General features: G+C 60.2%; 4 protein-coding genes and 1 long non-coding RNA gene across 26 annotated transcripts; 2 read left to right on the plus strand and 3 right to left on the minus strand.

Moving 5' to 3' along the window:
* Positions 1–5,800: 5,800 nt before the first annotated feature.
* Positions 5,801–12,562, minus strand: GLI4 (GLI family zinc finger 4). 7 transcript variants are annotated; one of them, XM_045895796.3, is made up of 4 exons: positions 12,524–12,562; positions 10,881–11,042; positions 7,593–7,709; positions 5,801–6,820 (listed from the first exon to the last, which is right to left on the minus strand). In XM_045895796.3, exons 2-4 carry the CDS (start codon positions 11,002–11,004, stop codon positions 5,934–5,936), a joined length of 1,128 nt encoding a protein of 375 aa, XP_045751752.1. In that variant the 5' UTR covers positions 11,005–11,042; positions 12,524–12,562; the 3' UTR covers positions 5,801–5,933. The 7 variants fall into 7 exon arrangements, with proteins under 7 accessions (XP_045751752.1, XP_045751751.2, XP_045751750.2 ...); XM_045895795.2 differs by lacking the exon at positions 12,524–12,562 and adding an exon at positions 12,229–12,516; XM_045895794.2 differs by lacking the exon at positions 12,524–12,562 and adding an exon at positions 12,229–12,516 and having other exon boundaries at positions 10,824–11,042.
* Positions 12,563–15,284: 2,722 nt separating this feature from the next.
* Positions 15,285–27,641, minus strand: ZFP41 (ZFP41 zinc finger protein). 10 transcript variants are annotated; one of them, XR_010410480.1, is made up of 4 exons: positions 23,095–26,857; positions 20,859–20,970; positions 17,450–17,541; positions 15,285–17,286 (listed from the first exon to the last, which is right to left on the minus strand). XR_010410480.1 is itself a non-coding variant. In XM_064587787.1 (2 exons), the coding sequence occupies exon 2, from the start codon at positions 23,830–23,832 to the stop codon at positions 23,242–23,244; it is 591 nt and encodes a 196-aa protein (XP_064443857.1). In that variant the 5' UTR covers positions 23,833–24,022; positions 27,519–27,641; the 3' UTR covers positions 20,116–23,241. The 10 variants fall into 10 exon arrangements, 3 of the variants coding, with proteins under 3 accessions (XP_064443857.1, XP_045751758.1, XP_045751759.1); XR_010410478.1 differs by having other exon boundaries at positions 15,546–17,286; positions 22,415–26,857; XR_010410476.1 differs by having other exon boundaries at positions 15,634–17,286; positions 20,859–26,857.
* Positions 27,642–27,698: 57 nt separating this feature from the next.
* LOC123858687 (uncharacterized) lies at positions 27,699–31,535 on the plus strand. 7 transcript variants are annotated; one of them, XR_010410482.1, is made up of 3 exons: positions 27,699–28,200; positions 28,604–31,264; positions 31,346–31,535. It is a non-coding gene; the product is annotated as an uncharacterized LOC123858687 (long non-coding RNA). The 7 variants fall into 7 exon arrangements; XR_008507610.2 differs by having other exon boundaries at positions 28,604–29,901; positions 31,179–31,535; XR_008507611.2 differs by having other exon boundaries at positions 28,604–29,528; positions 29,806–31,535.
* A 4,967-nt stretch (positions 31,536–36,502) lies between these two features.
* Positions 36,503–38,708, minus strand: GPIHBP1 (glycosylphosphatidylinositol anchored high density lipoprotein binding protein 1). Its single transcript, XM_045895804.2, has 4 exons — positions 38,604–38,708; positions 37,965–38,087; positions 36,994–37,110; positions 36,503–36,851 (listed from the first exon to the last, which is right to left on the minus strand). Exons 1-4 carry the CDS (start codon positions 38,653–38,655, stop codon positions 36,622–36,624), a joined length of 522 nt encoding a protein of 173 aa, XP_045751760.1. The 5' UTR covers positions 38,656–38,708; the 3' UTR covers positions 36,503–36,621.
* Positions 38,709–59,769: 21,061 nt separating this feature from the next.
* Positions 59,770–62,171, plus strand: LOC123858678 (lymphocyte antigen 6H). Its single transcript, XM_045895805.3, has 4 exons — positions 59,770–59,917; positions 60,398–60,524; positions 61,264–61,383; positions 61,667–62,171. The coding sequence occupies exons 2-4, from the start codon at positions 60,458–60,460 to the stop codon at positions 61,900–61,902; spliced, it is 423 nt and encodes a 140-aa protein (XP_045751761.1). The 5' UTR covers positions 59,770–59,917; positions 60,398–60,457; the 3' UTR covers positions 61,903–62,171.
* Positions 62,172–66,825: the final 4,654 nt, after the last annotated feature.

Here is a 66,825-nt window from a genome sequence, read left to right on the forward strand (position 1 = left end):
ACACCTGTCCCCTCTTGGCTCCCCTGTGCGGCGGGAGCTGTGTGGCTCGTCCAGGGCAGAGACCACAGCTTTACATCTGGGCACCTAGGGCCTGGCACACAGTGCGGAGCAGGTGGCTGGCCCGTCCACCAGTGGTCACAGCAAACCGTGTGTGTGGGTGTGGGGGCGTCGGCCTCAGAGTCCCAAGTCTGGGTTCACAGTGAGGCTGTGAAGTCTTCTCTGAGCCTTGGTTTCCTGCCTGTAAGTTAGGGGTGCTGGAGCCCCCCACGAAATGGGGGCGAAAAGGCGCCCAGGGCTTCTAGCACCGCTCCCGGCACGTCTGAGCCCTTCGGGACATGAATGTTCTTTTAGGGCGCGGTTAAGCACCGGGTCCATCGTTTAAACTGCAGCAACAGTCAGCCCCAGAGCGCGGACGGGGGCATGCGTGCCAAGACCCCCCGCAGCCGCCGAGTGAGTTCTTGCGGGGCGGGGGCGTGTTCCATTCTCCGCACACTTTCCAAACCGCCTCTGAAGAGCCTCTCCCCGTGAAACAAACTCCCAAACGCGATTTCAGCGTCTGTTAAAATCTGCGCTCCTTCAAGGCCGGCCTTCAGTTCCGCTCAGACGTGGGGCCCGACGGTCAGCATCTGCGGCCCGAGGAACGACGACTGGGGCGGGAGAGGGCAGCGCGGCGTCCGCGGAGCCCAGGCTGCGGAGGGAGGGCCTGGCCCCTCGGCGGGCGCTGCGGGCGCTGCGCACCAGGGCCCACGGGCGGCTCCGCGCCAACACCCGCCGTCCGAGCGCTCTCCCGGGGGCCGCCGCCACGGGGTTTCACGACTGGGCACCGGCCCGCCCCGCGCTGCAGCTGCCTAACTTGGCCCCTGACGCCCCTCCGCGGCTCCCTCCCGCAGCTCCGGCCGGCCCGGCTCGGCGGTATCGGACGGCGACGGCGGGCGGAAGGCCCAAGGACGCCGCGCAGCCCGGCCCCCGCCGCCCGCCGCACTCCGACCGCGGAGCCGCAGGCGCGCGCCCCGCCCACAGGAAGTCCCGCCCCGCGCCGCCGGCACTTCCGGGCGCTCTAGGAAGCTCGGAGGACTCTTCGGGGGGAGGGGGGCCCGCGCGGGGGCGCCGGAGAGCCTGAGGGCGGGCGCGCGTGCCTGGAGCTGTCCGAGGTGCGCGGTTGCGCGGAGCGACGGAGCCTCCGACAAGTGGTCGGGGAGGCGCAGACCGGAAGGGGATGAGCAAGGGGACCTGGCCTGTCGGGCGCTGAAGGCCGTAGTAAGGGCTTTGGCAAGCAAGCGAGGGACCCCACCCAGCGTCTGACTCGAGAAGACCCCCTGGTCTGTGGGTGGTTGGAGTGGTCCAGGGGAGGAATGGCGGAGGGCAGCAGGCAAGGCCCACGGAGGCCGTCCTCGCTGCAGCCTGGACTCGGACTGGGGTGCGGGCATCGCCGTGCACCGCTACGGCCACTCCAAGAACCCTGCGGCCGCTGAAGGAGTCGAGGGCTTAGAAGAGAGCCCTGGCCTGGAACAGCGGGACGTGCCAGAGCGGCCTGGCCAGCAGTGGCCTGGCCAGGTGGAGTGGGAGCTGAGCCTGCCCGCGCAGGTGCTCCTCCTTTGAGGGCGGGTGAGACCAGAGGTTCCCAACCTGGAGCGCTGTCACTGTCACTGGGCGTATTGGAAATAAACCCAGATTCCCTGCTTTACCCGAAGCCTACGTCGTCTGTCTCCCCGGGGATGGGCTGGGAAGCTGTGTTTTCCAGCGGGTTCCCCAGGTGATGTAACCGCGTGGCCCCTCAGTGGGTGCTCACACCCCGTGAAATAAGATCTTAGAATATGCAAGGCAAGGGGTCTTATGGGAGGCCAGTGCCTCCTAAGAATTCACTGACCTCCAACGCCAAGACGGGGGGCTGTGAAGCCACTCCCAGGAGGAGATACAGCTTGAACAAAAGGGAGGGCAAGGCTGGGAAAAATGGTTGAAATGTATCCACTGTCTGAAAAGACTGTAGAGAAGCCTCCTCTCCTGGGCTTCTTGATGGGGCCTGTAGCGGCGACAGGAGACAGCTCTCCGCTTCTTGCGACCAAGGGTGGCTGGACTCAGCATGGGGGTGAGGCACACAGCCCCTTGGAGCTAGCGCCCTGGCGTGGCGTCGGTGAACATGAGAGAAGGAGCGTTTCACCTCCTGCTGCTTCCCTGGTGATGGTGCTGGTGTTTGGGGGCATGGGATCTTTGCCTGAAGGCTTTGCTGTGACCCTTCGCTGCGGGGTGGGTGCGGGTCCTCTCACCGATATTTCCCAGATGCTAAAAGTGTTCACTGATGGTTATATCCTGCATGGCGACGGTGACAAGGCTCTCTCTAGTGCAGACCACCGATGCCTGTCCACGAGCCCTGCATCCGCGGTCCCCTCCCTGACTCCGCTACGAGCCAGCATGCTTCTCCACATTCACTGCATTCAGAAGCTCTCTCTCCTCGTGAACTCTGATCCCCCGACAGCCTGACCCTCTACCAAAGGCTTCGCCGTGTCTAGTCCACTCGCTGGCTTCTTTCCAGCGCGAACCCTCTGCTGTTGGACCTAGCCTGAGCTCGCGCTTAACCCCTCGCTCGTTTATGGCGTTCTTGAGGTCTTCGGCCCCCAGACTCCAGCGTGTAGAGCTGCCGCCTGCCGGCCCCGGACGCCACACCTAGCGTGTCTCTGAGCGCACTGCGGTTTCCAGCCCTGACTGAGGGCCGGTCTGCACCTGTGGCCGCCTGTCTGAGGCTCACAAACACCCGCGTGACTTCTGAAGTGCTGGCTGCGTGTGGGTGAGGATTTCCAGCAAAATCTCGCTTGAGGCCCTCTATCCGAACACTGAGTAAATTGTGGCCTTTAGCATTTATCTCGTGAATAACACCCAATGCAAGTGCCACCAGACTTAAATTTTATCCCTCACCTCCTCCCGCGCTCCCAGGCCGGCCTGCCTCTGCCCCCCGCCGCCCGCCACTCCCAGGCGGGTCCCGCAGACCCGCTTCCCCGGCCGGTGCCGCCATGCGAGGCCCCGCCGCTAGGGGCGCCAGACAGAGCGGGCGGCGCTGCGGGGAGGGTGGGACCTGCTCCCTCCGCGGCACTTCCAGCCTGGCGGCCCCGGGACCCTCTCCCCTCCGCCGCCGTCCGACCCGCTGCCGGTTTTTTCAGCGTGCAAAGCTTCGTCGCGCAGGGTGGGGTCCAGCCCGGCCGTCCTCCAGCCCCGAGACCCCCGCCCGGATTCACCCCTCCGCAGGGCCCGGGCCCAGCCCGGCCGTCCTCCAGCCCCGAGACCCCCGCCCGGATTCACCCCTCCGCAGGGCCCGGGCCCAGCCCGGCCGTCCTCCAGCCCCGAGACCCCCGCCCGGATTCACCCCTCCGCAGGGCCCGGGCCCAGCCCGGCCGTCCTCCAGCCCCGAGACCCCCGCCCGGATTCACCCCTCCGCAGAGATCCCAGTCAGAGACACTCCTACGCAGGGGTCTCTGAGAAGAAAAGTTTGGCTGGTTTTCACTAGCGTTGGGAAAACCCTGCCAGATCTGGTTTAGTGGACAACCTTGGGTTCAAAAGATAAAGCGGGGGGATTGATCACTGATACACTTGGGTGACTCCTAGTGACTGTTCAGTCGTGCTGCAGATGCGCAGAGCCACCAGCCGGCTGCACGCTGAGGACAGAGTTGGATGAGACTTGCTGTGTGGAATGCCATCTCCTAGGTGGGGACGCCCAGCACAGTGCAGATGCTCAAGAAAGGCTTACTGAGGGGCGCCTGGGTGGCTCAGTTGGTTGAGCGACTGCCTTCGGCCCAGGTCATGATCCTGGAGTCCCGGGGTCGAGTCCCGCATCGGGCTCCCTGCTCGGCAGGGTGCCTGCTTCTCCCTCTGACCCTCCCCCCTCTCATGCTATCTCATTATCTCTCAAATAAATAAATAAAATCTTTAAAAAAAAAAGGCTTACTGAGGGGCGCCTGGGTAGCTCAAGCGGTGAAGCATCTGCCTTCGGCTCAGGTCATAATCTGGGGGTCCTGGGATAGAGCCCGGCATGGGGCTCCCTGCTCAGTGGGGAGCCTGCTTGTCCCTCTGCATCTGCCTCTCCCCCTGCTTGTGCTCACTCTCACTCTCTCAAATAAACAAAATCTTTTTTTTTAAATTTTATTTGAGAGAGAGAGAATGAGAGAAAGAGCACATGAGAGGGGGGAGGGTCAGAGGGAGAAGCAGACTCCCTGCCGAGCAGGGAGCCCGATGCTGGACTCGATCCTGGGACTCCAGGATCATGACCTGAGCCGAAGGCAGTCACTTAACCAACTGAGCCACCCAGGTGCCCATCAAATAAACAAACAAACAAAAAAAAGGTTTACTGAGTGGATGAGACAGGAATGCACAAACGTAATAAATTATCATGGGAAAGGGTGTAATTGTTTTCCGGATGGTAGGCCGCGTGGGTTCGGAACTCCTACTTGTTAACCTCCGACTCTGGCCTGTGCTCCGCTGGTCCTGTGCGTGTGAGAGCACCATCTGTAGCAGGAGGAATTAGGCCAGCCCGATGGCAGTACAATTCTTATCCTTGTGGTGGTGAATTGTACGTGTCAACTTGACTAAGCCATGGGGTGCTTAGCTATTTGGTCAAACATTAGTCTGGGTTTGTCTGTGCAGCCGTTTCTGGATGAGATGAACATTTCAATTAGCAGACTGAGTGAAACGGGCCACCCTCTCCTTGTCAGTTGAAGGGCTGAACAGAACAAAAAGGCAGGGTCGGACCAGTGCAGGCCCCGCCCCACCCAGTCCTTGTAGACACGTACGTGGGGCACAGGGGTCTGTGGGACAGTCCGGGGCGGTGTGGAGGACCTCCAGGCTCTGCTCCTGGTGGCCGCCTGCCAGGTCTGGTCTCGGTGCTGGCATCCGAGTGCAGCCTCCACGCAGAGGTGGCAGGATGACCCTCCAGCGCACAGCTGCCACCCCGCTCCCCGTGAAGCCCCGGGGGCTGTGCGTGCAGGCTGCTGGAGCGCCGAGGCCCCACATTACCCCCGCGGTGTTAGGGGGAGACAAGAGTTGGGAGAAGGTGGCTTTCCCTCCTCTTTCAGGCCACAGCGCACCAGCAGAGGCGACTAAGGAGGTGCCCTGAGCCCCGAAGCTGATGTCCAGAGACTGCCTGACTTCTACTCCTCTCCCCTACAGCTGCTCTCCCCCTGAGGGCGGGGGGGGGGGGGCGCATGGCAAGGGAGTCCAAAGTGCTTGATGGCCACGAGGCCCTGGGAGTGTGGCCCGGAGAGGTGAGGCCGCCCAGCTACATGCCGTGGGGCTTGGACCTGGGGAAGTGAGGCTCGGAGCTGCAGCCAAGGGAGGGGCCGGGCAGCTCCTCAATGTGGGGTGGGGGTGGGGTCCCGAAGTGTTCCGGAGGGAGCAGGTGGGACAGGGAAGGCGCCTGCTTCCCCACCCAGCTGAGCTCTTTCCTGTACCTCGGGCTGGAAATCTGCGAGCTACAAGACAGGTCTGAGAAGGCCAAAGCCAAGGCCTGGCCACAGCCGCAGAGCTCTAGGCCTGTGAGGGGGCGAACATCCTGGGCCCCCCTCTTCCCGGGGCTGGAGGCAGCTGCAAGGCCTGGGCCATTCCGCATACGGCTCAGGGTAACGGACAGGAGGCACCTTGCCTCGGCCAGCCACCCCCCGACCTCACCTGTGCCGCTTGGGCTCCCGACGCCTGGAAACACGCAGCTATGGCTCCAGGCTCAGTGAGGAGGCCTCCAGGCGTCAGGCCCGCGGCAGTGGTCCCCCGAGACCAAACGCCAGCCACGCCTCTCCAGGGACAGGCAGGAGCGACCCCCATGTCCATCCGTTAAAAAGAATTTATTTGGGCCACTGGGCGTGCGGGGCTCGCTGCGCGCGGATCAGGAAGAGGGGAGGCAGGAGCCCTCTCCCCGCAACCTCCCCCTGGTCCCTCCCGCCCCGGCCTGCCGCCCGCTACTCCCGGTAGTGGACCCTCTGGTGCTGAATGAGCTGGGAGCTCTGGCCGAAGGCCTTGCCGCACGCGCCGCAGGCGAAGGGCTTCTCGCCCGTGTGGGTCCGCAGGTGGCGGAAGAAGTGGGAGCGGCCGCGGAAGGCCTTGCCGCACTCGCCGCACTCGTAGGGCTTCTCGCCGGTGTGGATGCGCTGGTGCTCGATGAGCACGGAGCTCCAGATGAAGGCCTTGCCGCACTGGCTGCAGGCGTAGGGCTTCTCGCCCGTGTGCAGCCGCTGGTGCCGCACCAGGTTGGAGCTCTGGCTGAAGGCCTGGCCGCACTCGCCGCACGCGTACGGCTTCTCGCCGTTGTGGACGCGCAGGTGCTGCGTGAAGTGCGAGCTGTGGCTGAAGGCGCGGCCGCACTGGGCGCACTCGTACGGCTTCTCGCCCGTGTGGATGCGGTGGTGCTGGATGAAGCCCGACCAGCCGCGGAAGCGCTTCCCGCACTCGTGGCACGCGTACGGCTTCTCGCCCGTGTGGATGCGCTGGTGCTTGAGCAGGAGCGACTTGTACCTGAAGCTCTTGCCGCAGGCCTCACAGCGGTGCGGCTTCCCGCCGCGCGGGCCACCCTGCCGGGCCCCGGGCCCCGCCGCCCGGCCGCCCTCCGGCTCGCCGGCCCGCCCGGGCTCCCCCGCCGGCCCCGAGGCTCCCTGGGGCAGCAGCGTCAGGCGCCACGGGCCCGCCAGCTGGCCCGTGGGCCGCTCCGAGCCGGACTCCTGCCCAAAGCGGTCCCCACACCCGGGTCTGCGGGGGAGGGTCCTCAGTGCCCCCCCGGCCGGGTCCACCTCGTCTTCGGGATGGCGGGGGTGGGGAGACGACGGAGCCTGCCCGGGCTCTGCCTCCGAGTCTGAAAGGAGACGTGGAGGGGCAGATGGCACCCACCCCGGCATCGGCCTCCCCCTCCGCCGGACCCCGGCTCTGCCGATCTAGCTGAGAGCGCCAGCACGGAGCGCGGCAGGGCTGGGGGCCAGGGTGAGGGCAGACCTGGGGGACAACGCCCCCAGGGATTGAGCCCCAGAGCCCAGTGGCAGAGCCCCCTGCGTCGGGTGCTGCCCAGGCTCCTGGCAGGGATGTGGCCGCCCCGCTGCGGCAGTGCCAGGAACCAGATGGAGTCTAGGTGGCAACTGTCTCCGGGCCTGCCCCCCTGTGAAGCTCCTGACACCTCCAGGACTTCCCAGCAAGGGGGGACAGAGGCCCCACGGGGGCATCCCAAGGGCTTCCATGGGGCGGGGGATGTGGCCAGGGGCTGAGGGCCGGAATTAGTGGGGCCCCAGCCAGGCTGTGGGGAGAAGGGGATGGGGACCAGAGCTTAATTTAGGGGACTAGTGGAGGCCCACCGCACTACACGGTGGGGAGGAGGGGACCAGGATAACTCCCTGGCTGCTGGCCTGGTGGCGGACTGCTGCTGAGTGGGAGATGCTGACTGGCTACAGCTCTGGGGCTCAGGGAAGGGGTCCGGGCCATCGAGGACAGAAGTGAGCACTGAGGCAGGGACAAGTGAGATGCAGTGTGCTGGGAGCGTGGTGCCCGAAGCAGTGGGCGCTGCAGAGAGCCCGGCACGTGGCAACCATGGGCACGTGCACTCGGGCAGGGACCGGATGGGGGTTCCGCTCACTCACCTGGCCAGCAGGTGTCTCTGCCAATCTGGACCTCCTCCACATCTTGGAGATCCAGGTCGGACAGCTGCTCCTCCTGCAGTGGCCGGGAGAGCGCCTCAGGGCTGCAGCCAGAGGGGTCTGGGGGCACAGGGGGATGGGGGCTTGTCTCCCCCTCCTCTCCAACCTAGCCCAGGCCTCGCCCAGCTGCCTGTAGAATGCCACTGCTCCTCACACGACACACCTCCTTGCCCTCCTGGGGGTCCCGGGGGGCCGGTGCTCCCCAGGAGCCACAAAGGGAGATGGGCACAGCCACGTGACACTCCTTCCCGGAGAGTGAGGGGCCCTAGGCACTGCCTGGCTGCTCTGGAGTGGGGGGCAGTTCTGGGGACACGGGCCTTTCTGGGCTGCAACCTTCACAGTCCCCTCCCCCAGCCCTCCAGCCGCTCACCACCACCTCTGAAGGCCGGAGCCCTGGCTGGGCTGTGTCCCCCAACCCTGGGCACCTCCAGGGAGGCCGTGACACAGCACCTGCTCTGCTCAGTGGAGGCCCCAGGCCTGGGCTCTCGTGGACACCACAGGGGAAGGCGTTCGGGGCCAGGAGGGCAGGGGGAACTTTTCTGGCTGGAAGGGACGCTCCTTGTTTATAAAATGGCACAGAAAGTCCATGCTTGGATGTGGACGTGGGGAGAAGAGAGTTGGGGCAGGGGAGAGCCAGAGTTCAGGTCTCAGGTGCCGAGGCCAGGCACCCTATCTGGGAGGCCTGTCCCTAGCTGGGGAGTAGCGCCGCCCTGGCCACACGGCTCCTCCCCACCTCTGGGCAGCTGGTACCTGGGCCTGCACGTCCTTCTTGTCCCCTGCTCCTGCCCACAGACTGCCCCTCCAGCTGCAGGGCTCCAGACCATACCTTCCAGAACAAGTCTGGAAGCCTGTGGTTTGGCAGGCACAGCCTTGTGCCAGGCCCCTTGGCCAGCCCAGCACAGCCCTGGCTCCCAGTGTCTGCCCTGTTCCACACCCCACCCGCCTAACTCCCTGCTCTGGAGGCTCGGGGAGGAGTGGCCGCCAGCTCTTTGCACCAGTTTCATGCCCACCCCACCCCCAGGGACCAGGCCGAGTGCCCTGTGCCCATGCTGCTCCCTTCACCCGCTCTAGCGGACAGATGGCTCCCCGCTCAAGGACGCCCTCTGCCCCCCTCCAGCATTGTGCCCAGCCAGAGATTTAGAAACTGGCTCTTGTGTGAGGTGATGTGGGAGACTGGTGGGACCCAGCCCTGGGGCGGGCATGAGGGACCCCAGGTTTTGCAGGGCGGACCCCACCCACTCTGGTCTGGGAGTTGAGAGACTGGGGCTCCAGAAGTCCTGGCCTCACTGGCTGGAGGGCCCTGGGTAGGTTCCTGAGATGCTGGGGTCTTTCCTCTGAGGGCATGTGTGGCCCCCAGGGCACCGAGGAAGTCACCAGCAAAGGAAATGAGGTCGACCGTGAGGGGCAGCCTCTGCCCTGGACAGCAGCTTGGTCATGGGGCCCAGCTCTCTCTGCTGGGCTGCTCTCCACGAGGAGGGGACGAAGGCAACCCCTCTCCTCCCTCTGGCCTCTTGGACCTCCCTGGGCCCCATCACCCTCCAGCCACGCCTCCTCCTTCAGAGCCTGCTGGAGGCCCCGCCCCTCTCTTCTTTAGGATCAACCTTGGTTGTTTTCCTTGCAGGCAGCTCCGCCCCCCCCCGCCCCGTTTCTGAATAGTACAGAGCGTGCTGAAGCTGCTGGCTGCAGCCCACACTCCCTCTCACTGGGCAAGGCCCCTGGGCACTTGAGCGCACTTGGCTGTGGCTCAGGGGACCCAGCCCGGCCTTCCGGGCTCTTGCTGGCTCAGGGGCAGCCCCACTCTGCCTGGGCAGGAGGACCTGCATCTTGGGCACCAGTCTTCTCATCCAGCAGAACTGGCTGGGTCTGCATGTCTTGGGGACAGCCCCTCCCCAGTCCTACGTCCTGCCAGTTAGAAGCCACGGGCCCCAGCTTGCTGGGCCCAGTGTGGGGAGGCGGGCTTGAGTCACACTGATGTGTTCTAAATCCTACCGGCTTCCACTGGCTCACGTCTGGGCTTCCATGTCCCCGTCAGAAACATGGGGACAGGAGGCCCTACCTTGCCAGGCTGTTTTGAGAGGTGGCATGAGAAACTGGAGGTGCAGAGTGGGCCCCGGAATCCTGACTGCATGGGGACAGGGGGCGCGGACACGGGGGGTGGGGGCCCTGGGGGAGGCCCTCAAACCACCCTGCAGGGAGAGGCAGATGTACCAGCGAAGGCCTGCAGAGCATGTTCTCCTTCCCGGCAGCACCCAGCTCCACAGCCCCCCATGCCCCCAGCCTGGTCTCCATGGTGATGGGCATGGGGCCGGGAGAGATGCCCGAGCCAGGCGCAGCACAGGGCACGGCTAGGAGGCGCTCCCGTTCCAATCCTGGACTGAACTGGGCGGTGAATCCCATGTTCCCCAGCTGTGTGTGGCCTCTGTGGGCCTCACTGTCCTCATTGTTAATGTGGCCACCGGGCTTCAAGACAGCCCGCACAGAGCCCTCGGCACAGAGCGGGCGCACCTCAGCCATCATCACGTCACTCCCTGTAATGCCGGGGCTTGCCAAGAGTGAGAGCCCCGGACGCAGAGCGAGCCCCACCCCGAGCCCAGGGCCAGCTCTTTAGAGCACAGGTGAGATGAAACACACCCAGGCCCTTGACCTGGTGGTCATCAGCTCACCCGTGTCCTCAGCTGTGAGGAGCGAGGCCAGGCCTCCTGGGGCACGTGGGGCATGGACAGAGCCCCTGTGACTTCCTGATGGCTGTGAGCAAGACCCAGGGGCACCACATGCCATGGGCTTAGACACCTCTCCGCCCCTGGCGCCCTGCCAGTCACGGGCTACTGCCATGCCTTTGACATCCTGAGACCCTGCCAGGAGGCTGGGACAGGCTGGAAGCTCCATCCCTGCAGGTCCCGGGGGGCCCCAACCCAAACCAGCCTGCCCAGAACTCCGGATGCTATTTTCCTGGGGTGGGAGCAAAGGCTCATAAAGGGAGATGGGAGGACACAGGGCCCTACCACTGAGGCTGCTCTTCCCCAACCCCCAAACACAGTCCCACGGGACTGTGGAGAGCCATTGCTCACAAGGCTTGGTCTCCAGCCTCAACCATGGCTCCCCCGTCCCGACCCAAGTGTGAGGGTGCAGGAGCCCCAGCACCCAGGGAGCCGCCCTGTTTCCAGCCTGCAGTACCGGTGGTGCGGGCCAGGCGAATGGTGCAGGGAGGCGGAGGGAGCGCAGGGTGAGTACCGTGTTGATGACCGTGGAGGTGAAGCCGGGCCTCGCGGTGGTGGGTTCCAGGTGTTCCTGGTGACGCATGATTGACAGGGGACGGGACACGAGGGGGCTCCTGACTGTCCCCCAGGGTCGCCATCTTCCCCAAGGCCTGCTGAAGGTATGCACACCTGGGACCTGGGGAAATGAAAACCATGGCAGGATGAGGGGTTCAGAGGGATGAGTGGAGGGCGGGGGCAATGCCAGCTGCCGGTCAGCCACAGGGGAGCTGGGGGCTCCTTCGCCGGAGGGGGGGGGCATGTGGGGCTTGGAGTGAGAGCAGCTGGGCCCCTGGTATGTTTATTCCGCCACGTGGACAGCACCAGCACACCCACAGGGACCAAGTCCAAGCGCTCATCTGAGCAACGGTCTGGTCTGGAACGTTCTCCCAACCCAGATCCTAAAGCAGGTGGGATCTCCCTGAAGAACCTCCTGCAGCACAGCTGGGGGCTGCTGGCCCTGGAGAAGGGTGAGAAACCGCACTATGCCTGCTGGAGCATGAACGTTCTAGATTAAATCTTAAAAAGACAATTCCTGAGAGGAAAACCGCCTTCCTCTGACCCTGCAGAGCCCTGGAAGCTGCGGGCCAGAAACCGTATGAGCGGCCCACAGTACTCTGAGCCTCCTCTGGGGTCGAAGGTATCTGGCTTTAATTTGGTTTGCAAGCATGATCTGATGCAGTGTGAGAAGGATTTTTCTTTTACACTGTGGTGAAGCAGGATTCCTCATTAGGGTGTGAAGAAGAGGACGCAGGAAGGACAAAAGTTAAAGTACATTAAGCAATGGTTGCCAACAGTATCTGCTTCCAGGTGGGGAGGCAGCCTCCACAGGGCTCCTCGCCAGCGCCTGGGCCATCTCGGCACACCGCATTCCCTAATGATGGGAAGGGTCACGGACACTCGGGGAAGTGGACACAACTGGACGCAGGGTGGGGCTGCAGTCATGACGTCTGGGTGCGGGCCCTCAACCTCCTAGTCTCAGCTCAAGTTACCCGGTTCGCTTCCCGGGACTTATCAGGGAAGGGGCACATTCCCCCACCCTGGTTGCACAGGTAGCGCGCGCACACGGCCGCCCACCGGGCCTCCGGCACGAGATCCGAGCGCAGGCTCCACGCCCACACTGCTGCAAACGGCTGCCGGCGAAGGGGACGGAGACGCCGCGGCCAGGAGCAGACCTTCCCGCCCCCTCTCCTCCCGGCCTGGAGCCTGAGCCCCGCGGGGAACGGCCCGATCTCGGGGCGCTGGGCGACAGGGCGCAGCCTGCCCGGCCGAGGTCCGGCGCTCACGCCCCCGGCCGCGGACTTCTCTGAGCCTCCGTGTCCCACCTGTAAAGTGGGCACAGCGCCGGCTGCGTCCCCGCGGTTCCGGGCGCGTGGGGAGGCGCCCCGCACGCGGACCCCGCGCTCGCCGGGGGCCGGTGCGCCCGCTGCGCCCGCTGCGGCCCGCCACGCCGCGGAGGCCTCCTCTGCGCCCCGAGGCGCCCACCCGCGCCCCCCGGCCGAGGTCACGGCGGCGCGGGGTGAGGCCAGGGCGGGGCCCGCGGGGACGACGCGCGAGCGCGGGCGGGCCGCGCATCCCCGCAGCCGCCGCCGCCGCCGCCGCCGCCCGGCGCCCACTCACCTTCCGAGCGGGAGGCGGCCGCCCGCGCGCCGGCCGGAAGTGCGCCCGCGCCCCGCCCCAGCCCGCCCGCGCGCACTTCCGGGACGCTCTGGGCGCCGGAGGACCGCCGCCTCTTTGGCGCGGGGCGGCGCGGGGCGGCGCGGGGCGGCCGCCAGCTTTGCTCCGCCCGGGGCGGTGCAGGGCCCCCGCAGTCCGCCCCCGAGTTCTCGGCCGCTGGCTGTAGATGCAATTGAAAAGTTGCACCCAAAGCGTCGTCAGTACCGCCTTTCTTCCCTCGCGGTGTTTCTGCTGGACGGCCATCAGTCGCTGGCGAGCTAGCTGAGAACAAATTCTCTTCTTTTTTGGGGTGTCTCAAACGCCCCTCTAAACTGCCCTACCACCAAAATTGTTCCCAAACTCTAGGGCCTGAGGAATGGCTGTTACAATATTTCCCAAACCTTACCATGGAATTCCTCCTGATGTGCATCCGAAGTCTCTTTTTTAGTTCTTACAGCCCCAGAAAGAGAGAAGTAAGCGTCACTCCTTGTTAGGAAGAGCAGACAGCCGGAATAGGCTTCTGTGAACTAATCCAGCAGGATGGACGTCCAGGGGCTGGTTTGCCCACGCTCGCCCTGAGCCCAGCCAGGTGGACAGCACGAGGACAGTAAGGCAGGACCCACGCCCAGCCAGGGAGCCCCGGGCTGCAGGGATGCCCAGGGCGGAGGGAGGGGAGCCCAAGCCCAAGAATCCCAACATTTGATTGCAGGGCGGGTGCCAGGCAGGAGAGAAGCTGCATGATCAGGGACAAGTGAAGGACTCCGTGACCGTGTGGATGAGAGCTGGGAAACGGGCAGAAGCCAGCCTGGAGCCGCCCATTCCTGCCGAGGATTAGTGCGGCCATCTGCCGCAGCGGCCTCACTCACCTCACACTGCAGGCTTCTAGCCCTGCAGGTTCTGTAGGAATCCCCCGCTGCTCCCCTCTGCCTGACTAATGCCAGGCCCAGGGCCAGTACTGGGAACAGGATAGCTCCCTGACTCAGTGGAGCTCCCATTCTAGCGTGTGGGAGAGAGCAGACGCCAAACTGGCAACACACCCCCACCACAGCCGGGGTAAGAGCTTGGAGGGAGCGCACACGGGCTTTGTGGTCCAAGGAGGGCTCGCTAAGGCAGTGACATCAGAGGACAGGGAGGCAGAGAGTAGGGCAAGCTAGTCGCACAAAAGCTAGAGGTAAGAGTCTTCAAAGCAGAAGGAAGAGCATGTGCCAAGGTCCTGCGGCATGAGCATTGCCAAGGGTTTGGAAGAGGCCAGGCAAGCTGAGAGTGTGGTGAGCCAAGGGAGAATGGAACGAGGTGGGCGAGCAGTCTTGAAGGCATGATTAGGAGCCTGGATTTTAAGTGCACCAGGAGCCACTGAAGGTCCTGAGCAGGGGAGTGAGATCTGATGTGCTTTTTTTTTTTTTTTTTAAGATTTTTATTTATTTATTTGATAGAGAGAGAGAGAGAGCACAGGCAGGGAGGAGGATCAGAGGGAGAGGGAGAAGCAGACTCCCCACTGAGCAGGGAGCCCGACCTGGGCTCAATCCCAGGATCCTGAGATCATGACCTGAGCCGAAGGCAGACACTTAACTGACTGAGCCACCCAGGCACCCCCTGATGTGCATTTTAAGATGAGTTTGGGACCACAGGGAGGCAGGAGGAGACAGGTGGTTTAGATAGAGAGTGGGCTGGGTAGGCCCGTGTTGGGGACCAAACAGCAGGAACACCCGCCGTTCACTGGAATGTGGGGCACGACGACTCGCGGTTCAAGCTGGTGACTTGTGGCTGGTGGCCTGCTTTCTGAGATGGGGCAATGGCCACAAGCCAAGTTCTGTTTTGGACATGTGGCCCACGATGCACAGAGGTGGCTGGGGGCTCGCCTCTCCCAGTTCCCCTTCTCAGTCTGTCCCTCACCCTCTCCTTGCTGGCCTGTGTGTGGCTCTCTGGTTTAGCTTCAGTGGCGTCGGGCACCCTCCTGTTTCCTTTGAGGGTGGGGCTGTGGCGACTCCTAGCCAATCACGTGTCCCGCCTGCCTCTGTCCCACTTTCAGGGGACCTGGCCCGGCCCCGCGGTGCCGCCAGGCTCCTCAGCCTCCACAGGCCTCCTGTCAAGTGTCTGGGTTCCCGCAGAGCTGCCTGGCCTCCCCCTCGCCAACAGCTCTACTCTTCTCTGTCCTGCCCGTGCGTCTCGCCCGCCCATCACCTGACTCTGGGGCTAACCTGGAGCTCCATCCTTGGCCGGGTCCTTTGCCACCAGGCATCCTGTGCTCTGCAGGGCACTGAGCAGCTTCCCCGCTCCCACCAACCAGATGTCAGTAGCGCCTCCCCTCGGTTGTGACAAGCAAAAATGTCTCCAGGTATTACCACATCCCCTTCTGGGGGGCAGGAGTGCCCTCGGGGTGTGTTGCCAGTTTGGCGTCTGCTCTCTCCCACACGCTAGAATGGGAGCTCCACTGAGTCAGGGAGCTATCCTGTTCCCAGTACTGGCCCTGGGCCTGGCATTAGTCAGGCAGAGGGGAGCAGCGGGGGATTCCTACAGAACCTGCAGGGCTAGAAGCCTGCAGTGTGGGGTGAGTGAGGCCACTGCAGCAGATGGCCGCACTAATCCTCAGCAGGAATGGGCGGTTCCAGGCTGGCTTCTGCCCATTTCCCAGCTCTCATCCTGTCTCACCACACGGTCACGGAGTCCTTCACTTGTCCCTGATCATGCAGCTTCTCTCCTTCTGTGGAAGGCAAAGTAAGCAAGGGTATGGGAGGGTGGGCCGACCCGGGCTCTTCAGAACGCAGGGCAGCAGGCGAGGGGCCTCCCACATCCCCTCCAGGGTTATGACTACAGGCATCAGCAGCCAAGGAACCCCTAGTTTTCCAGAATCTGGGGCCAGGAAGGCCGTGTCCCTGGAGGGACATAGTATTTTGTCCCATGAGGGCTCACTCTCATCCTGAGTCAGCAGATTCCTTTTGGTTTATATCGTTCTCTTACAAGTTTGGTTAATGTGAGGCAGCCCCCAAGAGACGCATCTGGAGGCAGTGACCAGTTGGATCCCTGGCTCTGCAGGCCCTGGGGCGTCCCGACTACACCCCCAAACTGCAGGGAGCTGAGCGGGACCCAGTGAATGGGTCAGAACAGATGTTTATTACAGGAGAAAACATACCATCCACAAGCAGCAGGACGAAGACGCATTCGGGGTAAACGCTAGGGAGGCGGCAGGAAAGCACCCGGAACCATTGCCACATCTGCTGGGAGGGAGACAGCAGCACGTGGAAAGTGCACCACAGAACTAGGATAAGACAAGACGGAATGTGGCCCCCCGACACAGAACACACTCGCTGAGGACTGAAGGAACTGAAGAGATCACAGAGCCGACAGCCATCAGACGGACTGTTTGGAAAGTCCCACTTCCCGCACCATGACCAACAGCTGTGCGAGAGCTCTGACAGCCCAGGGGCGCGCACTGCACCGGGGGTGAGGACAGCCCCAGGAGCCGAGTGCTCGAGTCATCAGGACACACGCACGTGTTAAAACTGGAATGCCACAGGGACCTGGGAAGCCTCTGTCTACGGAGACCGCAGACAACCACGGGCAGCAGCGGCCACTGGCCCCCATGGCCCCGTCTGGGTCCTGGCAGGACTCTGGTCAAGGGGAGGACCCTGTGGTTCGTGGAACAGGCGGCTGGAGTTTGTGAGGAGGACACCAGGAGACCACCAACACTACGCTCAGTGCACAGAGGTCCCTGGAGGCACGGGCTGCCGCTCAGAGCAGAGCTATGTCCTTGGGTAGGAGACACGCAGTCTGCCCCATCATCTTCGCAGCCACTCCCACCCTGAACTGGCCCTCAGCCCATTCCCCCTCTGGTCCCTCGGGCCTTGGGGACACGGCTTCCTTGGGCCTCGGGGACACCCCCTTTACTCCTCCGTCCTGGCTGAGAACCCTGCCCTCGCTGGTCCTACTCCAGAGCAAATGTCCCAGTGTCCCCCGTGCCACAGGCTTCTGCCATGAGCACCAGGACCGAGGAGCCCCGGGCTTTGCTCCCTGGAGCCGAGGCTGCAGGGCTGCCTCCAGACCTGCATACTCTGCAGCATGTCTTGGGGCCTCACTCACTTGCAGGGGAAAGGAATATCACAGCTTGGTGTCCAGATTGGGGATGGACACAAGAGGTCACTGGAAATCAAGCCCAGGTAACACACTGGTGCCTACAGCCTCCCCAGGAATGCAGCGGACCCAGTCACAGGTGAGCCCCCCAACCTGTGGGGAGAGGAGGAAGCTGAGCCCCACCTGCTGTGTGGCCCTCACTGCCCACTCTCCCACAGCGCTGGCTCCCACCTTCCCTCAGATGGAGGCCGGCAGGAGCCCCGTAGGGACAGATGCTGCTGGATGATCGACGTCACATCCCGGGGACATCTGCAGGTGTCCTCTGTGGCCCCCACCATCCCAGCGCCTTCCACGCTGGGCCAGGTGCCGAGGTGCTACTCTGAGTGCTCTCCAGCAAGAGAACCATGCTCAGCAGGGCGTCCTAAAGGTTTCCCATTTGGAAAAGGCATTTCTCTGGGACATCCCCAGGACGCTGGGAAAATTGTTGATGTTGCCTGTGGGGTTTCAGCCTGCAGTGCTTTCCTAGAAGGCTGGGTGGCGTCAGCATTGCCCTCCTGGGTGGGCGGGGGCGAGAGGTGTGAATTCTGTGGCCTTTGGAGAGGTTGGGGAAGGCCCCACCAGGAGTTCGAGCTCGGGGAGTTTGCTGCCTTCACGGGGCTCTGGGAAGAGAAAGGAGAAGGGAGGCGCTGCTCACCTGCGGCATCACTCAGCCCACCTGCGGCACCCCCCTGCCCCCCCCCAGCTCGGATTTCCTGTCTGGGCCCCGTTGCCCCTGCCCGGCCCTCAGATGGTTCCTCTCTGCTCACCCAGGGGCCTCCTCACCTCCTCCTCGGGGCTCAGGACTGGGGCAGTTGGGTTAGTTGGGAGGTTCACTTCTAGGCACATTTCATCAGGAACTTCTTGACTGGGGTGATCTGCTCTCACGCCAGAAAAGGACAAGAATTATCTTTTGAGCAAAGAAATGCAGTTATTACCCGGCTGGCTGCTGGGAAGCTACAAGTACATACGTGAGGACATGTGTGCCTCCCCCCACCCCCCCAGTACATACGTGAGGACACGTGTCTCCCCCCGCCCCCCCAAGTACACACGCGAGGACACGTGTCTCCCCCCGCCCCCCCCAAGTACACACGTGAGGACACGTGTGTCTCCCCCCACCACCCCCCACCGTGGAAGCCGACTGGCCAGCGCTGGCAGCAGGGGTTCGAGCCATGCACCCCAGACTTGGACGGCAACAGAACCAGGGGGAAAGTGCTCATGTCCCCCAAAAGTTCAGAAAGTTAGAAAATGTAACATTTCAAATGCATGTAAACCTTGGGTGAATATGATGTGATGCATGAGCAGCTCAAAGCCCCGCTCACGGTCCATGCGGTTTAAGACCCAGACACCCGCCTGCCTGCCCTCCGCCCAAGGGGGGCCGGGCTCCTCTCTCCCTCCGCCCCACTTCACTGTTGATGCACATTTGGGTTATTTCCAATTTTTCTGACACTCCACATGCACTATATTACTGCGCATGTAAAAGAGCTCACTACAGTATTTTAATGAGTGAAATTTCTGGGCTAGCACGGTATGGCACATCTTTAACTTGCTAGGAAATGCTATTTTTGTTGCTAAAGTGAATTGATAGCTTTTTAAAACTGCATTTTGTTAACAGCACAACAAATTCAATGGACTTTTTTCACTGTGGGGAAATATACATGGTGTTTATTATTTTAACTGCTTGTGTACAATTAGCAGCATTAAATACTCACCACGCTACGTACCCATCCCCACGCCCTACCCCCAGAGCCTTCTTACCATTCCCAGCAGCAACCCTGCCCTCGTTAAACTCCCCTGCCACGGCCCCTCCCGCGAACGGGTCACACAGCAGTGTCCCCGGCCGGCTTCTGGCGCTCAGCCCCGGGCTTCGGAGGCTCAGGCTCGTGCGGGTCGCAGCCTGGGTCTTCACTCCCTCAGGGCTGGCGGCGGTGCCCGAGTCTGGCAGCGCCACGTGTCCTGTGTCTGTTCGTCTGGTGAGGGACACTTGAGCTGCATCCATGACGGCCACCGCGAGTGCCCACTACAAACCTTCCCTGATGAGCCCCTGCTTCCCCTTCTGCACCTGGGCCTCCGGGGATCCTGACCCTGACCCTCTCGCGACACCTTGCTCAGCCCTTACATTTCAGTGCTTGCTGACAGTGTTCAGATTCTGCATAGACGGTGGGACCACCTGCTGAGAAACACACTCAGGGTTTTCCACCGTAATCCTACGTGTGTCTTCCTCCTGGTCTGGCTCTGGGCGCAGGGGGAGCTGTGAGGCCGGCCCTCTTGTGCTCTGCGGGCGGAGGGGACACCAGCTACACGGGACCCTCGGCCGCAGTGCTGCTCAGCGTGCTGGGAGATGTTCTGTAGGGGTTTAGACAGTTCTGTTATATTCCTGATTTATGAAGGTCTGTTATCATGAGTGGATGGTGCAATCTGGCACACAGGTAACTATTCAGATGATAATATGCCCCTCCCCCAATCTGTTGATGTGAGAAATCACATCAGTTTTGAGCCAAACTGGCCTTCCTGAAAGAGGCCTCATCTGGCCGCGGTCCGCGCTCCGCTCCTGCCCTGCGGGACGGGGTTTGCCCGCCCCGTGCTCGGAGCCTCTGCAGCCGAGAGCACGGACATCCTGGCTGTCCCAGCTCATAAAATAAGGTGAGGTGTTTCCTCTTTTCAATCTCTGAGTCCGTAGGGGACCGGAATGGGTTCTTGAACTCACTTGTGCGCCACCTGGACTTGCATTCTTTGGGGAAGACTCTAGACTCCAGACACACTCTGTGCGGCGGGCACGGGGTCTCGGGCCGGCTTCCCTACCTCATCTGTGCTCACGTTCCCTGGCTCCGAGTTTTGTCTCTTCTGATCTCTGACGTACCTGCTGTCACATCCCCTTTGCATTCGTGATGGTTCGGTGGCTCCTGCTCTTTTCCTGGACGCTGCTGCTGGGCGATGTCAGCCTGAACAGTCCTTGTGAACAACCAATGTCCACCGCTTTCCTGCCTGAGACAGCCTCCATTCCCACTGGTTGTGCTCCTCTCTGCTCTTTGTTATTTCCTCTCTGCCACTTTGCGTTTGTTACGCTATTGTTTTTATAACTTTGAAGCCGGAGGCTCAGCTTCTGATTTCTAGCTCGTCCGCTGACGGGACCAAAGCTCTTAGGGCTACACGTCCCGTGTGGGCTTCAGTGGCCCAGAGAAGCTCTGACGAGTCCTATTTTCAGTGTCAGTGAGGTCTGAGTGTTTTATAGCTCTCATCAGGTTTTTTTTTTTTTTTTAATTTGAGTCAGGTTATTGAGAAGGTTTTTTTTTTTTTTCCTAGAACAGGAGTTTTATTTGAAGAACAACAGAAACCCCTCAAAGCTGCCTGAGCGACGGGAGGCAGAAAAGGCCACTCACTGATTTCAGTTTGATTTTGTGATTCTTCTCATGACGGTAAACTGTGTTCAAAAAAGAATTTCCAAGTCTTACTTTTTTTTTTATAATTTTAAAAAAAAATTTTATTTTTTAAGAAGAGAGAGAACGAGAGACAGAGAGCATGAGAGGGAGGAGGGTCAGAGGGAGAAGCAGACTCCCCGCCGAGCAGGGAGCCCGATGCGGGACTCGATCCCGGGACTCCAGGATCATGACCTGAGCCGAAGGCAGTCGCCTAACTAACTGAGCCACCCAGGCGCCCCCAAATCTTACTTTTTAAAAAAGTATTTTTCTGTGGCTCTTTTCCGGGCTGATGCAGCCTTCCTGGGAGAGGCGCTGAGGGCTGTTGGCGTGCACGGCCACCTCCCATGCCTACAAGCAAATGTCTGCCTTGCTAAGAACACAAACACATGGCAAGAAGCTCCACATCCAACGTGGGGCTCGAACTCACGGCCCGGAGATCAAGAGTTCCAAGCTCCACCCACCGAGTCAGCCAGGTGCCCCCAGAGCTGACATTCTTAAGACACTTGGGAGGAGCCAGCCCTGCACCTAGGACTTCACATGCTGACTCACTGAGTCAGGTTAAGCATCCCCATGTCACGCCTGAGGAAACTGAGGCAGCATGAGAAGGTTAAGGGACATGCCCCAAGTCACACATCGCCAAGGCACCGGCTCAAGTCGCTAAGCCCCGGCCCGAGAGCCTGTGTTCTTCACCACCCATTTCCTCTCTAGAAACCAAAGCCATGGGGTCAGAGTGCGTTTCCCTCTCTTCAAACAAACTGGCAATGATGAAGACCCACCTGCCTGCTGCCGGAGAGGCCAGGGCAAGCCTGCCGTCCGTGTGCCGCTGGGGCGCCCAGCCCGCACAGCCCCGAGGATCTCCACCTGGCATTCCGTGTCTGGGGACCCATCCTGTCAGCCCGAAATGCAGAAAAGGTATTTATCTCAGCATTATTTATAGCGCCCGAAACCAGAAACAGCCCACACGCCCATTAGGACACGGTGAGCCTCTGCTCACCGCACCTGTAGGCGGCGGTGGAGACCATGCCTGCCGCTGTGGGAACGGGGAAACGGGCTGTAACACGTGATACAGATCTCACGGCGGACGCTGCACGGGAACACACGCGTCCTGGTGTGTCAGAAGGCCGCAGTAAAGACAAACGAAACCACGCCGAAGAGGACGCAGACACCCCTGGACGTGCGTGCCGGGTCCACAGCCTGCGCTCCGGCACCCAAGGTGGGCACCAGGGCTCGCTGCTCGGAGCCCCTCTGCAGCCCTCCCAGGGTTTCCTGCGGCTTCCTGCACTGGCTTCCCCCCGCGCAGCCAGTCCTGGAGGACTCGAGCGCACATGGGTCAGGCTGACTCTCACGCGCCCTCCACCTACAACAGGCCCAACACGGCCGCCGCTGGTCTCTGTAAACACAGCTCTGCTGGCACACGGCCGCGCTCATTCACTGTGTTCACTACTGTTGCATGTCACAGCGGAGCTGAGCGGGGACAGAGGCCTTAGGGCCACAGGGCCAAGAACAGCTACTATCTGGCCCTTTACAGAAAACGTCTGCCAGCCTGACTCGGGGTTCAATTTGCTTCATCACTCAGTGCGGATACACGTCTTGTTACTCTGTTTCTCTGCTGAACATTTGACGGTAAAATGCAGACATCATGATCCTGTGTCCCTGAAAACCTTAGGGAGCATCTTTGACAAGGACGAGGTCTGGGATGGCCGGGGGGCCGCAAGCCAAGCAGGAACTTGGAAACTGATGCGGCTCTGCCACCCAGTGGACAGTGTGGACACGAGGTTTGCCGAATGTCCCAGTAACGTCCTTAACCATCCACTGTGCGTCCCCCTGGATCTCCTGCCACACCTAGGGCGAGCTGCATCAGGTAGGAGGGCCCGCTGCGCTGGGGAGAGGGGGCGGGGTGTCCAGCTCAGGTGTCATAACATCACAGCTTTTAGAAAGAACAGGAGCGAACACTTGCCAACCTGGAGAAGCATTTCCACCGGGAGCCTCTGCCCTCTGGCGTCTGTGACCCCCGATGGCGAAACGGGTCTCCCCCCGATTCAGGACCTTCTTGCAGGACGGAATCCCCAAAGAGTAAAGCTATCTTGGGGGTCCAAAGAGCTGAAAGTGTAGGCATCAACATTTTCCTAGTACAAAGCCCCATTACCTCCTGGTTGACGGTCACCGGGCCCCCCTCACACTGTGGGAAGTTCTGGGACACACCACACCACTCTGAGAGCACGGGGCCCCATCCAGACCACTCCCGGGGGAAACCAGGGCTGGGCATAGCATGTGGCCTTGCCCGGGGGATAAGATGGAACTTGGGGGCCAGGCATGAGGAAGTGAAACTAACCTGGAGAGCCGATCCCCAGGGGGGCAGGGCGCACTGCCTCATGTCTGAAGACCCCCATGGCAGATGCAGCCTGGCTCGAAGCTGTGCTCACATCCTTGGGGCCTCCACCACATGTCCAGGGCGGGACTCTCCCACGGTGGCAGTATGTAGGTCCCGAGCGATCCACCTGGGTGAGTCAGGCCGCTCACCTGGGATGGGGGCTAGGCCAGGGGGATGCACAAAGGGTGCAGTTCCTGGGGATGGGGTGGGGGATGGCGGTGGCACCGCAGCCCGAGGAGGGACGCCAGAGCACAAACCACTGTCACCATGGCCAGCCGAGTGGGGACAGCAGGTGTCTAGCGCAGCGCTGGGGGCGCGACCGCAGAGTACCGCTACCTAGCTCAGGGCCGTGGGCCTCCTGCCAGGCTGTGCAGGGATGACCCGGCAGGTCAAGAGTCTGCAGACTCAAGTCTTCAAAGGAGCAGGTGAGAGGGCTGAAACCACAGTGGACACCACAGGCGGAGGCCGCAGAGGGAGGCGCTGGGCCGCTCACAAGCAGCTGCTGCCTCGCGAGCCCCACAGGCACTGTCGATATCCCCAGAGTCTCCCGTGCCGCAAGCCCCTCCCCCATTATCATGGTGTCTTGATCCAGAGATGCTCTGGACCAGAAAGGTCTTTACCACGCTCAAGCACTTGCTTACCCCACTGGGTTGATTTTCCTGATGATGAGGGGGATGCCCGGGCACAGGTGCGCTGAGCTCACGGACCCCCAGCATCGATCAGATGCTGAAGGAGGGACAGCTCCCATCAGCACAAACACCGCGTCTCGGCAGATAGCTTCCCCGCGCTCAGTGCTTCTTCCGTGGGTGGCACTTCCGATGGCGAATGAGACATGAGCTGTAGGCAAAGGTTTTCCCACATTCCTTGCACTCATACGGCTTCTCTCCAGTGTGCGTCTTCTGATGTTTTAGGAGATTGGAGCTGCAGTTAAAGGCCTTCCCGCACTCGCTGCATTTAAAGGGCTTCTCTCCAGTGTGGATTCTCTGGTGTTTGGGGACATCGGAGCTGTGCCTGAACATCTTCCCACACTCCTCACACTTGAAGGGTTTCTCTCCCGTGTGAACCCTCTGGTGGCGAAGATGGTCTGTCTTGTGCTTGAAGATGCGTCCACACTCGCCGCACTCATAGGGCTTCTTTCTCTGAAAAGGAATGAACACGGGAACCCCCTCAAAGTCATCTTTAAACGAAGCATCAAAGGCATCAAATACGTGTTCTTCTTCAGGACTCAGGCTGGCTTCCTTGCTGTACTTTTTCGCCAAAGTGGACCTCTTGTTTGCCTTTTTCTCCCCAGATGCTTTCTCTCCTTTGGGAGTGTCCTTTAGCAAATCTCCTTCTTCCTTTGGGGTCTGTGCCTTCTTTTTGCCCGTGGGCTTTTCCATCTTTCTTTGTTCCCAGGAGAGAGGAAGGGCCACTGGAATCCAGGAAGGGCTAAGGAGAAAGGCCAGGGGCCAGACTCTCCTATTCTTCCAAAAGCTCTCCCTTTAGTCACAGCTCTTCATTTTTCTGAGCTTGTAACGAGACCTCCGGAGCAGGAAGTCTGCACCAGAGAGGACACCACCAATCCTCGTGCTGCCGGAGAAGCCAGACCATGAAGGTTAGATCACACAGGTATGCGGGAGGAACAGAGCTGTGGTGCAGCGGCTAAGGGACGGATGGCGGGGGGGACAGGGAACGTGGCCCCTTCCCTGCTTGTGTGCTCCCCTTGGGCACCTCATGAGCCTCTCAGTGAGGCTCAACAAACAGCCTGTTCTGTTTGGATGTGACCAAACGGAACACTCGCTCTAACCCTCTGCCCGGGGATGGGGTCTCCAGGCCTGTGTCCAGTGGGGTCTGATACAGACCATGGACCAAAACTCCGTGTGGTCCCCACATTGGGGTTCTCCCCCCACCATTTTCTCCCTCCTTCTCCACTTGCTGTATTTGGGAGCAGCAGGACCCACATGTGCCCCTTTGGGGGTTATGCTCCTGTCACCTAGAGCCTGGATCGGAGATGGATCAAACTCGGGGCGCCCCAGCCCTCCTCCAATGGTCCACCTCCATATGGCCGCCAGCAAACCCCTATCATGTACCTGCCCCGACCCCCAGTGGCTCCCCTCATACTTATGAGCCCTATACATGCCTGACCTGGCCCACTCCTCACTCCCCTCCAGCTTCCTTTAGGCTCCTCAAACATACCCAGTCCTTCCTGCCTCAGTGCCTGGCTGATTCCAGAAATGGGCCAAGAGCAGGTGTTCATGGGGCTGGCCGCTCACTTCAGAGCTCTGAATGGGCCCTTCTCAGGGAGGCCTCCCTGACTCACCAAACACTGCCCCCACTCCCTGTTCCCTAACCAAGCTCTAGTCTTCCCTGGGGCCCTTAACCAAAGCCAACTCCTCCATCAACTAGATCTTGTGTACACCCTCTGAAACACCTGATGTTCCCTGTCCCTAACTCCACCTAACAGCACCCAATTCAGCCACAAATTCAAACAGGACCCAACAGTCCCCGGTGTCTGTAGGAGCATCGCCCACACAGCTCCTAGTTCTTTGTTGAGATCCCTCTTCTATTTCGTTTCTGTATTATTCCTGAGCTTCCTTGCCCTCGTCTTCTCTCACTGCTAACTAATGGAATTCCAGCATCAAGCCTGGAGCAACTTCAGACTCTAACTGCTAGTGAGGGAGATCTCCACAACACTGAGAAGCCTTCTTTTTTTAAAGAGAAAACTCCAAAGGCAGGTCCTGTTCTGATCCTCCAACATTCCCTGCAAACAGCGTTCTTAGCAAAGGTATCTCGTGGCCTGTGACGGCTACCCTGATCTACTAGGAGGCCCATAACCCTGACAGGCTGTCCCACCCCAAAATGTGATGCCCTAGGTGGTAATATTCCCAGTGATGTATTTTTTTTTGAATTTTCTTTTCCATCCCATTTATTTACCATCAACATTTTAATCTGTGTGTCTTTGACTTTTGTACCTGACAACACTGTAGCTTTCTTTGTTTTAAGTAAGCTCTATGCCCAGCTTGGGGCTTGAACTCAAGACCCCAAGATCAAGTCGCAGGCTCCACGGACTGAGCCAGCCAGGCACCCCCAAGTGGCTTTAAGGTATAAATACTTTGAACTCTCTTAAAGTCAAAAGGGTACACTTCAGCTTTCCTCTTCTCCCCTATGCAGAGGCAATAATAAAATGACTGTCGAGATTTCCCATCCTGACAAGGAATTTGAGTCTGGCTTCTTCTAAATAAAAATGGTTAGGTACACTTGGTCTGGATTCAGGCCTATGTTGCCCGGAAGGCTCTACTTGAGGCAGGTTCTGGGAGGAGGCTGCTCTCAGCATCAGGTGGGAGCCTGAACCGAGGGTAAAGGAAGCTCATCTGGGCCGAGGAGCATGCAGAAATGGGGGGGGGGGGGGCTCTGCTGGGGAGGGCAGAGGATCACCGCACCAGGCAAGTACACTGGAGTCAGAGGCTGGTGTCTAGTTTCGGTAGTAAACCGAGGAAAACCAAGAACTTGTATGAAGGCGTCCCCCGACTGGAGGGCGTGCGTGGGCTTCTTCTGCGCTCCAGCGTCCTGCCGGGACCGGCACTGAGGGCAAGGACCACGGCTCTTTCACCCCTGCATCCCTAGCTACAAGGCCAGAGCCAGCACGAACTGGTGCTCAGGAATCACTCCGGATCTTCGTCTCCTCTGCCCAACTCAAGCTGGCAGGTGCTTGACGGCAGAGAGAGCACCAAGTTACAAAACAGTCAAAAACGGAGTGGACCCGAGGTCCCCCACTCCACAGGCCCGTAGGCGCTCGAGCCACCTGCCCCAAGGGCTGGGGTGCTGTGCCCGCGGCAACTTCGGAGGAGCTCCCTTCCTCTCTGGGCCAGGCCTCCTGAACTCCAAGCTCTGCGTGGCCCCGCAGCCAGGGTCCCTGGAAACCCCACTCAGCTGGCCCGTCCCCCCGCCTTCAGAAGCCTGGGTCTCAGGCGGAGCCTGCATTACAGGCGGGTTTGGACCCAAAGGCACACATGCACCCCAACAGTCCGCCGGGCCCCCCGCCTGCCAGCAAACACGAGCTGTGTCGAGGCCGAGGAAAGGGGCCCCGACGGGCAGCACGATGCACCCCCGCCAACGACAGGGCCTCGTCGGCCAAGCGTGCAGGGCCCCGGGGCGCCGCCTTCACCTCGATCCGCTCCGAGCTGCTCCTCGCCCTCCTGCCCGCAGCGCCCGGGAGGCGAAGGAGGGGAGGCCGCCGCCCTGGGCTGGGGGGCGGGCCCAAGCGACGCCGGAGGGCACCGGCGAGTCCCTGGCTGGAGGTCGGGGGCCCGGAACCGACGGACCCTCCCGCCGCAGCCCCTCCCCCCGCGCCAGGGCTCCGCAGCCCCCCAGCCGAGCAGCCGGGCCGCGGTACCCGCCGGGAGGCCCGCCCCTTCCGGCGCCGCTCTAGGAAGAGGGGCCCCGGGCCTCTCGGTGGTACGCCGGCGGATGGCTCCGCCCGGCTCGGCTTTCGTTTCCATTTCTGCAAGGGCCTCCTCGGGCACCCCCGCCCCCGCCGGAAGGCCCGCCCCCCAGTCCCCGCCCCTCAGCTCTGCGCCCGCTCCCTCGCCCCGCCCGCCGCTCCCTCGCCCCGCCCGCCGCTCCCTCGCCCCGCCCGCCGCTCCCTCGCCCCGCCCACCCTCCCCCGCCCCGTCCTCCCCTCCCTCGCGCCTGCGCCCTCACCCCTGCGCCTCTTCCTCGCCCCTGCGCCCCCTCCCTCGCCCTGTCCTCCTTCCTTCATCCCTGTGCGCCCTCCTTCTCCCCACCCCCCCTCCTGCCTTTGTCCCCCTCCCTCGTCCCTGCGCCCCCCTCCCTCGCCCCTGCCCCCTCCCTCACTCCTCTCCAGCCCCCGGACTGCTCCTCACACACAGCCCGTGCACTTGGCCTGTGTCCGGTTGCACTGGTGCCCCCTCGCCTGGGACTCTCATCCTTGGCTGGCTGCCTGGCGCACTCCCACTTCCTGCCCACTGAGAGCTCAGCAACTCGGTGGAGCCCACCTGCCTTCCTATGTGTATTCAGTTCCTGCTTCCCACAAACTTAGCTGCTTAAAGCAACACCTGTTTGTTACCTGAGTTCCTGTGGGACAGGCATCCTGGCGTCCAGGCATGGCTCAGCTGTCCTCTGCTTGGTCGTGCCAGGCTGCAGTCAGGTGTCAGCCAGCTGCGTTCTCAGCTGGAGGCTCAAATGTGGAAGAATCTGCTTCCACACTCCCCTGCTTGTTGGCAGGATGCATTTCCTGGGGGCTGTGCTACCGAGGGCCTGCTTCTTATTGGCTATTGGCTAGAGGCTGGCCTTGCGTCCTAGTCGCCCCCCCCATTCCCTGCCACGAGGCCCCCTCCATGGGCAGTTCCCAACATGGCTGCTTGCTTCTTCAGGGCCAGCAAGAGAGCCTCTCTCCCCGGTCTGCTCAGATGGGAGTCTCATAGAAGCCAGCCTAACCATGGGAGTGACCTCCTGTCACCAACACACAACGTGACCTAACTGCAGGACTGACATCCTGTCACCTCTGCCATATTGTGGTTTTGAAACGAGTCACCGGTGCCGCCTGCATTTGGGGAGGGCAGCAGTCTCTGTAACACCACAGTTGGTCTATTCCCCCACCTCTGGACTCCCCCACCCTGCCCGGCAGTTTTTTTTCATAGCACATTCCAGTCTCTGACATACTATGTCATCTCCTTATTAGTATGTTTACCAGGCTCAGGCACGCCTCGGAGGGCGAGGGAAGCGGGGCTCCAGACCGACGCAATGAGGTGAGTCAAATGAACGTTTGGTTTCCCAGTGGCAATCAGAGTTATGCTTACACCACGCTCTAGTCGATTAAGCCTGCAGCAGCATTATGTCTAAAATACGATGTACATGCCTTTATTACAAAAAAATACTCTCTTGCTAAAAATGCTAACAGTCACCTGAGCTTTCAGCGAGTCCGTCTTTCTGCCTGATGTTGGTGGCTACTGACTCATCCGGGTGGTGGCTGCGGAAGCTAGGGGGGCAGGGGGGCGCACGCTGGCAAGTTCTTAAGACAACAATGAAGTTTGCCACAGTGACCGACTCTTCTTTTCATGAACAATATCTCCGTAGCGTGTGATGCTGTTCGACCACCATAAAACGGTCAATTAGAATCACCTTAGAATCCTTAAAAAAATTCTTTTTCAGGTGCCACCCAAGAGCTGGTGAAGCAATACGTGGGGCTGAGCCTAGTGAGGCATAATTTTAGAGGCTTCCCTGTGATCCTAACGGTCAGCCAGGTTTCCGGGGCAGCAGACGGCAGGCCCCCTCTGGCGCAGGGGCGCTCAGCCCAAGCTGTTCATCTGAAACACCGCAGAGCTTAAGAGACTGCTACCCAGACCCCACCTCGTGGCGGGGGGGCGAGTGGACCCCTAACATTGGTATGATTTGAAAGTGCCCCTAGATGATTCTTCTGGGCATCCGGGGTCCAGAACTGCTGCTCCAGAGCACAGTCGTGGGGACTCACACAGGGTCTCAGTGAAGCTTCGGACGCGGAGCAAGGAGGAGACCCAAGAGTCAGGCCATCAGGTTTCGTATTCTTCCAAGAAACATTGATTCCTTACCTGTGGGCATGTTCCTCAATTATGGGTCACACCCATTTACCCGGAAGAGCTAACCTCTGGCCCCTTGAGCCTACAGTTTGTGACAAGGTGGGCGGTAAGTAGGCTCCTTCCCCAGGCTCATCTGCTGACAGGCTTAATATATATATATTTAGTTTTAACTAGGCTCCACACCCAGCACGGAGCCCAACCCGGGGCCTGAACTCACGACCCAAGCTGAGATCAAGAATCGGACACCCACCGGCTGCACCATGAAGGTGCCCACCGCCAGGCTTCTGGGAGGTGAATTATCAGGGGTTGCATGGGTGACAACAGGCCAGGGAAGCCTGACCCCCAGGTCATCCCCCTGCTTCCCTGCAGCATAAGTTCACTGTCAGGCCCGGCCTGGGCCCAGAGGCTGTGCGGTGCCTGCGAGGCTTCACTTGGTGACTGTAGGGTTGTGTGACCGCGTGGACGGAAGGCTTTCCTGCAGCTGTCACCTTCAAGGCTTGCTCATCAGTGGATGCTCCCAGGTCAGGGCTTCTGGGATTGGGCCCCGGGGGGGGGGGGGGGCGTCCTCTGCAGCCGGAAGAGAACTGAGTCCTGGCACAGATACCTCCAACTCACTGCTCAGCTCAGGCTCTTTCTGGGAGGAATGAGGACATGGGGGGAGGGGGAGCCGTGTGGAGGCTTTCCTGTGTTTCTCCATTCCCACCCCCTGCCCCCCATTCTCTGAGACCCTGCAGCCAGGCACCCCCCACCCCAGCAGCCCCACCACAGAGCCCAGCCGCCCCCCTGGTGCATCCTCAGGCAGGACATGCCTCTGTGCCAGGAGCGTCCTCTGAGGCTGAAAGGCCTGAGTGTCAGGCGACACTGAACCACATGGGACCCCTCACCAGCTCTCAGGTGGGAGCCCATGACTCCTCTCCTTCTGGAAGGTTCCAGGTGGGTCCTGGGTCCATCAGCTTCTGCAAACTGGTCACTAGAGGGCCAGTGTTCAGCAAGCTCCATCCTCAAGAACATCCTGCTTTTGGGTCAGTGCTTCATCCTTGGTTCTCGCAGAGAGAACAAGGACAGGAAGTGCACCATGGCCACCTGCTTCCTGTTTTGGGAGAAAGGAAGTCCTGAGACCACCCCAGGACTCAATCTTGGAAGGGGAGAGTGGACAATGGCAGCTGACCCAGTGGGGCCATGGGTGGGCAGGAGACGGGAAAAGCCCCAGCACCGTGGGAAGGATGGAGGCTGCAGGCGCGGGATGCCCAGGGAGTGTCTGTGTGCGCCCTCCCCCCCAGGCCCCTTGTTCCAGCAGGCAGGTCCTGTGGGCCCAGAAGAGGGAACAGAGCATTCTTCCTGAGCTTGCTCCCAGTGCCAGAACTGGGTGGGGGTGCACAGGGCCCTGAGGTGGCCCCAGGGGCTGGTTTCGAGGTGGGGGTGGTGAGACAGCTTGGGTAGGAGTCTCTCAGCCTGTTTGTACTCTCCATGTCAGGGGCCAGCTGTGGGGGAGCAGAAGGGAGCAGGGTGAGTGGGCAGACTCAGTGCTGGGAGGCGGATAGAGCTTGAGCGAGCCTGGACCCCGCCCCCCCAAGACCAGCTCCGAGAGTCCGAGCAGGGACCACCACCATCACCCCCGTCACTAGAGCACCACCAGCACGTGGCGGCCAATACCTGTCGGCCTGCACACGGAGCCTAGGAGACGGGTTCTGCTTTTCTCTGGCTTTGTGGGCCAGGGCACTGCGCACAGAGAGGCCATGTGGCTTGCGGAGATCACACAGCTGGGAAGCGGCCCATTCAGGCTTGAGGCCTGGCCAGGGGCCAGCCCTGGGGCTGCATGGGCTCCTTGTCCTCTTAGCAGCTCCCAAGCACACTGACAAAGGCCAGGGAGACTCTCGACAGCATCCAAGCGGCAGGGCCACCAGCTCCAGAAGTTTCCAGCATTAGGCTCTTGAGGAGTATCCTCTGGGGGTTCGAGTACCTGCAGTGCCCTGGGGTGAGGACCGCTGAAGTCTGACCGAGGCCTGGAGGCTGGTCTACCAACTGCAGCCTCTCCCTGTCCTAAGCTACTGGCCTCTGGGACAGACGTGTCCTTCCCTGTCCACGGGGAAGCCCGGCTCTTGGAAGCCTCATGCCCCCTGCTTTCAGTCTAGAAGAGGGGACCTCTCCCAAGTGCCTACTGCCACCCACAGGCGACACCAGCAGAGCCGGAGGCCTGTCCAGAGGAGCGGCTCTGGCGTCTGAAGGACAGACTTCGGGGGAACCACGGGGTCAAAGGGTGTGCTGGCTTAGCCCCCCCGCCCCCGTGCTGCTAACAGCCCCTCCCAGACGCCTCGCTGACTTGTATGCCCACTTCTAGATTCCTGCGGAGGCTGAACATTTTTGCTGCTTTGATGATGGACAGCTGTGTCAGGCTCCAGCACCCCCAAATGCCACAACCTCCCGAGGGCGGGGGTGGGGGTGGGGGATGGGCGCCACGATCCTGATTCCAGCGCGGAAGTGGGGCCTCTGCACGTGTTAACCTTGAAAATAAAACTTCTAGTCATTTTACCAGCAAGAATGGGTTTATTGAGGAACGGCGGAGAATTGCAAGCCGGGGCAAGCAAAACACCGCAGGTTTGCGGGGCGAAGGACAGCAAAGCGCTCTCCCACAGGAGAGGGGGAGCTGGGAGGGGCTGTTGTCGACTGAAAGCCCATTGAGCTAAACGGGGAGCTGGGAGTGTGCTGGCTTCTCATTGGCTGGGCTGTTGCCAGGGGCGGAGGAAAGCTCCCCTCTTCCAGCGCAGCAGGGAGTGCGGGAGCGGGGAAAGCAGTAGGGCGGGGGAGGCGCCTCTCTTCCCGTCGGATTTGTACGTGATGAGAGTAGGAGGGGCTGAGAGCTCCCGCTGCCCAGGCTCATGACTTGTGTTTTGGTGAGGTTTCCTTTGATTAACTTTCTCATTTGGGTGGGCCTGGGCTGCGCACCTGCCAGCAGGCTGCGGTGGGAAAGACCCCTGTGAGGCCCCCAGACCCTCACGTCGGACGGGCCCTCCGTGGTGCGTGCCCGCGGGATCTGCCTGAGGCTGGCTCAAGCCGAATCACCATAGAAACCACCAACTCTGCGGGACAGGGGACACCCTGGGGAATCGGGGTGGTGCGGGGTTTGCTCAGGGTTTGAAGTGGGCAGGGAGAGGCCTGTCTCCATTCACAGAGGTCTGTGTGCAGAACGCGGCGCTCCTGGGCAGGCTGGCCGCTGCCGCTGCAGACTGCGTGGGGACACAGGCCACGCAAGCGGCCCTGGCCGGTCACTGAGCACCCTGGTGGACAGATGGACAAGGACCGAGGAGGCCAGCAGGACCTGGCTACCACATGCGCTCATAAAGGCCACGGGCGGGGCCCCCCCCCCCCCCCCCCCCCCCCCCCCCCCCGTCCTGCTCTGGCTGCTGCGCCCATGCTCCCCAGGCCCTGGTGATGCATCCAAAGCCAAGTCTTTTTTCTACGTACAGTTAGATGGATTTTCTGTTCCTTGCTGCTGAATACACTGCAGACTGATCCAGACAAAGCGAGCAAAGGTCTCTTCTTGGTAGAACACAGAGTTTGGCCTTGAGGAGGCCCTTGCTGGAGTCCGGACATCCAGGAGGGGAGTGCAGATGGGGGAGGGCACCCCGCATTGGAGCCTTGGGGAGTGTGGGCTCGGGCAGGGTGACACCGTGGGGAGGGCGGGCATGGGGCAGGGTGACGCCGTGGGGAATGTGGGCATGGGTGGGGTGACACCACGGGGAGGGCGGGCACGAGCTTGGGGAGGGCGGGCATGGGCATGGGTGGGGTGATGCCGTGGGGAATTGGGGAGGGCGAGCACAGGCAGAGTGATGCTGTGGAGAGGGCGGGCACAGGCGGGTGGGGTGACACCATGGGGAGGGCGGGCACAGGCATAGGGAGGGCAGGCACGGGCATGGGTGGGGTGACGCTATCGGGAGGGCAAGCACAGGCGGGCTGATGCCATGGGGAGGGCAGGCATGGGTGCAGTAACCCCATGGGGAGGGCGGGCACGGGTTTGGGGAGGGCGGGCATGGGTGGGGTGATGCTGTGGGGAGGGCGGGCATGGGAGGGGTGACACCAGCAGGTGTTTGCTTCTTCCTTCATCTTGCTTCTCAGCTGGAATATGGAGATGGGCATGCAGCCCGCTCTAGGTAGGGGTTGATTTATTGCTGCCCAGAGCAGGGCCCTCCAGCCAAAAGACAGAAGCTTTGGAGGAGCGAGATTTGAGGAGGGGCACGTAGCTCTTTCACCAGGCTCCTGAGCGCCCTGGCTTAATAGAGGACTTAGCGAGCCTGAGGTCCTGCAAAGTCTAGGGTGCTGCGTGATCGTCTTTGCTTCATGGGAGTGGGCTGCACACCCTCTGGTGGGGGGGAGATGGAGACGGGGAGGGAGTGAGCTTTGCCAGGGTGCGGCCAGGCTGGCAGCGGGTCTCAGAGCCCTGGGGGAGGAGATGGCAGAGCACAGAGGCAAGGATGGGGGGCTCAGGAGGGCGAGGCTTTGACCTGCCCCTCTGTGTGCACATTGAGTTCAGGGGGTTAAGAGACAACCAGTCGGGCCCATACCAGGGAGGAGCCTCATTCCCCAGACACCTGCTTCCAAGGGAGGGTGAGCGACCTTTCCAGGGGGAGTGGCTTCTGGGGAGGCCTGTCACCCTCTGGCTCTGCCTCTGTCTCTCCTGCAGCTCCTGGGATCTGCCTGCACCACCCCCACCCTCACCCCCCGGCCTGGGGCCCTGCATCCTCAGTTGCATCTTCCTTGGGGGGTCTGTGTGCCTGTGTCCCCAGCTGGTCAGAACTCGGGGGGAGGGAGGTGTGGTTAGAATTTGTCCCATGAGTTGGAATCAGGCACCACGTCCAGCTCTGCGACAGCCGGGGGACCATAGGGCGCCGGGCACAGTGGTGTGGGGCATTGGCGCATCGGGTAGAGGGAAGGGTGTGTGTGACTTGGGGGACTGCCTGCCTCGAGGCACTTCAGCCCAGGCAATCTGCCACCGCAGGCTGAGGGTGACCGCAGCCTGCAGGCACAGGGAGGCCATGCCTGTGGATGCAGTGTGGGGGAGCCCGTCCGTTCACTGGATGGGTTGTCTTTCTCCCCTCCCCCACATGCCCATCATAGATTCCATCTTAAAAATCGCAGCTCTCTAGGAGCCTGAATCTAGTAGTGGCAAAGGCAAAGGGCATCTGAATCGTGTCTGGATGGCAGGAGTGTTGCTAGAGGCCACGCGGGGGCTGAGAGCCACGCCTGACTTCTGGGCTGTGGCCCCTGTGACCAGCGAGCTCACCGTCCTTGGGTCCAAGGCCCAGCACACGGCCAGACGTGCAACGGCTGGGGGCTCTGACGTTGGGCGGTGGGTGACGCTCAGTAATGACTGGCTAACTTCCAAGGCCTGATCCCTGGAGCCTGGAGATGTGTGGCCTCGTGCGGTGAAGGGGTGACGTGATGGGGTTGAAGGTCTTGGGACAAGATATTGTCCTTGCTTGGGTGGTGGCCCCATGTCACCACAAAGGCCTTGATAAGAGGGAGGTGGAGGGAGATTTGAGGCAGATGGTGGTGAGGGGCCAGAGTTCCAGAGACGCGGAGCCAGGCGGATGTACAGCGGGATCTGTGAGTGCAAGCACAGGGATTGGCTCACGTGGCTGTGGAGGCCGAGAGGTCCTGTACCTGCCGTCCGCAAGCTGGAGCCCCAGGAAGGCTGGGGGTGGGATTCACTGGAGTCTGAAGGCCTCGGAACGAGGAGCTCCAGTGTCTCAGGGCAGGAGAGGATGGAGGTCCAGCTCCAGGGGTGAATTTGCCCTTTCCTCCTTGTTGTTCCGTTTGGGCCCTCAGTGGATGGGGTGCAGCCCCCCACATTGGCAGGGGCCATCTTTGTACCCGAATGCTAATGTCTTTGGAAACCCCCTCCCAGACACACCCAGAAATCATTTGGGCCTCTCTCGACCCAGTCAGGCTGACACAGAAAACGCACCATCACAGGCTCCGGAAGGAACAAAGCCCTTCATTTCAGACTTCTGAGCTTCAGAACCGTACGGGGATACGTTTGAGCTGTTGTGAGCCACTGTGTGGTCACGTGTCACCGCAGTCATGAGACATGGAGGCAGGGATCCAGCTGGACACACTCCCTGGCCCGCTGTGCGGGTGGGTGCAGAGGTGCTTCCCGGGCTGGATGAGAGGGAGCAGCCCTGCGGGACCACCTCCTGACTTCCGGCAGTTCCTTCTTGGGACTGGCCTAGAATGTCCTGACCGTCCCTGGCACGTCAGACTGGCCTTGGCCTGGGGGTCCAGCTGGATCTTGGCCCTCATCCGGCCTCTCCCAACCTCTGGCTCAGGCCTGGTGCTCTTCCCCCGTAGCGCTTGTCGGTCTTCACTGAGCCTGGTCCTCCCAGGAGGGCCCCCCTACCCTGCCACGTGGCAGACAAGGAAACCCAGTTGGGGCAGGGGTTTCGGGGGAGGTGAAGGGGTTCGTCTGGGTCACGGAACTGGTGGGGCATGGCGTTCATGCGGTCGTGGAGCTGGGGCAAGGGCTTAACTAACATTTTAACCCAGACAGGGTGAGCCCCGAGCTCTGCTTTTATCTGTGTGGGTGAGCGTGTGTGACCATGAGTTCGTGCACCGGCGGGAGTAACATGAGAGTGTATGTACTTACAGGAGCCGGTGTGTGTGACAATGTGTGAAGAAGCAGTGACAGAGAAATGACTCACTTCAACTCTGCAGCCATTTATTTCCCTCCCAAGGAATGGGGTACCGAGGTAGGCAGTGTGGGGCTGGTATAATGGCTCCTGGTCACCATGATCTCTGCCTTTCCTCCTTGCTGCTCTGCCATCCCAGTGTGCTGCCTCATGGTGCGAAGTGGCTGCTGAGCCGCAGACATCACTGCAGCCGGCAGGAGGAGGAAGGAGAAGAAGACAGACCTGTCTCCTCTACCCCGGGGATTTGCCCCCCAGCTAGCCTTGAGGTTTTCTTTACTAAGGAAAGAAGGAAGCGGAGAGTGGGAGGCTACCCCACCTGCTGCAGCTGCTTGACAGGCAGGGTAGGACTCTGGGCTGCTGGGCTGGTGGGGATTGAGGGGTCCTCTGAGCCTTGTTCCATGCTGCTCTGATGGGGAACCTGAGGCCCAGACCCAGGCCTCCTCTCTCCTATCCCAGGGCTCTGTCTTGTCACCAGCCAGGAAGGCAGAGAGCCCCCAGCACCCAGTGGTGCCGGCCTGACCAGAGCGGGCCCTGGGCACCCTTGGGTTTCCTTTCCCAAGCCCTCCCACTGCCCACTCCTCTTCTCAGGAACCCAGGCAACAGTCTGGGGGGGGAGGGGAGGGGAGAGAACGTGGCCGACTCCCCCTGGCATAGGATGCATGTTTTCTCTACCCAGCTGTGTGGACCCGCCCTGTGAGCAGCCGCGGCCTGGACCTGGGGCCAGTGTGTTGCCACAGGCGGTGGGGAGAGGAGGAGGCTAAAGATGCCAGCCAGCCAGGAAATAGGAAATGCAGACGGGGCAGTGTTGGCCGGACCGTTAAAGATGCTATAAATTTATTCATCAAAGCTGGGGCGGGAGCCAGGTGGGTGAGGCACTGGGCAGAGTGCTGGCCATCCAGGGTGTGAGTGGGGTGGGGGTGGGACCACGCATTCAGGACCCCACGGCCGGAAGGCCGGGAAGGAGGCTGAGCAGGAGAGCCACCATCGTGGGGCTGCCCTGGGGGCTACCGGCTCCGTTGCCTGGGGGGTCCTGCCAGGGTGGGATGTTGCAGAGAGTGGACTGGCAACAGGTCAGGGTCATCAGGGTCCCTTCCAGTGTCTTAGTGATGGGCTGACACGTGTCTGCACACCATGTGGAGTAGGTGGTCAGAGGATCCGACTCTGGGAGGGAGGAGGGGCGGGGGAGAAAGGCTTCGTCACGCTGAACAGGCTGGGGCAGGGAGGAGGCCCCTCACTGGGGTGCACACCTTTCTGCGTGGGAGGTGGGGCAGCTCCTGCCCTGGCCACCGCGGGGCCTGCTCACCCGTGTTCCTGTGGGAGATGACGGCTTTGCAGAAGCTGTGGCCGTGGACGCAGTTTTGAACTTGCTTGCAGGGCTCCCCCATGTACAGGGACTGACAGGCATAACACTGCAGCAGCCCTGGGAGGCAAGGGGGCTCAGGCCAAAGGGCCTCCCCCTGCAGCCCAGCGCCTCCCCCTGCAGCCCAGCGCCTCCCCCTGCAGCCCAGAGCCTCCCCCTGCAGCCCAGAGCCTCTCCCTGCAGCCCAGAGCCTCCCCCTGCAGCCCAGCGCCTCTCCTTGCAGCCGAGAGCCTCCTCCTGCAGGCCCAGAGCCCCCCCCTGCAGCCCAGCGCCTCCCCCTGCAGCCCAGAGCCTCCCCCTGCAGGCCAGCTCCTCCCCCGGCAGGCCCAGAGCCTCCCCCTGCAGCCCAGAGCCTCCCCCTGCGGGCCCAGAGCCTCCCCCTGCAGCCCAGAGCCTCCTCCCGCAGCCCAGAGCCTCCCCCTGCAGCCCAGCGCCTCCCCCTACAGGGCCTGTGCTCTGTTCCCAGCTGATCCCTCCATAAGCCTCTGCCCAAGCCTCCCTGCACCCCTCCTCAGGACTGGTCAGCTCTGCCCTGCCCTGCCAGCACCCAACCGTCCTGTCTGGCTGAGCTGGACTCCATGCCCAGGGCCTCTACACTTGCTGGTCTCTCCAGGCAGGGACTCCACTGCACCCCTTTCTGCCTAGTGAACTTCTATTCAGCCTCCCTGCCCGGGAGTGGTTCCTTCTCTAGGCTCCCTATTCTGGATGGCCATCAAAGGTCACAGCCAGGGTGAGGTGAGGGGGGTGCTGAGCGTCAGGGCCCTTCCTCTCCCTTCCTCTGCCCCCCGGAAGGCTTTGCCTGTTGTTCTGCCTCATGCCAGCCCCGCGCCGAGCCTGGCACTCAGCGGAGCCCACACAAAGTGTTGCAAAAGAGGGATGGGTGCCTGTGCCCTCGGGTGGGGGTGGACGATCACCTCTGCCCTTGCCACCTGCAGCCACACTGGCCTCCTCCTCCTCCTCCTCATCATCGTCATAGCCTTCAGGCCCAAAGTCCACGTCGTCCTCCTCCTCCTCCTCGTCCTGCGCCTGCCTGGTGCCTGGCCACACAGGGATGCCTGTAACCCCCCAGTTCCCGGGCACAGAGCACACATGCTCCAGGCCCAGTGCTGTGTCCCACCCCTTCCATCTGTCCTTCGACACTCCTCCGCCCTCTTCCTCCCCACTCTGTCCCCCAGAGGGGCCCCAGCTGCTGGCCCTGCTTGCTTCCCAGCACCATCACCCTTTGCAGCAGCTGCCTCCCCCCGCCACCGCCCCAGTAAACCCTCAGGATGGCCCGCCTGTTTGACAGAAGAGGACACTGAGGCCGGGACAGAAGAGGTAACCCGAAGCCTGCATTTCAAAGAGGTGGGGTCTGGAGCTGGGGGAGGGGTAGGTTTGGGAACCTGCGGGAGCCCAGGACAGCCCACGTCCACGTCCCTCCGGCCTCAGACTCCAGCCTGACCCCCCTGCACCCCATGCCGTGTCCTGCCCCCAGGCTGGGTGTCCCGAGGGTCCCCATAGGCCCAGACCGTGCTGTCCCCTCTCGCTGCATGGGTGCCCCTTTGCCCGGGTACCTGGCTGCCCACACAGCAGCAGGGCCAGCAGGAGAGCCACGGGTGCCTTCATCCTGCTGGGGTCTGCCGGGTCTGCTTGCTCCGGTTCTTGCTCAGGCTCTGGATCTGTGGGAAGTGGGACAGAGGGCAATCCGGGGGCTTCCTGGAGGCCCCTGGGCCCCGGCTCCCCCCCCCCCCCAGCTCCAGCCTTAAACAATGGGCCTCATACCGGCCCCAGTGCCAGGCATCAGGCCAGGGACAGCCATTTCCCTCCCTGACTTCAGGGGCCTGGGGGACAGGAAGTCATTGTGGGGGCCTCCTGTCCACCTGTGCCGCTCCGCCCTGGCCTGGCTTGCTGGCGTGAGCAGTGCGGCCGGCGAACCTGGCCCCGGGCTGCGGCAGCGCCGGACAAGTCTCTCCCCGCCCGCCTCTGGAGCCTGTGGGAACCAGGCCCAGGCCACTTGGCCACAGGAGCTTGTCATCCTGGATCCTTAAGCTGCCCATCACTCACCTGTCACCTGCAACCCTGAGTCAGCCGCACTGGCCTTCCAGAGCTCGCTCCCACTTCAGGCTCTTGTCCTGGTCATGCCCTCTGCCTGGAGTGTGCTATTCCTGCCTACATCCCCTCACCTCCTCAGGGCTCCTTCCAGCCACCACCCATCCCCTGCCCTATCTTCCCTGACCTGGGGGTACCCCTGCCCTGGGGAGCAGGCCGGTGGAGGAGTGGGGAAGCTTCCTGTGACCGAGCCTCTGGGGCCTGCCTTCCTGGCTCCTTCTACCCTCTAGACAGCTTGGCAGCCCCCCGGCTCTCTCTCTGGGGACACCCCTCCTCTTCTGCAGGCCACAGACCTGAAGGGGTATTGAGAGCCCCTTCCCCCTTCCTGGGGGCAATGGGAAAGTGGGCGGGGGCAGGGGCGGGGGGCTGGGTTGGACCTGGAGTCCAGGGTGCAAGCCCGCCTGCTATTTGCACGCGTGGCTCAATGCCTGGGCCCCTCCCTTGGCGTGCCGGGGGTCATTTCCCTGACTGTCAGCAGGTGCGTGGGACATTCTCTGGGGCCACCTGTAGCAGAGGTGAGAGGTGGCTATGGGGTGAGACCAGCTGGGCCCGGGGCCTGGCTCCTTTTCCCCCTCTGCGTCTGGGACCAGCCCCCTCTTGGGCCTCTGGGCCTCAGAATCCTCACAGGATGTCTTGGCCATCAGGAGCCAGTGCCTGCCAGCGTTTAGGACGGTACCTGGCTCGGTCTCCTCAGGGCTGGCTGCGAGGACACTTCTCTGAAGCCCCAGCCACCAAGAGGTGCTGTCCTGCCTCAATTCCTAGGGAGCTGTGCACCCTCGCCTCTCCCAGAGCCACCCTCAGTTTCCAGAGGAGGCTGCCCCCAGCCCTTCCCCACAGCCCTTCCCCATAAAGGGCCAAAGTCACTTTTCAGACAGGCTCCATCTGTTGGGTGCTTATGGCTCTGGACACCCCCCACCGCCGCACCCCAGCCGCTGCAGCAGACCCAGAGCTGCTCCCAGGAGAGCCCCGGGGGGGATCCCAGAACTATTAAGGAGCAGGGGTGCCCCCTGCCACCCGCGCCACCCGCCGCCGCAGGCCAGAGCTGCTTGTGAGAAGCCTCTGGGGATAATAATGATTGAAACATTGTTGCCCCTCAGCAGCCCCCCGGGGCGCTGTCAGAGCCCTGCCTTAGGGACCAGGAGCTACCGCCCAGCTTCAGACCTGCCGCCTGCCCCTCCCCTCCGCTGCAGGCGCTTGTGCTGCCCCCTGCCCCGTCCAGGGAAGGAGCGGGTCCAGTCCTGCCCCTGCAGATGCAGCTGCACAGCCAGCCCAGGGCTGGTGGCTGACTTGTGTACATGAGGCCTGTCGAGGCTGGGGGAGCTCGGCCCCCTGCCCCAACACCTTGATGGCAGACACTTGCGTCCCTGGGACCCCCCCAGCCCTCAGGTCGGTGTGTGTGTGTGTGCGCCCACCCTTCTCCCCACCCAGACCTTTTCAAACGTTCTGGTCCAGAAAAATGCCCATTAGTGGCACTTCCCTGACCCCAGGCTTCCAGGACAGGGGTGCCCCTGCAGACCCCAGTGCAGGGACTTGGCTCGCTTAGACACCCCCAGGGCCAGGGCTCAGGGCTGCTAGCCCCATGGGCAGCTGAGGCCCATGGTAGAGCTTGCATGCTAAATGGCCTGCGCCCTGGGCTCGGAGCCCTTCCCCCTTAGCCATGCCCATATCCAGAGGCAGGCCCGGGGCCCCCCCCTCCTGACCTGCAGACCCAGCCTTGCCTGTGCTGCCCAGTGTGGCCAGGCTGGTTCCAGTGGGTGGCCCTGTGGCCGTGGCTGGTCTGGAGTTCCCCCACCCCCCAGACCTGGCCTCCCTCCAGCCAAGTGAATCTAGTGGGTCGCCTTGCTGTTCCTGGCAGGAGCAGCCTTGGGCTCAGACCTCATGCCAGTCGTGGACAGGGCATCCTGGGCATCCATATTTGCTCTCACGCTGTCAGAGGAGGAGATGGTGGGGGTGGGGCAGGGCCCTGCTTTCCCTGGGTAACTGTGCTGTTCTGTCCCGAGCTCGAGTCCCTATTCTTTTTTTTTTTTCTTTTAAAGATTTTATTTATTTATTTATTTGAGACAGAGAGAGAGACAGAGAGCATGAGAGGGAGGAGGGTCAGAGGGAGAAGCAGACTCCCTGCCGAGCAGGGAGCCCGATGCGGGACTTGATCCCGGGACTCCAGGATCATGACCTGAGCCGAAGGCAGTCGCTTAACCAACTGAGCCACCCAGGCGCCCTCGAGTCCCTATTCTATAGCCCCTCATCCTCCCCATGTGGGCCTCTGGGGTCACCAAGTTGAATCAGGTCCAGACCTGGGGAAAGGTGAACAATGTTTCTGACTGAGGGGCAAAGGTCTAGCATCTGTGGGGACAGGAAGGGCATCTGTCCCCACCTGCAGTACACAGGCCTGGGGAAATGGGGCTTTTGGGGGCAGATGTGGGCTGTAGCCATGCTGGTCCTCACGTGCATCTCTCTGCTCCAGGCTCTTTCCCACTCTCTCTGCAGCTGACCCTCTCGGTCTCTGGGAGCAGAAGAAGGGGTTTCCTTCTTAGAGCAGAGTCCAGACTCTGTCACCCCGGTGGGCAGGGAGCCATGAGGGGTCCCTCCTGGGGTCTCTCTCTCCCTGCTGCTCTCTTGCCCAGGCAGGCTGTTCCTGGGGTTTGCCAGGGGGCACAAGCCCCATTCTTCCCTGGAATCCAGCACTGAGAAACAAGCAGAAATGGGGGGGCTGGCCACTGAGAAACAAGCAGACATGGGGGGCTGGCCACTGGCAGCAGGCTCTGGGTGGTCTTAGAGGGCACACTGCCTTGCACCCCCACTCACACCAGGAACCTGTGAGGAAACTCAGGGTCTCAGAAGCTCATCCGCTAGTCCCTTCAGGGACTATGCAGGCATGCATTGTTCATTTGGTCAGCCTGCTCCCCCCCACTCCCTGACACACATCTGCACCCCAGGAACCCCTGGCCTTCATTTTCTCTAGTCCTTGGACACCCTTGTCTCCATCCACATCAACCCTGGAGAGTCTCATCCTCCCTTTCCCTGGAAGCCCCACGGTGGAGGGTGAGCGAGGGTCCCTGGTATCTGGCTCAGTTCTGGCAGATATGCCCCCCCCCCCACGGTGCCTCTGTTGTGACGCCTTCCCCACCATCCACCTCCAGAACTTTTCCACCTTTCCAAACTGACGCTCTGCCCATGAAACACTAGCTCCCCTTGCCCAGCCCCTGGCACCACCATTCCACCTGCTGTCTCTGAACCTGATGATCCTGGGGACCTCACGGAAGTGAAACACAGATGTGCCCTCTTGTGACTGGCTTATTTCACTCACATAATGCCTTCAGGCACAGCCATGCTGTGGCGTGTGACGGATGTCCCCTCCTTTTTTAGGCGGAATAACATTCCATTCTGTGGATCCGCTACATTTTGTTTCTCCGCTCGCGGGTGCACGGACACTGGGACGGCTGGTGCCCGGTGCCTTCGGGGTGTGGCAGCGACTCACGGTGTGAACGTGACCTGCGCGTGTCTGTTCAAGTCCCTGCCTGCACTTCTGCGGGGGCGTGCTCAGGAGTGGGGTTGCTGGAGCAGATGGCGCGTCTGTGTCTAATTGGTTCCTCTCCTTCTGCACGTAAACACCTGTGTGTCTCATTAAACTGCCACTAAGCTCCGGCTTCCACGTGCTCGCGCAGGTCAGGGCATCTGGGAGGCTGAGGCTCCGGCCCCGCCACGCACCCCGCCCGCCTGGCCGCGCCCCCTCTGCCTGGGGCCCTGGAGGGTCCCTGGGCGCTGCCTCCCAGACACCTCCTGCCACCCCGTGCCCCTGCTGAGGGGTTCCTTGGTTGGCCCTCCAGTTGTCTGGGGCACCAGTGTTACGTTGGGGCTCCCCTTGGGAGAATCCATGGGGAGGGGGGTACATGGTGCGTGTCATTTATTATCTCATTAGAAACCTATCTCCCTCCCCAAACTGAAAATAATTTTGCAGGGGTGCTCTGCAGCCATATAAAGGGATGAAGAAGCTCTTTGTGTCCCGAATCAGAAAAAGATGACCTGGATAAAGCCAGGGCTTGCAGAGCATGCGCACACGCTACTTTTTGAATGAAGAGGGAGGGAACAGGTCTCTGAAGTACCATCTTCCATTCAAATTTGCCCCCTGGGGACTGTCCACCCCCTTGCAAAGGAAGGAGTGCATGTGTGCGGGTGTGTGTGTAAGCCCTGGGGGCCTGGACGGAAACACATCGATGGCTGAGCTGGAGATAGGGGTCCACACTTGTGGGAGGGGGCTCCCCTAAGTCCCGCATGACAGCAGGGAAGCCTCAGGGCAGCCTGGGTCCCCAGGGTGAGCATGAGCCCCCTCACTGGGTTATGGGCTGGGTCCGGCCCCAGGCCTCCTGGCAGCAGCAGTGGGTCTCACAACTATCAGAGCAGGGGACCCATGTCCTGGAGAGGTCCCCTTGGATTCCTGACGGGTATGGTGGCAGAGCTTCAGATACAGGGTGTGGACATGAATAAAAGCAGACCTCACTGAGATGGCGTCTGGAGGCCTGCAGGGGTTGCTCTCAGCCCCTACCACTCCTCCTCCGCTGCAGGCCCAACAAGGAGAGATGCACCTTGCAGGCGGATACTACCGAACTAACCCTGCAGGAGGAAAGAAAGTTTCCTCCTCCCCCAGCCCATGAGGGGCTGTCAGAGCTCAGCCAATGAAAAGCCACTACACTTCCAGCTCCCATTTTACTCCAATGAACTTTCAGGTTACAACCCCCTCTTTCTTACACCCCACCGCTCTTTCTATAAAAGAGCCTCCCCTCTTTGTTCTCCGGAGGCGCTTACCTGCTTGTCCCACATTGTCTCTGCTGTTCCCTAATAAATCCACTTCTGCTGGTAAAAGAACTGGCGGTTTTATTTTTAAGTGTTAAAAAACAAAATTCGATGGAGTAAATGTGAAGATCTAGCTGACTTTATTATTTATCTATTTATTTAATTAATTTATTTATTTTTAAAGATTTTATTTATTTATTCATGATAGAGAGGCAGAGGCAGAGGGAGAAGCAGGCTCCCCGCAGAGCAGGGAGCCTGATGTGGGACTTGATCCCAGGACTCTGGGATCATGACCTGAGTCGAAGGCAGACGCTAAACCGTCTGAGCCACCCAGGTGGCCCTCTAGCTGACTTTATTAAACGATTCGTGAATCAGGCATAACCCTGTCTAGCACGGAGAGGGGAGCTCGGAGAAGTTGTGCAAGATGGAAAGTTTTTGTAGGAAGGAGGGTGAGGCGAGAAGGTTATAAGCTGTTAACCTTAAAAAGTAAGGTTTAGGGGCGCCTGGGTGGCTCAGTCGTTACGCGTCTGCCTTCGGCTCAGGTCATGATCTCAGCGTCCTGGGATTGAATCCCGCAGCGTCCTGGGATCGAGTCCCGCATCGGGCTCCCTGCTCCGCGGGGAGCCTGCTTCTCCCTCTCCCACTCCCCCTGCTTGTGTTCCCTCTCTCGCTGTGTCTCTCTCTCTCAAATAAGTAAATAAAATCTTTAAAGACAAAAAAGAAAAAAGTAAGGTTTAACTGAAACCTGTTTATGTAATCTGAGTCGGACTTTCCTACTCTCCTGTCTGGACTCTGACTCCTGTTAGGGGGAGCCTATGAGGTCCGTCTGTACTGTGGGGGTTCGACGTCCTTGGTCTCCTTCAGTGCCATGCAGTATTTTTTTTTTTTAAAAGATTTTATTTATTTTTTTAGAGAGCGAGCGAGAGAGAAACAGCATGAGAGGGGAGAGGGTCAGAGGGAGAAGCAGGCTCCCCGCTGAGCCGGGAGCCCGATGTGGGACTCGATCCCAGGACCCTGGGATCATGACCTGAGCCGAAGGCAGACACTTAACCATCTGAGCCACCCAGGCGCCCGAGTGCCATGCAGTATTGTGTTGTGGGAACACACCCCACAGTTGTTTTATCCATTGCACAGCTGACGGGCTGTGGGTAGTTTTCAGCATGTGGCTGTGAACATTCTTGCACATGTCTTTTTGTTTCATGAAAAAGATGGCGATAGAATTTACATATAGCTAAGTAGGCAAATTGTACACTTAAGTGTACAGATTGATGAAAACATATATATAGAGAGAGTAAAAGCTCATATCAATCAAGACGCAGAGCATTCTAGAAACCCAGAAGGCTCCCTTGGGTTCCTCTCGGTCAGTATCCATCCCCTGAAGGTCACCACTATTCTGACTCCTACTCCGACACACTGGTTTTGTCTGTTGTTAGTCTTCGTGTAAATGGCATCATGCAGTGTCAGCTGCTTTGTGTCTGACTACTTCTATCCAGCCACAGGGCTTGTGAGAACGGCCCCCAGCCGCGAGGGTTGGTATTTCTTTTCTTTTTTTTTTTTTTTAAAGATTTTATTTATTTAACAGAGAGATAGCGAGAACAGGAACACAAGCAGGGGGAGTGGGAGAGGGAGAAGCAGGCTTCCTGCCAAGCAGGGAGCCTGATGTGGGACTCGATTCCAGGACCCTGGAATCATGAACGGAGCGGAAGGCAGACGCTTAACGACTGAGCCACCCAGGCGCCCGAGGGATTTCTGCTGCCGTGTAGTGTTACACGGGGTGGGGATTCCAGAGCGGGTGCCTCATCCAATGGGGTAGCGTTTGGATCATTTCCAGCCTGGGTTTCTTTGAGGAAGGCTGCTCTGCACGTCCTGTCCGCCGGCTTTGGCGCAGACAAGCCCTCATGTCCACGGGGAGGACCGCAGGCGTGGGACTTACGTGTGATCAGCTTTGGGAGGTACTGCCAAACATTTTCTGCTGGTGTTGTAGGAGCGTTCTTACACACTGTCTCCACCTGGTTGTCGGAGTCTTGCAGTTGCCCCACAACCTCACCAACACTTGGTATTGTCAGTCTTTTAGGTTGTAGCCATTCCAGTGGGCTTGGTAGTGCTCACTGTGCTTTTAACTTTTTGTGTGTGGAAATTGATCAGCGGATTCCAAAATCTATATGAGACCAACCGTACATTAGAGTTCTCTCAACTCTCCAGTTCTGCTTGCTCGTTTCTCTGGCCCCCCAGGGTGGCCTCTGCCTTGACCACAGTCAAATTCTCAGGCTGTCAGCAATCCCAAGGCGCCGCGCGCTCCGAAGACCGGCGGTGAGTTGTTCGAGGGCAGGTCTGCCGGTTGCCCATCTCTGGAATTTTAGTCCCTCTTGTCTCTGTTGCTTTGCCAGCTCTCCAGAGTGTAAACAGGACAGTTTCTGTGACTTACCGGCTCTTTTGTTTGTCGGTGGGAGCATTAGGCCACTGCAAACGACTTCACCCTGAGACAGAAGTCAGCCGTTAGGGAAGGGGGTGGTGTGGTGCCCATTGTCAGTGTCCAGTCAGAACGATCCAGCCTCCAGACCTCTGGGGTGAGGTTGGGGTGCAGTTCCATGCCAGGCGCTGGGGGTGTAGGGAGAAGTCACGGAAGCGTCGATGAAGCCAGGCGTTTTACCAAGATTTCTACCTGCACCTGCTTCGTTAGTGCAGGTGCTGACCCTGTGCACCGGGGACCCCCATCTTCACACGGGAAAACCAAGGGGAGAAGGGAATTGCTCAAGATCACACAGCTGGTAAGCCGCACAGCTGGGACCTGGACACTGGTTCTTCTGCATCAGTTTTATAAAATGTAAAGGTTCTTCTGATGGTGGGACACATCAGGATGACCCTGGGAAAGATGGAAGTCAGACTCTGTGACTTGTGGTGGGACCACGGGAGCTGTCCCCGCCTGGGGTCTGCAGGAGCGGCCAGCGGATGGCCAGTGGGGCTGGGCAGCTGGGTTGTACAGGCTCCCTGCAGATTGGCTCGTTTGAATACTTTTGGCATCTCTAGGCACAGGGGCTGTCTCTAGTTGTCTGGTACCCAACCCTGGGGCAGGTAGGGTGGGTGTTCCAGGGTCCGGAGTATGGGAGCCAGATAAGAGACACCATCGGCTGCCCACGAAAGGCAGCTGACTGGCCTTCAGCCAGGACTCAACCCTAGGTCAAGACCGCATAATCAACACTGTTTGACAGCAGAGCAGGGGCCTGGGCTCAAGCCCTTCTGTGCCCCAAATTCCTGTTTCCCCATGACTGGTCCCAGCATTCCCCTTCCTGGTGTCTGGGACTCTGAGATTCTGCACCAACTTAAAAGAAGACAAATTCAGGGGCGCCTGGGTGGCTCAGTCGGTGAAGTGTCTGCCTTCGGCTCAGGTCATGACCCCGGGGTCCCGGGATCCCGGGATCGAGTCCTGCATCGGGCTCCCTGCTCAGGGGGGAGCCTGCTTCTCCCTCTGCCCCTCTCTCTCAAATAAATAAATAAAATAAAATAAAGAAGACAAATTCAAGTAGTGACAGAAGTTTGGGTAACTTTTTTTTTTATTATCCTCATGCATTCAAGGAGACGCATGGGGACAGGGTCCGGCCCCTCTCCACATGTAGCCGTTCCATTATGAACACTTCAAAGCATTCACACTAGTAGAACACTGTGATATGGTGATCTGTAATGAGAAATACCCACTGGCACAACTTGTTTTATTGGGCTTCGCAGATACTGTGTTTTTTACAAAGGAGAGTTTGTGGCAACCCCACAAGCAAGTCTATCCACACTGTTCCTCCAACAGCATTTGCTCACTTCATGCTTCTGTGTCATGTTTTGGTAATTCTTGCAATATTTCAAACGTTTTAATTATTATTAATTTGCTATGGCTATCTGTGATCTGTGATGTTACTATTGTAACTGTTTTAGGGCGCTACAAACCACGCTCAGAGAAGATGGTGAACTTGATAAACGTCTGTGTGCTGGCCGCTCCAGCAGCTGGCCGTTCCCCCATCTCTCTCTCCCTCTCCTTGGGCAGCCCTATTCCCCAAGACACAACAATATTGAAATTAGGCCAGTTAATAACCCTGCAATGACCCCTCGGTGCTCAGGTGAAAGGAAAAGTCACACGTCTCACTTTATTTTATTTTATTTTATTTATTTATTTTTAAAAGATTTTATTTATTTATTTGAGAGAGAGAGAATGAGGGTCAGAGGGAGAAGCAGACTCCCTGCTGAGCAGGGAGCCCGATGTGGGACTTGATCCCGGGACTCCAGGATCATGACCTGAGCCGAAGGCAGTCGCTTAACCAACTGAGCCACCCAGGCGCCCCCACATGTCTCACTTTAAATCAAAAGCTAGAAATGATCAAGCGTAGTGAGAAGGCATATCGAAAGCCCAGATGGGCAGAAAGCCAGGCCTCTGGCACGCCACAGCCACTCTGTGAACACAAGGGAGAAGTTCTGGAAGGAAATCATACATGCTTGTCCAGGGAACACACGAATGGTAAGAAAGCAAAACAGCCTTGTTGCCGACATGGGGAACATTTCACTGGTCTGGACAGAAGATCACACCAGCCACAGCATTCTCTTGAACCGAAGCCTCACCCAGAGCAAGGCCCGCACTCTCTTCAATTCCGTGAAGGCTGGGAGAGGTGAGGAAGCTTCAGGAGACCAGCTGTAAGCCAAGAGCGGTTCGTGAGGTTGAAGGCAGGACGTCTCCATACCATGCAAGTGCTGACGTAGGAGCTGCCGCGAGTTCTCCAGAAGATCGAGCTCAGATTGTTCACGAAGGTGGCTGCACTAAGCAACAGACGTTCAGTGTAAGTGAAACGGCCTTCTACTGGAAGGAGACGCCATCTAGGACTTTCACGGCTGGAGAGGAGACGTCAGTGCCTGGCTTTAAAGCTGCAAAGGACAGGCTGACTCCCTTGATAGGGGCTCACGCAGCTGGTGCCTGTCAGATGAAGCCAGCGCTCAGTGGCCGTTCTGGAAGTCCTAGGGCCCTTGGGAATCATGCTTAATCTACTCTGCCTCAGCTCCGTCAGCCGGACAGGAAAGCCTGGTGGATGACCGTCATCTGTTTACAACATGATTTACTAGAGCGTGGTGTAAACATGGCTTTGATCGCCGCCGGGAAACCAAACGTTCATTTGACTTGCCTCACTGCGGGGTCTGCCTCACTGCGGGGTCTGCTTGCTGCGGGGTCTGGAGCCCCACCCACAGTGCTCTTAGATGGACCTGTATTTTTACCTGCAGTTGTTTGTAAGGGAGACTGGCCCCCAGAGTCCTGGTGTAAGGGGTAAAGGATGCAGTGCTTGGGGGACCCCAGCTCCCAGCCAGTGTGCTCACCTCTGTTACTGGGGGGGAAACACTTTCTTAGCTCGCAAGAGGCTTTACTGACAGCTGATGTCAGAGTCAGAGCACTCACAGGAAAGCATTCTGGTTTTGTTTCTATTTTTGTTTTGTTAGGGCATCAGTCCTGGTCAGGGTGTGCTTTGGGTGGGGTCTTCATCTATTTGGGGTGCTAGTGTTTGACAGGTTGGTATATCACTTTATTTGTGGCTCATCCCAGGATTCAATGCGTTTTCCTGAGTCTGATACTTGGTCATGTTGGCCACTGGGCAAGGGGCCCGGGGTCCCCTGGGCTGGCCGTGGACTCTGTCTCCTGAATGCACATGTAAGAACAGACTGCCTAACGGGGAGACGGGTGCACAGGATGCCCAGGAGTGTCCTGTGGGATGGACACACTGTGACTTGGGGTGTTTGCCCACAAGGACGAGCTGAGGGGCTCAGCCTCCCTGGCATCAGTTGGATCCCAGGGTGAGACTGGGGTGGGGACCCCAGAGGGGGTGGGCTGGGCCTTGGTCCAGGCCAGGCTGTTGGGCTGGAGCCTGATCCCAGAGTTGATGCAACCATCCACATGTTTCCTTTTTGGGGCCTGGGACCTGAGTGCAGGAAGCATAGGCATCTCCTAGAAGGCCCTGAACCCTGAGGTCTGGCCCCAGCAAAGACTGCACTCAGGGAGCACTGGACCATGGACTACCTAGGGAGGGGGTTGGATGAGGAGTGGGAGGCCTTGCTGTCCAGAAGCTCAGGTGTGGTATGGGAGCATGGGGGCAGATACACATACAAATGTTCTCCGGAACCTGCTGTGTGGGACCTTGAGCTGGGAACTAGGGACAGAGAAATGGGGAGTAGGTGGAGATAGGAAAAGAAGGAATACTGTGATAAGGGCTCCTCATGAGGTGGGAGTAGTTGGTGGGGATCTACCGGGGAGGGCTTCCTGGAGGAGGTGGCTTTTGAGCTTGGTCAAGAAGATACCCTCAGGTGGAGTGAGTGAAAGATGGAGAAGGCTGGGCTGGGTGTGACAGAGCCATCAAAGGCTGGGGAGGAGTCAGTCTAAATAACTAAGGCCTACTGGTTTAGACGTTTCAAACCCCCACAGTTATGGACCCCAGGATGTCTCCCACCCACACTTCATGAGCATTGGCTGCTGTGTCCCAGTCCCTTACATAAGCACACACACCTCACTCAGTGATGAGAGAGTCTGAGCACTGACAGCTGGGTGTGGGGAGCACAGTGTGAACAAGGCAGACCCACTCAGGAGGGTGAGATCTAATGGAGACTACTACCAAGCCAGCAAGTCTGCAAGCAATTGTTTAACACGGTGGTATGGTGGTTGGTTCTACAGAAAACAAACCCCTGTAAGTGCTGTGAGAGCACGCAGCCTGAGGAACAGTGTGGGAGGGCTTCCCGGGGGAAGTGACATTTAAGATGGGACCTCAGAGCTGCATAGGAGTTGGCCAGGTGCAGGAGAAGGAGTAAAATGGTTCCAGCCTCAGTGAGCAGCAGGTGCAAATGTCCTGAGGCAGGAGGAGTCTGGCAAGTCCAAGGAGCTGATAGAAGGACAATGATTGGAGCTAAGGCAGTGGGAAAAGAGGTGGGAGGGGCTGGGGTCAGACCTGCAGCCCTGTGGGCCCCACAGGGGACTCTGGACTTTATTTTGAGAACTATTGGGAGGCCCTGAAATGTTTAAACAGGGATGTTTGCCGAAGCCTCTCTGGCCTCCTCTGGAGAATGGGTCGGAGTAGGTGGGAGTGGGTGCAAGGAGCCCAGGTGAGGCTCTGGTGGGGATCCAGGTGAGAGGTGGTTGGGCCCAGACCAGGTGGGGCCTGAGGAGGACGACAGATGGACAGAGAACTCCCAGAATACCGCTGGCTCCGCGTGGGGGGGGAGGGGCAGGAAAAGGTCAGGCCTGGTGGACCCAGTGGGAAAGTCAGGGGGGTAAAGCTGGGGCAGGGTGGGGGCAGCCTGAGCCCCGCAATGGGGCGGAGGGGGTCTGAGAGCCGCCCCACGCTCTCCCTTGGAGGCTGAGGTGGGCGCTGGTTTTGCAGAAGACTGCAGGTGGTGTTAGCCCCTGCAGAGCTGATTTGGCGGGGTCTTGTCCTCGGGGTGTGTCCTGCGTGAGGATGAGCTGTAGCCGCACGCAGGGGCCCTCCATCCTGTCCAGGTCCTGCTGGGCCTGGCGGGAGTCCCTTCCCCTTCCCGTCTGCTCCGAGGGTGGACCCCTGCTCTTCTCCAACGCGGAGGCTCCGCTGCCTGCCCCTCCTCCCTAGGCCCCGCCCCTCCTCCCTAGGCCCCGCCCCTCCTCCCTAGGCCCCGCCCCTCCTCCCTAGGCCCCGCCCCTCCTCCCTAGGCTCCCCCTCTCCGCCGACCGGTCTGAGCCTGACGGTGAGTGGGAGCCCAGCCGCCCTCTGCTGCCTTCCCCGGGCCCAGGACGCGTCCCTGGGTCCTCAGAGCCCGGGAGGCCCTTCCGGCTTCTCGCACACGGGCAGCTGGCCAGGGCTGGGGAGCAACTTCCCCCCTCCCAGCGCCGATGACACCCTGTGTTTGTTTCCTGCAGCAAATCACAAACTTGGTGGGTCCTTCCAGCTCCTGCTGGCTCCTTCCGCGTCTGGTGGCTGCAGGAGGGCGGTGGCCTGTGGCCACCCCCCTCCCCCAGGGTAGGCCTCTGCTGCCACGTGACCTTTCCCCTTGCTTTTGTGCCTCAAACCTCTTTTCTGGCTAAGGACGCCAGATGGGGGGTGGAGGGCCCATCCTAAATCCAGGATGACCTCATCTCCAGATCCTTAACTTTATCTCCAAATAAGGTCACATTCTGGGGGTCAGGACTTGGACATCTTGTTGGGGGCCACCATTCGGCCCAGCACACACCCTGCCTCCACTATTCTGGGGGGGGGTGTCCCTGGGGGTCAGAAACTTTCTCCCTCTCTGAGTTTGGCAGCCCTTCAGGAAATGTTTGACATATGAGTGACAGTGTCCACCGTTGGCTGAGAGGCTGGCCCTCTCTAGGAGAAAGGGCAGTCTTTGGGGAAAAACTCCTTTGTAGCCCTGGCCTGCAGCCACACCCACAGTCTTGGACGGCTTGGAGGGGTTCTGACAGTGTTGGCCAAAAAACAAGGCAGGAAGCTCTGGGAGCGGATCTCAGGCAAGACCCCAACCTTGGCCTGTCCTCTCGGTTTCTGTGGGCTTAGGGGCTCAGGATGCTCAGCGGCCAAGTGCAATGGCTTTTGACGCTGTCCCTGGTTCTGACCACCTGAGCTCCGCCACTGCAGTGGGGAAAGCCCACCCGCCAGTCATCCTGGGCCCTGAGCACATGGGATTTGGGCTGCCATATAGCCGTTCTGGCTGCAGAGTGCCCCCCCCCCCCCCAGCAGAGCGGGATCCCCGCGCTTCCTCACCAGGATCTGGGCATCTGGGCCAGGGCAGGCTGGGAGGACGGAGAGCAAGGCCGGCGGTCACCAGCTCGGTGCAGGAGCTGTCCAAACTGCAAGGGCCCAGGTCACACATCGACTCAGTTCTGCTCTCACTGCTTTAAAGAAAGCCCTTTCTTCTGCTAATCATGACTGATTGTTATTCTTTGTTTGCAAAAATCCTGATAGGGTGAAACTGACCCACATGCTTTGGGAGGAGGCAGAGTGGCTTGGAAACTGGGTTAGGAATCACCATCTCCCTGGCAACCAAGCCCACCCAGCCCTGGAGAGCGCAGTCTTTGCTCTCGGACCAGCAGACCCAGAACCACACACCCCAGGGGTTGGCGCCAGACTCCTAGGACATTACTCTTCCGACACCTGACATCTGTTCCCTCACATCATGCCCAAGTCAGGCCTGATCCACCTGTGTTCTCTTTTACTGCAAAACAAATTACCCCAAAATTTAGGTGCTTAAAACAACACAGTTTATGCTCTCCCGGTGTCCGTGGGCCAGAATTCCAGGCGTGGCCTCGCTGGGGCCCCTCAGGAGGTTGCTGTCGGCTGTGGTCCAGGGCTGTGGTCTGTTTCATGGGGGCCTGGGTGGGACAGTAGGCATCCAAGCTCCCTCGTGTGGTCGTCCACAGGCCTCACTCCCCCCTCAGGGCAGCTGGCTTCCCCGGGATGAGGGGATGAGCAATCTGGTAGTGGGAGGGAGACTGCTCAGAAGCCACTGTCTTTTTATAACCTTGTCTCAGAGTGACATCCTGTCCCTCTGTCCCTCTGCCCCCCTCTCTTCACTAGAAGTAGATGGCTAAGTCCAGCCCATGCCCAAGGAGAGCGCTCCACGAAGACCAGATTAGCAGGGGGTGCACGGCTCGGGGGGCTCTGACAGCCCGCCCACCACGACACCAATTCCAGATGTTGGGGCTTGGCTGCCTCGCCCTAGGCCTGGCAGGGACCTTCTTCGTCTCTGGGCAGAGATTTGGCCGAGATTCCTATTCCTGGAGTGGACTGACTGTGGTCGGCAGGGACCCCCACCAAGTGCACCCTACAACCACCCCATGCCTCCGGCATGCAGTTGACCAGAAGGGACAGAGGCTGGCCTACACCCAGGAACATCTGTCCATCCCGCACCACCAGTCCCACGGAGAAGGCAGTGTGAATCTGAAATGGGTGTGTCAGTTCTGAGGAGGATGACGGGGTCTGGGCACAACCAGCCTCGAAACTTCCCTGGGCCCCAGGGCTTTTAGAACAAATTCCAACCCTTTTCTGCACACAGCCTTCCTACACCCTCCTCCTTCTTCTCTCCCCCTCCTTCCCTCTCCCCCCTTCCGTCTTCCCCTCCTCTTCCTCTTCCTCCCCTCCCCCTCTATCCTCTCCCCCTTCCCCTCTCTCCTCCCCTCCCCTCCCCGTCCCTTTCCCCCCTCTCTCCTCCCCCTCCCTTCCTCCCTCTCCTCCCCCTCCTCCTCCCTCTTCCTGCTCTTCCCTCCTCCTCCCTCCCCTTACATCACTTGGCTCCTCTCCCAAACACTCCTGCTCTCTCCCATCTCTGGGACTTGGAGCTTCTGGCAGCCTCATCCTCCAGGCCTTGGCTCAATGTCCCCTTCAAAGAAGCCTTGTCCCCGCCCCCAGATTGCTCTCAGAGCCACTCACATCACTCCATAGCCACCTTTCTGTTTGCGCAGTCATCCCTGCTGCCTGCTTCACGGGGCAGGACCCAGCTGTCCCTCTGGCTCGGCGGGCGGAACGGATGACTCTGTCGTGATGGCACCCTCCCAGGTGCCTGGGCCAGATGCTCAGCGAGCACTTCACTGGCGGCATCGTGTGGGATCCCCACGATGCTCTTGCAAGGTAACTAGCCCTGCCCCATTCTACAGACGAGGACTGAGGCTCGGGAGGTCCCACAGCATGCCCAGAGCCACGCGCCCTGGGGGTGACTCACGCTGTCTGTGCCCAGAGCCCGGATGTCACTACTGTGCCACTCTGCCCCGGACACGCGAATGCCCATGAGAGCACAGAACAGAGCCCTGTGCAGTGTTGGGAGCGACAGGGCTGACCCACTGGGCCCGGGGTCTCAGTGAGTGTGTGAGTGAGCGTGTGTGTGTGTGCAAGTGTGCAGAGGAAATGCATCGGTGTGAACGCAATGTGTGTGGGTGAGTGTGCACGAGTGTGGGTGAGTGTGCACGAGTGTAGGCAGCTGGGGGCTGGGGGGAGGGACCTTGAGTGCACCTGCCCTCCCTGCCACTGCCTTTCCCCTCCTGGCCCCAGGCAAGCGTGGTTCCCAGGCCCGAGGGTTTCTTGCAGGGGTTCCCTCAGTGCGGCTGCCCCGGGGAGCTTCTCACACTGGGGTGGGAAGGGGCTCTTTGGAGCAGACCTGAGCATCCAGAAAGGTCGGGTGTCTTTAAGGAGACCCTGCATGCTGAGATTTGGTCTGGGCAAAGGCAGATGCGGGCACATGGGCCACAGAGTCCTGGCACCGCAGGGGGGGTCACGGAGAGGCTCTGTGCCAGGTGCGGGGCCAAGAGGGGTTCCCAGAGGCAGTGCCTAGGTGTAGCCTAGGGAGGGGTGGGTCTGCAGAACAGTGGGGCCAGAGAGGGGAAGGGCCCTTTGTGTGAACCCTTTTGTTGGCACCTGAGCCAAAGTGGGCCCAGTGGCCTTAAGAGGAGGACAGATGAACAGACAGCTCCTGGACTCGGGGTTGCTGGGGGGCGGGCAACAGTGACGTGCCGTTGGGCCCTTATCCGCCTGTGGAATGGCAAGCGCCTACGCCAGGCCTTGGTTTGTAGCTTAGCTGCCTGGGGCCTCGTGCTCTCTCCACCTTCTCACCTGGCGAGTCCATCTGTTCCTTTGTGCCAACCAGGACCACATTTATGTCTCCACCCCAGACCCTCCTCTGAGCCCCTCAGGGACCTTAGATCTCTTGTTGGTGCTGTCCAGGCATGTCCAACGAAGGAAAATGCTTTAACACCTCTCACGTCCAATGTGCTCGCCGTCCTGCCCTGGACCCATCTGCTTCCCGAGCCAGAGCCCTGACGGTAAGCATCCTGGACACACAGCACCAAATCGTGTGAACCACGTCTACCGCTGCCCCTGCGGCTGAGCCCCATCCTCCTCACGGACGCCCTTGTTCTGTTCTAGAAATTCCAGGCCACGCTCGACTCAGCAGCCATGGGGATCATCTGAACGGTCAGCTGATGATGTGTGTGCCCTGCCTCAGCCCTTCCACCCCTGTTCTGCAGACAGTGCTGGCCACCGAGCTTGAAGTATCCCCCCTCCCTTTCCCTGTGTGTCTTCCTTTGATATTGATGCGAAGGCTGGGAGGCTCAGGGGAAAGGGGCAGAGCCTCCGGTGAGCCTCGAGCCCCACCAGCCCTGACTCACCAGGTGTAAGTCACTCCCTGTGACGGTCAGGGTTCTCCTGAGAAGCAGAACCAATGGGATGTGTATATTTGTACAGAAAGACTTATGTTAAGGAATTGGCTCATGGGATTTCCGGAGTCTGGCAGGAGGGTCAGAAAGAGCCAGTGCTCCTTCAAGTTCAAAGGCTGGCTGCGGGCAGAACTCCCTCTTGCTCAGAGCAAGTCAGTTTTTTGTTCTATCCAGGCCTTCAACTGATTGGATGAGGCCCACCCACACCATGGAGAGAAATTTGTTTCACTCAAAGTCTACTGATATAAATGTTACAGGAACACCCAGAACAATGACTAAACATCTGGGCGCTGTGAACCAACCAGGTTGACACACAGAATTAACCATCACCCTCATGGATGGGTATTTTGACTTGTAATTCAAAGACTTCCCAACTAGTACACTAAAGTGCTTGGGACACAGTCCATGATCTGTAATATGACTTCAAAGCCACGAAGGGTCTGACATTTGCCCTCTTTTCTGATTTCACCTCCCTCCACCCCTGCCCCCCAATCACTGAGTGCCAGACACACCGACTTTTCCATTCCCAGCCTGTGCACAGGTAGGGTTCCCACGAGGTGCTGGTTACCTCGAAACCGTCCCTGCATCCTTAATGTCCGAACACAGTCTAACGTTCGTGGTGAGCAGCGCTGCCTGTCAAACGGTGCAAAGGTCTGGGGACCCTCTGACTCAGTCACCTCCTCTTGTTCCACATGCTGCAGCTCAAACTTCACCTATCGCACGCTCCTACCGTCTTAGACGACAAAGCGAACGGCGATTTCCCTCTCGTCAGCCAGTCTCTTCACACGGTTCCTTTTTTTTTAAAGATTTTATTTATTTATTTGAGACAGAGAGAATGAGAGAGAGAGCACATGAGAGGGGGGAGGGTCAGAGGCAGAAGCAGGCTCCCCGCCGAGCAGGGAGCCCGATGCGGGACTCGATCCCGGGACTCCAGGATCATGACCTGAGCCGAAGGCAGTCGCTTAACCAACTGAGCCACCCAGGCGCCCCTTCACACGGTTCCTTCTCACGTCTAGCCCTTCCCTCCTGAAGTACATTCTTTAAAAGTGCCTGCTAGAGGTAAGCTCTCTCAACGTCTCCAACATGTCATCTGAAGACATTTATTTGTCTAAACTTTGAATTATCTGAAACATTTATTTTCCACTGATTTTTGGAAAACAGTGTGTAAAGTTCTTAGCTAACAGTTCCTTTCGTCTGAGCACACTTCCTGGGTGCTATTCCCTGTCTTGGCGCCCCTGCTGCTGCCGAAGCTGCCAGCCTAGCTGCTGTTCCTTTGGAGCTCAGGCAGGTCCCTTTCTTGTCGGCTACCGAAGCATCTTCTTTTGCCTTCAGTGGTCTGCAGCTTCACGACCTTCACGACGCTGTACTAGGTGCGAATTTCCTGCTTATTGATTCTATTTAGCACACATGGTGCTTCCCTGTAAATGCTTCTTTCATCAGTTCTTTTTTTTTAAGAGAGAGGGGGGGAGCGGGAGGGGGAGCGGGAGAGAGACTCTCCAGCAGACCCCCCACCCCCCCATCCCCCCCACCCTTGCCCAGCGCAGAGCCCGACACGCGGGGCTGGATCTGGAGCCGAAATCAAGAGCTGGATGCGGGCGCGTCTCCATCACTGGTTCTGACGCATCATGTCTTCCAACACTGGCTCTCTTCCCTTTGGGGCTCTGCCCAGACTTCCCTCAGGGCTCCGCACGCGACCCGTTGGGTGTCCTGACCTCGCCTTCCATCTTCTATCTCCTCACCCCTTGCACATGTTCTTGATAATTTCTGGAGGCTCAGATTCCAGTTCGCAAACTCCTTCTTCAGTTGTGTCTCCTGTGTGTGCTTGTGCATTTGCTGTTGTTTCTACACAACAGCTTGACCAAGACGCAACTCGCATGCTGTAAAGTTCACCTTTTAAAGTCTCTGATTCAGTGGGTTTTAGTACATTCACAGTGTGGTACAACTATCATCACTATCTTTTTAAAACATTTTCATCACTTGAAAAGAAACCCCTTGACCTTTAGCAGAAACTCCCCATTCCTCCCTCCTCCCAGCCTGAGGCAACCGCGAATCTCTGTTCCCTCTTCTTTGGACTTTTCCGTTCTGGATGTCTCATAGAAGTGAAGCCATACCATGCATGTTTTTAGTGACTTTATTTTCATTTGGCATACATCTCTCAACGTTTCTGATAACCTTTTAATTTCGGTGGGAAGTTTTTTACTTCTAGAGGCACTCCTTTTTTTCCGCTAAGCACAGTCAGTTTTGCTAGTACCTTGTTCTTTCCTTTAAGTACGTTTTAAACCCACAAGATAGGTTAATTTTATATTCTATATCTACCACTTTCAGTTTAGAAAGTTTGTAGAGATTTAAATCTGTTCCTCTTCATTGTTTCTGTTGCGTCTCTGCAGGCCTGTTTTCTTTGGATGTTTGCTGATTTTTGACTTTGAACTCCTGTTTGAACTGAATCTGTGGGAGCCCAGTCCCCAGGCTGGGCTTGCCTGTCTGTGTCCTCTGCCTTCGGTCCTCCAGGGCGCTGAGCGCTGAGGTGGACAGGTCCTGCCGCCAAGCTGCTTAGGTTCCAATACCAGCAGGGTCACCTGGTCACCGTGTGACCTTGGGCAGGGACCTCAAGCTCTCTGTGCTTGGGCTTCCTCATTGTAAGATGGGGATGTCAAGAATACTTCCACAGCAGGTGGGGGTGGAGCTATCATGACACACGTGCCTGGAACAGAACACACACTAGGTGCTCAGGCAAGGCTAACTGTGATTGGCTCCTCTCACAAGGGCATATCAGTGATGATCCTTTGTCTGATTCAAGACTGGGTGAACATTTTCGTTGTGGTCTCCCAGGCCCAGGGCAGCGATCGGCCGACAGTGGGTACTCCATGAATATTTGTTGGCCAAATGAAGGCAGGGCAAAAGGAAGGACCCCCAACGCTTGCGCAGTAGCTGGGGCTCAGTGCTCAGCAGAGATGGATTCCAGGCGCAGGGGACAGCAAGTGCAAAGGCACAGCACTCGAAAGCTTTGTGGGGCGGGAAGGCGAGAGACAAAGCTGAGAAACTGGCCAAGCAGGCGGCGGACGGCCTTGAACGCCGCGAGCAGCCCTTGGGACTCGATCCTCCGACGGGGGCGTGGTTGGAGCCCTCAGTCCCTGGGGCGCGGTGGCTGGCGGGGGTCGTCGCGGGTGCTCTGGGTCGGGGGCGGGGTGGGGGAGCGCAGCCTCAAACCATCGAAGCCGCGACGACGGAGCTGGGGAGGGGACGGCTCCAGGTATGGGAGCCTGCGAACCAGGACCTGCGCGAATCCCCTTCGCTGTTACCTCCCCCCGCTCTGCGTCTTTGTGCGTTTCGCTCGCTTCCTTTCGCAGTAAACGTTCTTCCGAGAAATTCCGAGGGGATCTCGGCCAAGCGGAGGGGGAAGGGATCTTGCCCACGCCCGCGGAGGGGCGCGCGGGGCGGCCGCGGCGGGAGCCGGCACCGGAGGGGGCGGACGCGCGGGCCGGGCGCTGCCTGTCGAGGGGCGCGGACGGCCCAGGACAGTGACCCGCCGCGGCACCGAGCCCCGGGCGCCCCGAGCGCCCCGCCCGCGCTTCTCCCGCCGCCCCCGCCCCCCGCGCGCCCCCGCGCGCCCCCGCCCCGGCTCCGCTCCGCCCCTCGCGCGGGGTCCGCGTCTGCGGCTGCGTTCCCCGAAAGACAAGGCTGCGCCCGGGTTCCGGTCCGCAGGGAGACCGAAGGGCACCGCTCCTCGCGCCTCCCGGAGCGCTGGAGTGCCGACCCCCCAGGGATGTGAGTGCGCCCCCGATCCGAGGCCCGCCCTCCACGCCCCGACCTGTGGTGAGCGCCCGGGCACGCGCAGGAGGCGACGGGAGGGGATTCGGCGCGGGGTTCCCGGGCCCCCAGCCCAGGGGTGGGGGTGGGGACGTGGCTCGCGCCCCTCCTCCATCGGCAGGTACCGCCTGCTCGCACCTTGTCTAGCCCTCTTCTCTCCGGACGCACCTACCGCTCCCCAAGGAGGAGAAGACGCGCTCCCCCTAACCCCCCACCCCACAGGTGCCAGGAGCGGGTTGGGGCGTTTCGAGCTGTCACCCGGCCCGAGACGGCAGACCTATTCTCCCTGGAGGGAATGCTGTGATGGTGGACGCTCTGGGGGATGGGCTGGGGGTGGGGCTTTGCGAGCTTGCGAACAATCTCCACCCCCCCCCCAGCTCTGAGATTCCGAGGAGGGGGGTACATTGCGATCCCGTGCCAGAAGAGGGGAGGGCGCTTCGGGCTGGCAGGAGGCTGGGGCTCCTGACCGAGGCTTCTCCTTGCCAGGCCCGCGCCCGGAGGACCTCCGCCCCCAACCCCCGCGCCTTCCCGAGGCCCGCCTGGAGCATGCTGCCTGCAGCCATGAACGGCCTCGGCCTGGTGCTGCTGGCCGCCCTGCTGTGCTCTGCGCCCGGTGAGTGTGGGGGCGCCCCGCGGGCCCGGGCCAGGTCGCCGGAGGAGCCCGAGGCGGCTCCGGAGAGAGCCGGGCTGCGGGGCCGCCATCCTCCGACGGTGCCGGTCACATCCACACCCTCTCCGGGACCCTGGCGACACGAGCCGGCCCTCGCGCCTGTCGCCTTCACTCACGGTGCTCCAGCTCCAGCCCCAGCCCCAGCCACGCGGGGTCCTCCTGGCTCCTGAGGGCACCGAGCGGTTTTCCTCCCGGTTTTCCGCACCGGCGGCTAGTCCTGCACGGACGCCCCTCGCTCAGGGCGGGGTTCTCGCGCTCCATCGCTTCTCCGAGCCCCACCTGGCCTCCCATCAAGTCTGTGTGGTCCTTCCTTCCTCGAAACAAGAGAAGTCTGCGGGGAGGTGTGGGAGGGGTAGGAGTGTGCAAGAGAGCACCAGAGGGCTGAGAGATGTGGGGCTGGCGTGGGCACACCTGTGCCTGCCGCCGCCAGGGCGGCCAGGGGCTGCCAGGGGCTGCCAGAGTTGCGATGGTGGGACCCTCCCCCAAGTGGCGGGGAAGGCACACAGGTTCTCCCAGGGCCTGACCTCCAGGTGCCTGCTCCCTCCCGGCAGGGGGTGCTCGGCCTCCTACAGCGGCCTGGTTCTCCTAGCAGTGCCCGCAGTAGGCGGGTGGGAGGGGACAGGGGGACGGCTGGCTTGGCCCCCGGTTCCTCTGGTCATCGGAGTCCTTGTGCCCTGCCCAGCTCATGGCCTGTGGTGCCAGGACTGCACCCTGACCACCAACTCGAGCCATTGCACCCCAAAGCAGTGCCAGCCGTCGGACACAGTGTGCGCCAGCGTCCGGATCACCGACCCCAGTAGCAGTGAGTCAGGACCGGGGCCTGGGTGGGGAGCGGTGGGGGGTGTCATCTGAGCCCCTCTGTCCTCGACTAAAGGCGCAGGGCTCTGGGTGGCCTGCTGTGTGAGGCTGAGCAGGTGCCCCCTGTGGCCCTCTCCAGATCGCTGAGACAGGGTGGGTGGGTTGAAAAGCTCAGCTCTGCTGTCTGGGGTCCTGAGCTGCGTCCTGGGCTGGGTCCTGGCCCTGGGCGTGAGGCAGAGAGGGCCCAGGTGCTGCTCCTGTCCCAGGCTCTCCTACCTCTTCCCCAGGCAGGAAGGATCATTCCGTGAACAAGATGTGCGCCTCATCCTGTGACTTCGTGAAGCGACACTTCTTCTCAGACTATCTGATGGGCTTCATTAACTCTGGGATCTTAAAAGTGGACGTGGACTGTTGCGGGGGAGACCTGTGCAACGGGGGGCCGGGGGCGGGGGGCAGCCTCTGGGCCCTGGCCGGGGGCCTCCTGCTCAGCCTTGGGCCCGCCCTCCTCGGGGCTGGGCCCTGAGGCCCTCTCCCTCCTGCAGGGCTCCGAGCTTCCTCCCTGGAGCCTGGCCCTTGCCCCTCCCTGAGCTGTGAGGCCTCCCTCTCTCCACCAGCTCAGAGTCCCGGCCAGCAGGACGCCTCTAGGAGCCCCGGTGTCTGCAGGAAGCCCCGGGGGGTGAGGGCTGGGAGCTGGGACCCCCAGGTATCCGAGGGGAAGCCAGGCAGAGCCAGGCCCAGCCCAACCGACGGCTTCGAGGGCATATTCCGCAGAGAAATAAATTCACTTCTGGTCCAGAGACCTGGGTCTGAGCCTGGGTGTGGGGGTCAGGCTGGCAGAGCAGGGAGAGGGGCTCCGAGGACGTGGGCCACTGGGACTGGGGGTTTGTGGGTGTGCTGGGCAGCCTGGGGCACCTGGGGCCTGGTAGCGGATGGGAGCGGAGGTAAGAGTGGACAGAATCTCGGGACAGGGACACGAGGGTAAGGCCTTGTAAGCGTGTGTGAGTGCACGCGCACATCCATGCCTGCAGGGGTGTGCTCCGCGTCCATGCCCACTTGCACAGATGCACACGCGAGCCCCCGCAGACGTCCACAGGTGTGCACGCTGAAACAGGGATGTCACACCAGCGCCCGGACTGGTGTGCCCCAGCCCACACACATGCACGTCTGTGCACACACAGGGACACGCAGACACACACGCCCTGCGTGTCCCTTCCTCTTGCTCTTTCTCTCACTCGCTCTTTCATGGAGCCTTGCCGTGATCAGACTCAGGGGCCCGCTCCCCAAAGAGCTGTTGGGAGCACTCTTGTGCCCAGACTCGGCCTCTTAACCAGAGACCCCTTGCCCCCACCTAGGGCACCTCCTTGGGCAGGGTCGTGAAGGCCAGCCCCTGAGCGGGGGCTGAGGCGGCCCCACGTGGGATGGCGCAGATGGACTGGGTGCCTCGGGCGGGAGGAGGCAGGGGAGCAACTGCAGGTAGATCTTAGGGATCACTTCTGGCCCTTCCTGCTCCAGTGGTGGGTCTCTGGTTTTGTCCCTGCACCCCTGGGTTCAGCCCAGTCTCCCAGGCCACGTGGGTCACCCCGTGGCCCAGGCTCACCACGTGATGTCCGCAGTCACTCCACGCTTCTCTGGGGTCTGGCCTTTAGTCAGTTCTTCCTCATCCTTCTGTGGCTGACCCAGGCTGTGGGTGCTCCTGGGTCCTGGACCCCTTGGCAAGAACCGTGGTTTCACTAAGAGCTGGCCGTGGCAGTCCTCCCGGGGCTCCTGTGTGTGGTTGAGGGAGAGGGACCTGGGAGTCCGGGGTGAACAAGACAGGAGAGGAGTCGCTGGAGACCATGTCCATTTCCTGCTGGTGGCACTGGCCAGGGACGTGTCTCCCGCTCCGTTTTAAGTTTGCTCTGCTGCCCTGCAGGGCCGCCCAAACCTCAGTGAAGTGTGCTGCCCATCGCTGTGTCTGGTGTTTGGGGGCGTGTAGGGACTGGGACTCTCACTTAGTGCAAGTGTGAAGAGCGGCTTGAGGATTCAGAGGCCGGAAGCTGGTGCCACCTAGGATGCGGTTCCTGGGGGCCCTGGAGGTTCCCAGAGGACAAGATGCTGCCCCGTGGGTTCAAACCAACTTTCAGGTCAATCTTTGTGTGCGAATTTATTACCTGAGGGAAGTATTTAAAACACAAAAGTGGGGAGATCCTTCCAGCTGTGCGATTCAAGGCGAAGGGAGGCTCGGGGCAGCATGGCCCAGAGAGCCTGCTCTGAGCTCTCCTTTCTCCACTCCCCAGCTGCCCCATCCAAGTCTGGGTCCCCACGCCTGAGAGTGAGTGAGCCGTCTCCACCGTGATGAGTTGCCATTGTGGGGTTGGACCCCGCCGTCTGTGGGGCGTGCTGGGTCCGGCTGGGCACATGGACAGCGCGATGTGTGCCACTTGATAATTTTTCTGAAGAATCCACCAAGGTCATCCTGTCCGGATCTACGTGGACCTTTTGTTTTCAGTGTCTGCTTAGTATTCCCCTGCATGAGCAAACCACGCTTTTCTTAACCAGCCCTCACCTGAGGGCAGAGGGGCCCGCTCTCAGTCTCTGATCGGCACTGCCGTGACCACCCTCGTCCTCATGTCCTTATGGAGTCCAGTGACTCTCCGTCTCAGGCGGATTCAGGAAGTGTGCGGTTGAGCCAGAAAAACCCCATCTCCTTGGAAGGAGCAGATCTCCCCGAAGGAAGGCTGCGCCCGTCCCTCCTCCCGGGCCCCTCCACCCTTCCCCCATGGATCCCCTGGGAGCTCCCATCAGCCTGGGAGACGAAGAGTAGGATCTTACCCTGATTTCCATTGGAGAACTTAGTAGTGAGATTGAAAGTCTTACGAGTTTGTCCCGACTTATGAGCGTCTCTTCTGTAATTGCCGGTCTCACCCTTGGTCCGCTTTGGGCTTTTGTCTTTTCCTACAGGAGTATAAGGCCCTCTTGTGAGTGAGGTACCATCTTTCCTGTGGTCTGTGTTTTCCAAGTATCTTCATTTTTGGTGTTTTCCCAGTACATGCGTGCATGTCCTCAAGTTCTGTGTGGTTGAATCTAATTGTTCTTTTATCGTTTCTGGCTTTCAGATCATAGGAGAGCCTCCTCTGCCCTTATCTTAGGAAAACAGTCTTTATATTCTGCTACTGTTACGGATTCGGCTACTTCCTTCAGATACCCGATGCACCCGGAGTTTGTTTACCATGCGGCAGGAGGCAGGATCTCTTTGAAATACATGGCCAGTGTTTGTCGATGTTGTTCACGAACGCACCTGTCTTTCCCCGTGACTCCAAGTGCCACCTTGGTCATAGCGCGCATGACACCCATGGTGTGTGTTCTGGCCACCGCGTGTGGGCCCCACCGGGAGCTGCCCACGTTCACCAGCTGGTGAGGCGAGTCCCCTCTTTGCTCCTCTTTTGAAAAGAAGATTGTCACTTCTTGCGATTTATTCTTACAGGTGAATGCTGGAATCCGTTTGTGCAGTTCCAGAATAACAGTCAGGATGTTGACTGCAGTTTCACCGGTTTGCGTGCCGCTGGGGCCGGAGGCTGTCTCCGCGGCATGAGGGCTTCCCACTTGGAGCGCGGAGCTCCTGTCCATCCGGCGGCCACCTGATCGCACCCCTGTTCTGGCTCGTTCCCCCCTGTGGGTCTTGTACCTCCCTCGGCATCTAAGCTAGGTAACCTGTAGTTTTGGTGGTTGTAACTGGGACTTCCTCCTTTTCTTTAAACCACAGTGGTCATTTTCGGTGTGGTGAGCTGGTTTTTCATTTTCTTCATGCCATTCTTTCTAGAAGTACCCACCCCCCACCTGGCCTTCATTTAAGCAGGACGCCTGGGGGCTTGGGGGATCAGTAGGGCGGACAACCGACGGAGCCCGTGGATCACTGGCCTCCATGTTTCCAAGGGCTCCCCCCTACGGTGCCACGGTCCTCTCTGAGTCGGAGGGAATAAGTCTGCAGAGAAGCCTGTGGAAACGCTTCAAGACGGGGAGGGAGAGCGGGACCTTCCTCAAACTAGGCAGAGATGCCCCTGGGCTGAGCCGGCAGAAGGGCCTGAAGGAGCGGAGGGTGGGGTGGGCCCCAGAGAGAGGCTCCTGAGCGGCAGGACCCGAGCGGTTCCCGCTGGCGGAGGTCTCGGTAGGGGGGCTGCAGACAGCCTGGGGCCTCCACGCTGTGGTGGGGCCTGGGAACAAGGGTCAGGGCGAGGCCACAGTGACCCGAGTGAGGGCACAGCCTGTGTGTCCCAGGCGCTGTGCATGGACCAGATAGGGCAGGGGTGAGGCAGTGGATCTGCCTGTCGTCCCTCATTGCACGCAGCCCTGGGAGGGAAGAGACCAAGACATCGGGCTTCTGCCGCCTGGTCAGATGGGTCTGGAGAGAAAAACTGTGACAGAAAGAGTAAAGTTCCGCTCCTCGCTCGGCTGTGCTCACACGTGTGAGTTCGACACACGTGTCGTGTGTCGGGAGTCAGTGGAGGGCTTTCAGGAGGGGCTCTGCTGGTGGGGGGTGGGAGTGGGGGCTCTCCAGGCGGGCAGAGCGCGGCCCCTCGCCCCTCCTCAGCCCTGCTCGGTGGTGTGGTCTGGATGCATCTCCCCGGCAGAGCCAAAGTCATGTAGGGACGCCCTCGGGGCTGGGAGGCTGCTGAGTGCGCTCCTGAATTCCAGACGCATGCGGCTCACATGCAGGGGTGTCCACAAGGTCCAGGGGGTGTGGGTGTGACATGGGGCGGCCACCGGCAGCGCTGAACCCACGCAAGGAAGAGCTACTTATTTTCCAACACTGAGCTTTGCACATTCCATTGTTGCTGTTGTCTCTTAGATGTTCAAGGTATGCCACCAGGCAGTGTACAAATGAAGACGACTCTGCTTTCCCCATATTTTTGTTGGGTATTCAATTTTTGTGCCTGTTGCGTTAGCGGGGCCTGGAAGCCGGCTGACCGATGACACGGCCCAGGGTGCGTCTGTTCACCGGACTTCCCTGTGGCACCTTGAGTCGATGTTTGCTTTTGGAGTTGAAATCAGTCTTTATTCAGCTTACGCTGTTCATTCATATTTCAATTAGATTTCTTTATGAGGGACAACTGATGAGTTTAAGAGAAATACCCTTTCACCATTTATTGATACGAAGACATGTTCCCTCGTTTAATTAGTAGTTACTGCAGTGGGTTCTGTTGCTGGTGGTGAGACTCCTTGGCGTTCGCAGCAGGTAAATGCTGGGGGTTCACGCCAGACTCCCATTGCCAGCGCCTGGTTAGGATCGCTGCATCAGAGGACTTGTGTGCTGGCTCCAGGATTGAGATGGGTCTCTAGTCCTTCGGGTGTCCTCATGGGAGGTGAGCTCAGGATTTTGGCAGCCTCACAGAGGAGATGGGCACCCACGCTCTGGAGCAGCCTGGCTCCTGGGGGGTCTCGAGGGCCTCTGGTGCGGGCCCAGGGAAGC

This window comes from Mirounga angustirostris, unplaced genomic scaffold (assembly GCF_029215605.1).
Source record: "Mirounga angustirostris isolate CCGP_5_RB_7025 unplaced genomic scaffold, mMirAng1.0.hap1 SCAF_4, whole genome shotgun sequence".
NCBI lineage: Eukaryota > Metazoa > Chordata > Mammalia > Carnivora > Phocidae > Mirounga > Mirounga angustirostris.

Bases quoted from the DNA above. Each gene is read 5' to 3' on its own strand.
- GLI4 (XM_045895794.2), bottom strand. From the start codon at position 12,478: ATGCGCGGCCCGCCCGCGCTCGCGCGTCGTCCCCGCGGGCCCCGCCCT. The intron at 11,043-12,228 runs GTGGGACACGGA...TCATTTCCCCAG, and splicing joins GCGCTGTGCCCACTTTACAG to GTCCCAGGTGTGCATACCTT. The intron at 7,710-10,823 runs GTACTGCAGGCT...CTGTGCCCCCAG, and splicing joins TCGCCTGGCCCGCACCACCG to ACCCCTCTGGCTGCAGCCCT.
- ZFP41 (XM_064587787.1), bottom strand. From the start codon at position 23,832: ATGGAAAAGCCCACGGGCAAAAAGAAGGCACAGACCCCAAAGGAAGAA.
- GPIHBP1 (XM_045895804.2), bottom strand. From the start codon at position 38,655: ATGAAGGCACCCGTGGCTCTCCTGCTGGCCCTGCTGCTGTGTGGGCAG. The intron at 38,088-38,603 runs GTACCCGGGCAA...CTGTGTGGCCAG, and splicing joins GCTGCTGTGTGGGCAGCCAG to GCACCAGGCAGGCGCAGGAC. The intron at 37,111-37,964 runs GTGATCGTCCAC...CTTGCCTCCCAG, and splicing joins TGCAGGTGGCAAGGGCAGAG to GGCTGCTGCAGTGTTATGCC.
- LOC123858678 (XM_045895805.3), top strand. From the start codon at position 60,458: ATGCTGCCTGCAGCCATGAACGGCCTCGGCCTGGTGCTGCTGGCCGCC. The intron at 60,525-61,263 runs GTGAGTGTGGGG...TGCCCTGCCCAG, and splicing joins CCTGCTGTGCTCTGCGCCCG to CTCATGGCCTGTGGTGCCAG. The intron at 61,384-61,666 runs GTGAGTCAGGAC...CCTCTTCCCCAG, and splicing joins GATCACCGACCCCAGTAGCA to GCAGGAAGGATCATTCCGTG.